The sequence below is a fragment of the Budorcas taxicolor genome, chromosome 3, assembly GCF_023091745.1.
Source record: "Budorcas taxicolor isolate Tak-1 chromosome 3, Takin1.1, whole genome shotgun sequence".
In the NCBI taxonomy this organism is placed as follows: domain Eukaryota; kingdom Metazoa; phylum Chordata; class Mammalia; order Artiodactyla; family Bovidae; genus Budorcas; species Budorcas taxicolor.
Window position 1 is genome coordinate 66,258,209 of NC_068912.1, and position 60,948 is coordinate 66,319,156.

The 60,948-nt window shown below is 40.3% G+C and overlaps 1 protein-coding gene and 1 pseudogene across 1 annotated transcript; both read left to right on the top strand.

Annotated features, from left to right (window-relative positions):
• Window positions 1–44,392: 44,392 nt before the first annotated feature.
• LOC128045577 (E3 ubiquitin-protein ligase RNFT1-like) lies at window positions 44,393–45,121 on the top strand (annotated as a pseudogene).
• Window positions 45,122–55,926: 10,805 nt separating this feature from the next.
• LOC128044788 (C-terminal-binding protein 2-like) lies at window positions 55,927–58,515 on the top strand. Its single transcript, XM_052637216.1, is given in 3 exon segments — window positions 55,927–56,267; window positions 56,269–56,465; window positions 56,468–58,515. Coding segments are annotated over 3 exon segments (1,332 nt in total). The 5' UTR covers window positions 55,927–56,145; the 3' UTR covers window positions 57,481–58,515.
• Window positions 58,516–60,948: the final 2,433 nt, after the last annotated feature.

Sequence of the window (60,948 nt, forward strand, 5' to 3'; positions counted from 1 at the left end):
ATCCTCTGGCCGTGGGATTTACCAGGCTAGGATACTGGAGAGGGTTACCATTCATTACCTTCTCCAGGAGATCTTCCTGACCCAAGGGTCAAACCTGCATTTCCTGCATTACAGGTAGATTCTTTACCATCTGAGCCACCTGAGAAGCCCCATCCTGATGTCAGTCTTCCCTGTAACTGGTAACCTCTCTTTCCCCCAGCTAGAGAAGGCTGAGACTGCTGCCACAACCTGCCTGTAATCTGCTATAGATGGTGGAGTGTTGCTTCAGGAACTTGCTTCAGGCATGTAAGAGCCCCATCCAATAAACCATGATGTCTCCCCTGCTAACTCCCAGCTCTTTTCTCCGTCTTACAGCTGGGCAATTATAGGGCTTGCAGGCTTGCAGGGGGCAGTTCACATGCCACTAGATGTGTGGTCATTTGTTATCCAGCAATAAAAATCTAATTCACATAGCCAGGTATGAGAGAATACAGGCTTGTCCCATGAGGCTAAAGACTGGATGGGTAACAACCGGGTAACAATTCTGTGGATGCTGGCCAGGATGGGAGAGCCAGAGGCTCAACAGGATAAGCCCTTTCTCGGGGGATGGCAACAAAGACCTAGACATGCAGAACTCTCCTACCTGTTGGGGACGGCATTTGCACCTCTCCACAAGTCAATCTTAGTGGTAACTCCAGGGACAAGAAAGTTGTGGAAGGTGCTGTTAAAAATCCTAAATTTTCAGATTAACAAAGAAATCAAAAGAAGAACTCTAAGTTGTGTGTACCTAAATGACAAATTCAATATAAAACCCTGAAAATTATATCCAAATTTATAACACACATATTAAGAAAATTATAAGAATAAAAATAAACATAAATGTTTTTAAACAAATAAAATTGTTTTAATTTTTAAATAAATTTTAAAAATAAAAATGCTAAATTTTACTGACATGTGTAAGCAAAATGCCAGAAGTATCTGAATTTATTCCTTAATGTTGGGAGTAAGATATCTGCCTTATAGTAGGGGTTCAGGCTAGAAATTTTCAGTTGTGGGGGAGGGAAATGTTTCATTTTTGTGGCATGTTAAGTCCATTTCCAGCAGGGCTCATCTTGCTACAATGGGCCCTCATAGAGAAACACAGAGTCAAGGGTAGATAAATCTTTTCTCCAACATTGTTACCCTGAGAAAATCAGTTGAAAAATGAATGCAAGGGCAGCCTTTAAAAGTTGCCTTGAGACTCCCAGAGTAAAATGGCAGAATGAAGCCAGAACACAGGCCCTTGCCCACTCCAAACTTAACAAAGAGAAGAGCAGACATAGATTAAGAACCAGCAGCCCTCAAAGGAAGGAACACAGCTTCAACACAACATTTGAAATAGTGACTGGATGATAGAGAAATAGAAGATTCCAGGGATCAAGGTATGTCTCCTCTCCCTGCACACTCTCACCCTCAGCCACCCCCTACTCCCACTCTTCAAGCAACCTATGTGATACAAGGTGAGGCAACAAAGGCCTGGGCAAAGTGCACCAGTTTTCAATGATGCAAGAGGTCCATGGAGAGGGAGAATAACAGCCAGAGAAATATCCAGGGGACTCCAGGATATGAGAATCTTCACCATAAGCTCACCATTTTCCTTCTGCCCAAAAGAAAGCAAGCAAAGGAGGGTTCTACCCAAACTACAGAAATAACATCAAAAGAGTTTTAAGATAAATTTAAAAACCTAACAGAAAGATGGATAATATTCACAAACAAATGTCTCAAAAGAGAGGAAACAAAAATTATAAATATGTAAAAAAGAAGTTTAACACCATTAGTACTTAGTAAAATTGCATTAATACCATAGTGAGATTTTATTTTATATCTAGCTGATTGGTAAACACTAAAATGTGTGGCAATAATGAGCATAGGTATGGATGTAAAGGAATGAGGATTCTCATAAACTGCCAGTGGGGATAGAAATTATAAGCCCTGGAAAGCAGTTCAGCTTTGTTTTGGATTGGAAGAACTCATACCACATTTGGGTGTGCTGCTCTGACCTGTTGACCAAATAACCCTTAGGCTACTAGTTTTGAGGGGAGCCCAGAATTAAAGAAGTCTCTGCAGCAACTGCTATGGAAAATAGTATGATGTTTTATCCAAAAAATTAAAAACAGAACTACTCTATGAACCTGTAATTCCACTTCTGGGTATTTATCCAAAGAAAACAATAACACTAATCAAAAATATTTATGTACCCCCATGTTCACTGCAGCATTATTCACAGTAGCCAAGCTATGGAAGCAGTCTAACTGCCTATGGATAGATGAATGAATCGGAGAAGGCAATGGCACCCCACTCCAGTACTCTTGCATGGAAAATCCCATGGACGGAGGAGCCTGGTACACTGCAATCCATGGGGTTGCGAAGAGTCGGACATGACTAAGCAACTTCAGTTTCACTTTTCACTTTGATGCATTGGAGAAGGAAATGGCAACCAACTCCAGTGTTCTTGCCTGGAGAATCCCAAGGACCGCAGAGCCTGGTGGGCTGCTGTCTATGGGGTCGCACAGAGTCAGACATGACTGAAGCAACTTAGCAGCAGCAGCAGCAGATGAATGAATAAAGATGTGAAATATATGTATACATATGAATACTACTCAGCCATAAAAAAAGAATGAAATCTTGTTGTTTGTGACAACATGAATGGATTTTATGCTAAGTGAAATAAATCAGACAGAAAAAAAGTATTGCATGTCTAACTTACATGCGGAATGTAAAAAAACAAAAACAAACTCATAGGTACAAACAGGTGGTTGCCAGAGACAAGGGAAATTGTGTACAAAAGGTTCAAACTTTCAGTTATAAAATAAGTAAGTCGGGATGTTAATGTTCAACATGGTGACTATAGCTAAATGAAAAGACCTCTCTCTGCAGAAGGTCCAGGTTTTTATGCACTGCCACCTTCCACGCACTGCTCATCATCAGTAAATTCAGGGAGCTCCAGGATAAATAGAGAAACGGTATGGAGTCACTAGTAAGCCCTATTAAAAGAACAACAACAAAGACCCTTAGGGTCCTCATCTGTTGCTAACTACTCACCTTTTTAAAAATAACAACTCCTAGCTTACTCCTGGGCCAGTTGAGACTAAATGTTCAGCAAGACCTCACTGCCCATCATCATCTGTTGGATCCACTGTTAACAGTACCTATTGCTACAAAACAAATTACCCCAGAACACACTGGCTTAAGACAGGAACCCAGATTAACAGAGTTTACCATGCAACAATTAGAAATGAGAAATATGCTCAAATGATTTTTAAATCCCCTGATGATTTTTAAGACAGTCACAGATTTTAGTAACTTTTGAACTGTGGTGTTGGAGAAGACTCTTGAGAGTCCCTTGGACTGCAAGGAGATCCAACCAGTCCATTCTAAAGGAGATCAGTCCTGGGTGTTCTTTGGAAGGAGTGATGCTAAAGCTGAAACTCCAGTACTTTGGCCACCTCACACAAAGAGTTGACTCATTGGAAAAGACTCTGATGCTGGGAGGGATTGAAGGCAGGAGGAGAAGGGGACGACAGAGGATGAGATGGCTGGATGGCATCACTGACTCAAAGGACGTGAGTCTGAGTGAACTCCGGGAATTGGTGATGGACAGGGAGGCCTGGCGTGCTGCGATTCATGGGGTCGCAAAGAGTCAGACACAACTGAGCAACTGAACTGAACTGAACTGAACTGAACTGAACCAGTGAGAACTTTCTGCCTCACTCTGCAAATAATTTCCAGACTTCTGTTGACTTAAACAGTTATGTCTATGAACTGTAGGAATGGGAAACTGTAGGAACAATAGGAATAAACTGTAGTGTGAATTAGGTAAAATATGTCCTATATAAATCCTCACTTTCCCATAGTACAATACTTGAGAAAATTTTGGAACATCATTACTCTGAAATCATATTGTCAACAAAAGACATTGTTGCTGCTTATTCTCAAATGAATCCTTACTAGGAAATCAATCTTGGCTTGCAAACCTTGGCTGCAGCAAAAGATGGCAAATACTTCTAGTCTCTCCAGCATAACTCTCTCAGCTGCATCTTTTCCCAGACAGTCACAGAAATGGGTCTTCTGGGAGTGCATTTTAAAGAAAAGGGAATTAATGCAACTCCAGTAATCAGGGCTTCCCAGTGGCACTAGTGGTAAAGAATCTGCCTGCCAATGAAGGAGACACAAGAGATGTCGGTTCGATCTCTGGGTTAGGAAGATCCCCTGGAGTAGGCAATGGCAACTCACTCCAGTATTCTTGCCTGGAAAATTCCATGGACAGAGTAGCCTGGCAGGCTACAGCACATGCAGCCACAAAGAGTTGGACACAACTGAGCACACAGACACAAACACACAAAACACAATAAGCAGAACTGAACAAATGACTGTCTCCAGCTCCTTAGATGAGCTATGTGCTCTCTGACAGACATATCAGCATCTGGAGGCACATTCATGCTATATGTGTACTGTTAGAAATTGCCAGACACAGTGAACCTAAGAACCCAATTTGTATAACTTCTGAGCCCCTAGAACTACCACCAAAAAAAATCTTTGGTGAGATTTCCAGCTAAGATTTAGAATACTTAACCAACTTTCAAAAATATTCCCTAGCACAGCAGTCCACTGGAATTTCTGGGGTAAAAAGTAAGTGGCTCACTGCCATTTCTTCTGTTTCATAAAATCAGCAAAAATTTTGATTACTGTAAATCTTATCCTGCTTTGGGCCACACCCAACAGAAATTACATATGAACCATTTCAGGTCACTAGAGTCATTTATATCATTTGTACTTCAAGTTAATGAAGACAAGGTCAAGTTTTCAGCCCCCTGTTGGATCAGGCAGCATCTCTGTTCTCTGAGCAGTGTTCAACCCTCTAGAGGACATCCCACAGATACTATCAGAACCAAAGTCTTTTGTTTCCTTGCTTCCTTGCCTGGTCTCTTTAAGAACCAGAAACATCATTTGGAACAATTTCTCACTGCCTCACCCACAACGTACCTTCCCATCCTCATCATTGTTAAACTACTGATTTAATTCTTGGCTCAGGTGTGAGTTTCTTAAATTCTTTGCTTCCTATGCCTCTCCCAGAAGTATAACTGGTCCTGTCTCCTTCAAACTCCCAGACCCTTGCACCCTTTTCCTGCTTAGCACTATTATGATAGCACTTACCTCACTACAGTATCACTGTGGGGCTCCCCTCTATACCAGAAGCCCCTGACACTGTGTTTGGATCACTACAATGAATTCACTGCTTAGCATAGGGCCTGACACATGGCAGTTTCTAGTCAGTGTTTTTTGAATGAATGATCTGGTTTCTTGATTATAACCCTGAATTGCACTTTTGAATTTAGCGTCCAACCACAATTTCTTTCCCATGGTTTGGACCTTTTACTTAAATTCTGGCCTGGCCTTCCCTTAGGAGCCCAACCAGTTGTAGAGCATTCTGATCAAAACAGCCTGCTGCTCCCTCCTGGCCATAGCCAGCCTTGTGCCACCAGCAAATTTTTCCCTATCCCAAGTGAGAAATCTAACACGGTGGCTCAGATGGTAAAGAATCTGCCTACAATGCAGGAAACCTGGTTCAGGAAGATCCCTTGGAGAAGGGAATGGCTACCCACTCCTATATTCTTGCCTGTAGAATCCCATGGACAGAGGAGCCTGCGGGCTACAGTCCATGGGGTTGCACAGATTCAGATAGGACTGAGTGACTAACACTATGTTCTCTACTACTATGAAGGGAATAGCAGAGACTAACACTTTTCAAGTGAGAAATAAAAGTATCCTTGAATGCAAAGGTAGAAGAACCAATGCAAATCGATATCTGTTAATTGAAATACAATTCTAAGTAGTCTATCTGATCTGATCTGACAAAGACCACATACACAGTTGAGTACCTACCAAGTGATAGGTATATGCTATGTTTCACAGTCATCCTCTCATTTAATCCTGTCAGCTTTGAGAGGAAGAGATCATTATGTCCATTCTATACATGAAAAAATAAGATTCAAAAGTTTATGTAAGTAGGACTTCCCTGATGGTCTATTGGGTAAGAATCTGCCTGCCAATGCAGGGTACACAGATTTGATCCCTGGTCTGGGAAGATTCCACATATCACAGGGCAACTAAACCTGTGTATTGCAACTACTGAGCCCTCAAGCTGCAACTACGGAAGCCAGTGCACCAAGAGCATGTGCTCTGCACAAGAGAGGCCACTGCGACGAGAAGCTTATGCACCACAATCAAGAGCACCCTCGACTCACCACAACTAGAGAAAGCCGTGCACACAACGAAGACCCAGCACAATGAAATATCAATTAATTAATTACTTTTAAAACTTATGGAACTAACCAAAGATGACATAGCTAAGTAAATAGTGGGGTTGGGATTCACATCCAGGTCTGTCCAACACTAAGGCCAAAGCTATTTCCACTATATTGCTAAGTCATACTACATTGATCTTAAAAACTGGGCTCTATGTTTACATATATCCCTTCCCTCTTGGACCTCCCTTCTAACACAACATTGCAAAGCAGTTATGTCCCAATTAAAAAAAATGAAAAAATACTGGGCTCTACCAATTAATGCTCTTGAAATAGTGAAAAACATAGCTTCAAATAGAAGGCACCAAAACTGAGAAAAGGATAAATCTTGGTAAATAAATAAAAACAAAATTCTTTGGTCAAAGAAATTTGATGACAGTTAAGATAGACATAGCAATACAAAATGTTATAACTATGGATGAATTGAATTAATGATGGTGTAACACGTTAATGAGTCATAGTAAGGTTTTAAATAATTAGGAAAAATCAGACTAGGATTTACAAATAAGAATCTCTTAATTTCTTTAATAACAGTATCTTAGCAAAGAGAACACTACAAAGAACCAAGAGTTAATTATAAAATTGTAATAGTTCTCCCCACTCTACTTTTTCAAGCACACAAACTATCTCATTAGTTGTTGTGAATACTAAATAACCCAGGCCAGAAGTTAGCTAGCACACAAATAACTGCGCAATACAAAATGTTCTCCTACAATCAGATGACTGAACAAGATTACTCCGAGAAAGCATTTTCACTTTCAGATAATATTCGAATACTTACCTAGAGAAAGTATTTAACTATTTCCTTGATCAAATGACAGATAATAGTACAGACAGAATTTACAGGAGAGGAAAAAATGATGTTTTAGAGAAAGCCGGAGTTTTCATACATAAATCTGGCTCCTTAAACTAGCTCCAAGTTCCCCAATTTGCCTTCTCTCCCAACACCGCTTCCCAACAAATTGACTGCTTTTATTTATTGCCAGGATAAAAAAAAAAAGTTTACTTACTCAAAAATTCCAGCCACACTGCCTTTCTTCTGGTCCCTCAACCATTCCAGCTTTTTCCCATGTCAAAACCATCATTCCCTCCACCTCATTCTCGGATGCCTCTGCATCCTTCTATCCCAGACTACAGGTGTGTTAACTTCCTTGGAGTGGCCTTTCCCGTCCACTGGATGTGAAACCATCTCTCACACTGTTTTCTCTTGCCACTCCCCCTCTCTTTTCCACCAAAGCACTGGCCACTGTTTTGAAAGATACGTTCCTATGTGAGTTTGCTTGTTTAACTCTATCCATCACTAACCCCCTGAGGATAGGAACCTCACTATCAGTGATGGGATTTTGCCTATCACTGTTTATCCAAGATCTAGCCTAGTGTCCATTAGTTAATAGGAGCTCAAAAGTATTTGCTAAGTGGTGGATATACAAGTGTCAAATACAGGGGAGACATTTGGATTAGAAATTGGACTTTAGGAGTCATTAGCATATTCACGACGGAGAAGGCAATGGCACCCCACTCCAGTACTCTTGCCTGGAAAATCCCATGGACAGAGGAGCCTGGTAGGCTGCAGTCCATGGGGTCGCAAAGAGTCGGTCACAACTGACAAACTTCACTTTTACTTTTCACTTTCATGCATTGGAGAAGGAAATGGCAACCCATTCCAGTGTTCTTGCCTGGAGAATCCCAGGGACGGGGGAGCCTGGTGGGCTGCCATCTAAGGGGTCACACAGAGTCGGACACGACTGAAGTGACTTAGCAGCAGCAGCAGCATAGTCATGATATCTAGAGCCATGAGGCTTACATTAAAGAAATGTTCTTGAAATGTGTGTGAAATATGTGTGTTCATTAATCATGTTCCTTCCCTCTGCTCTAGGCACAGCGGGACCACTGATGGATCTCAGGCCCCCTAAATAGGATGCTGAGCTTCCAGTAGGTCTCAGAACAGAGGTGACTGTGGGCAAGCCATACATCATTTCACTGCCCCATCCTTTGATTCTCCACTGTACCGATAGATCAAACTTTACTAAGAAGTGAGGTATACGCAAAGGAAATTATAATGTGGAGGGTGAATATTCTTAACTCTATGGTAACCCAGCATATATGAAGGTTTAGAGACATTCTATCACACTCAGTTAGGGCTCAATCAGGGAAGCAGAATCACAGTGACTGATGATTTGTCATAGAGATGAAACCTTACACAACTGTAGTTAGAAAAATAAAAGCCTGGAAGGGGAAGGAAGGAATCAAAGTAAAAAATTAGCAGAGACCATGAAAACGGGGGCTTGTGAAGAAAGAAGTGAAAGCAATTGCCTCTATGTCTGGTAGTCAGTCTAAAGTCACTGTGAGTCAAAAGAGTTGACAGATGAGGGGAAAAAACCTGGACATAAATCATGGGAGAGCAAGAACAATCCAGAACCTGAAGACAAACAGGAACCTGAAAGGAAGACTGAAACATACAAAGCAGAACCAGCATCTGTCTCTAACCCACAACACAGGCACTGTGTGTAAGAAACTGATCTCTTTCACCAAGGAACACATGTATTCCTGGCCCAAGACTCAGAGAAGTTGAAGGAAGAGATCTGGTAAGAGCTGGAAGAGCTGCGGGCCCCGCTGCCCCACAGCAACTAGAGGACCCAGCACATCAGACAATATACAGGGCCTTCAGCAACACTCTGGACCCTGCACTGCCCTCTGAACATGAAGCCCAATGCTTCACCTCCACCACTGGTGCTGGAAAAACAAGGATCTTGGTCTTCACATGCCGACTGGCCCAGTAAAAAGAATACAGGCCTTAACAATAGAAATAAAAGCAAAAATAAACAAATGGGATCTAATAAAACATACAAATTTTTTTTCATGTCACTTGTTTACAGCCTTTACCTGCCCTTTAGGGCCGTAAGGCCCTAGCTTGGGGCAAGCAGAGTGACACCCAGTAGAACTAAAAGCCATTCCAGAATTATCAAAAACTGAACAGCAGCCTTGGGGAACCTGGGTCATCACCGTACTTCCACAGCTGCAATGTTTTTCTCTGGCCTCAATGTATGTCTCAGGACCCCACCTTCCACCAACAGTGGAGTCTTCCACACACAGCACATCAACCTCTACCAGAAGGCCTTCCCACCAGATGTCCTACACTGGATGCCAAAGCCTTGGGAGCCAACAGGGCCACCTTCTGCTCCTGAAAGGCAGAGGAGTCTGGATCCCAAGGGGACAAGGAGCCTAGATTGCCCCCACCCCGCTAAGGGAATTCTCTTTGCCCTCTACCCCACTGGTGAGAAACCATAAACAAAAGGAAAAGACCAGGACACCCTTGATAACCCAGTGGCTCAGATTCTGTGCTCCTAATGCAAGGAGCCTGGGTTCAATCCCTGGTCAGGGAAATAAATCCCATATGCCCCAACTAAGAGTTTGCATGCCACAACTAAAGATCCTGCATGCTGCAACAAAGATCAGAGACCCCACATGAGGCAACTAAGACCCAGCACAGCCAAATAATTAATTTTTTTCTAAAAAAATTAAAAAGCCCACAGACCAGAAGAAAATATTTGCAAATGATGCAACTGACAAGGGCTTAATTTCCAAAATATACAAGAAGCTCATACAATACAACAACAACCCCAAAAAAAACTCAATCCAAAATGGACAGAAGACCTAAACAGACATTTCTCCAAAGACATACAGATGAACAATGAGCACCCAAAAAGATGCTCAACCTCTCTAATTGTTAGAGAAATGCAAATCAAAACTACAGGGAGGTACCACTTTATAATAAATGGTCATCATCAAAGAATCTAGAAATAATAAATGCTGGAGAGGGTGTGGAGAAAAGGAAATCCTCTTATACTGTTGATGGAAATGTAAATTGGTACAGCCACTATGGAAAACAGTATGGAGGTTCCTTAAGAAACTAAAAATAGAGTTGCTACATGATCCAGCAATCCCACTCCTGGGCATACACTCAGACAAAACTATAGTTTGAAAGAATAGGCAACCCCTATGTTCATAGAAGCACTATTCACAATAGTCAAGATGGAAACAACCTAAGTGTCCATCAACAGATGAAGGATAAAGAAGATGTGATTTGTGTGTGTGTGTGTGTGTGTGTGTGTGTGTGTGTGTGTATGTAATGGAATACTAGTAAGCCATTAAGAAGAATGAAATAATATCACGTGCTGCAACATGGACGTAACTAGAGATATCATGCTAAGTGAAGTAAGTCAGATGAGAAAGAAGTATCACACGATATCACATATGTGGAAGCTTAAATATGACACAAATGAACTTTTCTACAAAACGAACTCACAAACAAAGAATAGACTCGTGGTTGTGGTTAGGTGGGAGAGGGATAGACTGGGAGTTAAAGGTTAGCAAATGCAGACTATCAAATATAAAATGGATAGATAAAAAGGTCCTACTACATAGCATGGGGAACTATATTCGATATCCTCCAAGAATACTGGAATGGGTAGCCTATCCCTTCTCCAGTGAATCTTCCAGACCCAGGAATCAAACCAGGGTCTCCTGCATTGCAAGCAGATTCTTTACCAACTGAGCTATCAGGGAAGGCCACAGTAAACCATAACGAAGAAAAATATGAAAAAGAATATATGTGTATGTATAACTGAGACACTTTGCTGTACATCAGAAATTAACACAACATTGTAAATCAAATATGCTTCAATAAAATTTAAAGAAAAAAGGGCACAGGCTTTAGAATCTGCTATACATGGATTCAAGCCTAGCTTTACCCATTTGAGGTAGGAGAATTCTAACCTACTCTTAGTGACTCACACCCTTTTATAATTCCCCCCTTGACTTGTGAATAGGAAGGGATATTAGTTTCTTCATTAGTTTTTACTATATGACACAGCTGACTTTTAAAAAGAGCTTTAGTGGGCCTGATCTAATCAGGTAAACCCTTTAAAGGGATGGGGCTTTTCCTGGCTAAAGAGATTTAAGGCATGAAAATAATTCAGGACAAAGAAGACTCTTTATTATTGGCTTTGAAGATGGAAGGAACGACGTGGCAAGGAATGCAAGTGGCTTCTAGGGGTTGAGACTGGCCCAGCTGACAGCTAGCAAGAACACAGGGATTTCAGTCTTATAACCACAAGGAATTGAATTTCACCAACAAGAATGAACTTGTAAACAGATTCTTCCCCAGAGACTCCAGGGGAAAAAAAAAATCCTGGCCAACACCCAGATTTCAGCCTTTGAGAACATAAGCAGAGAACCCAGCCTCACTGTGACCAAGCTTCTGACCTACAGAACAATAAGCTAATAAATGGACATTGTTCTAAGCTGCTAAATTTGTGGCAATTTACTATGTCACAAAGGGAACTAACACACAATAGCCAAATGAACCTGGATTCACTCCATAACTGCTGAGCTTGTGTATCCTCACATGTAAGTCCAGTTCAGTTCAATTGCTCAGTTGTGTCTGACTCTTTCTGACCCTATGGACTGCAACACACCAGGCTTCCCTGTCCATCACCAACTCCCAGAGCTTGCTCAAATTCATGTCCATTGAGTCAGTGATGCCATTCAACCATCTCATCCTCTGTCGTCCCCTTCTCCTCCTGCCTTCAATCTTTCCCAGCATCAGGTTCTTTTTCAATGAGTCAGTTCTTTGCATCAGATGGCCAAAGTATTGAAGTTTCAGCTTCAGCATCAGTCCTACCAGTGAACACCCAGGACTGATCTCCTTTAGGATGGACTGGTTGGATCTCCTTGCAGTCCAAGGGACTCTCAAGAGTCTTCTCCAACACCGCAGTTCAAAAGCATCAATTCTTCAGCACTCAGGTTTCTTTATAGTCCAACTCTCGCATCCATGTATGACTACTGGAAAAACCATAGCTTTGACTATATGGATCTCATGTAAAATGGGCATGATAGCTGCACTGCAAGATTCTGGTGGAGTTTGAAAAGAGTGATGGTAGCAAAGTGTTTTCTGTGGCTGCTGTGGAATGTTTATACATAGCACTTAATAAAGTCTAAATTCTTTTACTTTATTTATTTATTTGTTTGGTCGCACTGGGTCTTTGTTGCTGCAAGCAGGCTTTCTCTAGCTGCAGCGAGCGGAAGCCACCCTTCATTGCAGTGCATGGGCTTCTCATTGCGATGGCTGCTCTTGTTGTGGAGCATGGGCTCTAGGGCTCACGGGCTTCAGGAGATGCAGCATTCAGGCTCAGTAGTTGTGGCCTGTGGGCTCCAGAGCATGTGGACTTCAGTAGTTGTGGTGCAGGAACTCAGTAGTGTGGCTCACAGGCTCTAGTGCTCAGGCTCAGTGGTTGTGGCACACAGGTTTACTTGGTCCATGGCATGCGGAATCTTCCTGGGCCAGCTATTGAACCCGTGTCCCCTGCATTGGCAGGCAGAGTCCTATCCACTGTACCACCAGGGAAGTCCAAGTCTCCATTCTTTAAGGTCAGAATAGTGAGATCTGACCCTATAAAGAGAGTCTCCTAGGATAGGAGATACATGACTATTCCACAGGCCCCAGAAAGAAGGATTTAATTTCTTGTGGAAGGAAGAACATGGGTGTTAATACTCACATCCAATTCTTGGAACGTGTGACTATGTTAGGATAGATGGCAAAGGGGAATTAAAGTTGTAGATGGATTTAAGATTTCTAACCAGATGACTTTGAAATAAAGGGGTTATTCTAGATTATGTGAATATGTGTGTGCATTCACGTTGAGTCGCTTCAGTCATTTTTGACTCTTTAAAAAAAAAATTTTAAAAAAAAAAACAAAGAAACCCTGTGGACTGTAGCTCACCAGGCTCTCTGTCCATGGGATTCTCCATGCAAGAAAACTGGAGTGGGTTTCCTTGTCCTTCAGGGGATCTTCCTGACCCAGGGATGGAACCCACATCTCCTGAGTCTCCTGCATTGCACGCTGATTCTTTACCCACTGAGCCACCTGGAAGTGCAGATATATGTGTATAACTCCAAAAATGAAAACCACAATGTCTAAAAAGATATACTGCTAAGATTAATAGCAAATTAAACATTCCAGAATAAAAATTTCAAGTAAACTCGAAGATTGGATAAGAAAGTTACACCCAATTAAAAACTGCCTACTATAAATTCACTTTAAATATAAAGACATAAATCAGTTAAAAATAAAAGGATGGGGGAAATATACAATACTAACACTAGTCTAAAGAGTCAGTGATCACTTTGCTATACACCTGAAATTGACAACATTGTCAATCAACCATTCTCCAATATAAAGCAAAAAAATTTTAAATAAATAAATAGGATGGTATTATCACAAAGAAAGAAAGATTCAGTGACTATATTAACACCAAAGTAGAATTCAGAGCAAAAAATGTTATCAGGACAGAGTCATTTCATAGTAATAATTGCGTTATTTAATTCAATGAACATAATAATCACAAAATTTCATGCACCAAATAACAGAACAAAATTCATGAAACAAAGCCAGTTAGAACTGCAAGGATAAATAAACAAATCCACAAATTATCTTCAGAGATTTCAATATCCCTCTCTCAAAAATTGATAAAACAAGTACACAGAAAAAGCAATAACAACATGGAAAAAGGTTATTGATGTGGGTTGTGACCCAAAAAAGATATGTTCACACCCTAGCCTCTAATGCCCATGAATGTGACCTTATTTTATAAATAGGATTTTTGCAGATATAATCAAGTTAAAATGAGGTTGTCCTAGATGTACTATATGAGGGGGGGTCCTAATCCAATGATTGGTATCCTTATAAGAAAAGGGAAATCAGGACATAGACAGGGAGAAAGCCATGTGGTAATGACCATAGAGACTAGAGTGATACATCTTCAACCAGAAGAACACCAAAGATTGCCAGCAACCACCAGAAGCTAGGAAAAGCCAAAGAAATCCTCCCCAAGTTCCTTTAGAGAGAGCATGACCTTGTTGACGTCTCGGTTTTTTATTTCTAGCTTCAAAAACGTCAGAGAATAAAGTCCTACTGGTTAAAGCCACCCAGTTTGTGGTAGTTTGTTACAGTAGCCCTAGGAACCTAATACAACTGTCAACTAATTTGTCCTAATTGACATTTATAGGACACTCCACCCAACAGTAGCAGAAAACATGCTCTTTTCAAGTGCAAAGTCAAAATATGGCACATATTCCGGACCTTAAAACAAGCCCCAGTACATTTAACAACAAGAACAAGGAAGTATATTCTCTGATCAGAAAGAAAGTAAATGACAGGACTTCTCTGGTTGCTCAGTGGTAAAGAATCCAGCTGCCAGTGCAGGAGACACAGGTTCGATCCCTAATCCAGGAAGACCCTACATGTCCAGGAGTAACTAAGCCCATGCCCTGCAACTACTAAGCCTGTGCCTAGCGCCCAGGAGCCACAACTGCTGAGCCCACCCAGCACATCTACTGAAAGCTGCATGCCTTAGAGCCCCTGCTCTGCGACAAGGGACGCCATCGCAATGAGACCACTGCAACTGGAGAGTAGCCCCTTCTCACCAAAACTAGAGAAAAGCCTGTGCACCAGCAATGACCCAGCACCGTCAGAAATAAATAAATAACTTTTTTAAAAAAAAGAAAGTAAACTATAAGTCACTGGCAGAAAAATAGCTGGAAAATCCTGACATTTTTAAACTAAATAACACACTTCCAAATAATCTGTAGATAAAAGAAGATTGAGAGAAAATATTTGCAAATCATATATCTGACAAACGTATTTTATCTAGAACATATAAAGAATCTCAAAACTCACTAATGAGAAACTACATTGTCTCAGAAAAAAGGGGCAAAATATTTTAATCAGCAAAATGAAGAGGCAATCTACTGAATGGGAGAAAATATTTGCAAACTACACATGTGACAAGGGCTTAACATCTAAAAATATATTTAAAACTCATGTAATTCAATAGTAAAAAATAACAAATAATCTGACTAAAAATTAGCAAAAGCATTATTAGAGAAATACAGATCAAAACTACAATGAGTTATCACCTCACACTGGTCAGAATGGACATCATTAAAAAATCTACAAACAATAAATGCTGGAGATGATGTGGAGAAAAAGGAAACTTCTTACACTGTTGGTGGAAATGCAGATTGATATAGCCACTATAGAGAACAGTATGGAGATTCCTTTAAAAACTAGGAATAGAACTACCATATGACCAACAATCCCACTTCTATAAATAGACCCTGAGAAAGCCATAATTGAAAGAGACTCGTATACCCCAGTGTTTGTTGCAGCACTTTTTACAATAGCTAGGACATGGAAGCAACCTAGATGTCCATCAACAGATGAATGGAAATAGAAATTGTGATACATATATACAGTGGAATATTATTTAGCTTTGAAAAAAATAACACATTTGAGACAATTCTAATGAGGTGAATGAACCTGGAGCCTATTGTACAGAATGAAGTAGATCAGAAAAAGAAAGACAAATATTGTATATTAACACGTGTATGGAATCTAGAAAGATGGTACTGATGAATTTAGAAAGATGGTACTATTTGCAGGGCAGCAATGGAGATGCAGGCATAGAGACCAGATTGTGGACACAGTGGGGGAAGGAGAGAGTGGGACAAATTGAGAGAGTGACATGGAAACACATGCATTACCAGATGTAAAACAGATAGCCAGTAGGAATTTGCTGCGTAACACAGGGAGCTCAACCCCATGCTCTGTGACAACCTGGATGGGTAGGATGGGGTGGGAGATGTGAGTGAGGTTCAAGAGGGAGGGGATATATGTATACCTGAGGCTGATTTCATGTTGATGTATGGCAGAAACCAGCACAATATTCTAAAGCAATTATCCTCCAATTCAAAAAAAAATTTTTTAATGAACAAAGAATCTACTTGACATTTTTCCAAAGAAGATATTCAAATGGTCAACAGGTACATGAAAATGTGCCAAATATCACTAACCATTAGGGAAATGCAAGTCAAAACTAAAATGAGATCACCTCACACCTGTTAGGGTAGCTAGCATCAAAAACATAAGAGATAACAAATCCTGGTGAGGATGTGGAGAAAAAGGAACACTTGGTGCATTATTGGGAATGCACAAATTGGAATGTAAATAGGTACAGCCACTATAAAAAACAGTATGAAACTTCCTCAAAAATTAAAAGGAGAATTATCATATGATCAGTGATTCCACTTCTGATTATATACACAAATGAAGTAAAATCACTGTCCTGAAGAGATAGCTGCATCCCCATGCTCACTGTGGCATTATTTACAATAGCCAAAACATGGAGGAAATGAGTGAAATTGGTCAAAAGGTACAAATTTCCAGTTATAAGATGAATAAGTCTGGAGATGTAATGTAGAGCGTGGTGACTATAGTTAACAACAGTTTAAGTTAAGTTCAGTTCAGTCACTCAGTCGTGTCCGACTCTTTGCGACCCCAGGAATCACAGCATGTCAGGCCTCCCTGTTCATCACCATCTCCCGGAGTTCACTCAGACTCACGTCCATCCAGCCATCTCATCCTCTGTCGTCCCCTTCTCCTCCTGCCCCCAATCCCTCCCAGCATCAGAGTCTTTTCCAATGAGTCAACTCTTCACATGAGGTAGCCAAAGTACTGGAGTTTCAGCTTTAGCATCATTCCTTCCAAAGAAATCCCAGGGCTGATCTCCTTCAGAATGGACTGGTTGGATCTCCTTGCAGTCCAAGGGACTCTCAAGAGTCTTCTCCAACACCACAGTTCAAAAGCATCAATTCTTCAGCGCTCAGCTTTCTTCACAGTCCAACTCTTACATCCATACATGGCCACTGGAAAAACCATAGCCTTGACTAGATGGACCTTTGAGGCAAAGTAATGTCTCTGCTTTTCAACAGTGTACAGTATACATATACATATACTATGATTCTAGTTATATAAAAATCTAGAAAATAAAAACCAATCTCTTGTGACAGAGAAAAGGGGGAGCAAGAGTGAGGAGGGAGACAGAAAGGATAAGGAGGGAGAGATTACAAAAGAACATGAGGATAATAATAATAATAAAGGGAGGACATGAGGAAATGGCTAGTGGGAAGCTGGGGGGATCTCTGTTTAGTGCTCTGTCGTGACCTATAAGAGTGGGATTGGGCAGGGAGAAGTGGAAAGAAGATCCAATAGGGAGGGGATATATGTATACGTATAGTTGATTCACTTCATTGTACAGCAGAAAGTAACACAATATTGTAAAGCAAATATACCTCAATAAAAATAAATAAACATTTTTTAAAGAAAAAAGAGCACAAGGAAACTTTGGGGGCTGATAAATATGTTCACTGTCTTGATTGTGGTAATGATTTCACAATATGTCAAAAGCTGTTAAATTGTATGCCTTTGAAAAAGTGTAGTTTATTGTATGTCAGTTATATGTTTTTAGGTGTGGAGAAAAGATCAAGGCAAACAGTGAGCCACAGATCATAGTCACTGTTGACTGAATCAAAAGCTGATCTGATACTATCCAGAAGACTCACAAATTTCTGCTGCCTAGGACCTGCTCACAGACACCACTCTCCCCGACATCCACCTTTCTGTTCTTATGAGCCTGCTTTGTTCCTCACAGCTACATGTAATCTTATAATAAAACTTTCTCCATAATCTAGAGTTAACCTGGTTGACTCTCTGTTTCTTAAACCCAAAAATCCAAACTAAAAATGTATTTGATGGAAATCTAGAAGGTCAAGGCAGGCGGGCAAATTACAACAGGTAGGATTAAATGTTTAATATGAAGGTGTCTAAGCCTAAATAATTGATGCTTTTGAACTGTGGTGTTGAAGAAGACTCTTGAGAGTCCCTTGGACTGCAAGGAGATCCAACCAGTCCATTCTAAAGGAGATCAGCCCTGGGTGTTCTTTGGAAGGAATGATGCTAAAGCTGAAACTCCAATACTTTGGCCACCTCATGCGAAGAGTTGACTCATTGGAAAAGACTCTGATGCTGGGAGGGATTGGGGGCAGGAGAAGGGGACGACAGAGGATGAGATGGCTGATGGCATCACCAACTCAATGGATGTGAGTTTGAGTGAACTCCGGAAGATGGTGATGGACAGGGAGGCCTGCAATTCATGGGGTCGCAAAGAGTCGGACACGACTGAGTGACTGAACTGAACTGAACTGAACCCTAAGTAAATTCCTCAGAATCCAAAAACTTGCAAATATGAATGAGGAAATTTCCATTAAGTGGTATTTGATAAATGTTTATGGAACTACTATAGATCTCTGAAGAATCAGTGTGAACTAGAAAGGGATCAAAAGATAAAAGGGAAATCATACCTTTTTATTGAAATATAGCTGATTTAAAATGTATTAGTTTTGGTGTACAGTATGGGAAATGATATCTTAATTTCCCAAATATGTAACAGATAGATTCTGCCACCTTCAAATCATGAGTTTGACATCAGTTCCAGGAAGAATTCTGGAAGACACAAAATGGATGCCTATAAGTTCATTCAAAAGAAAGCAGCTGTCACTAAAAGCCAAAATAGAGCCAGTCATAGCAAGTTACACTACTCTGAAATCATTTCTTTTATGACAGAATTTATAATCTGGAAGATCAGCAAAGTGTCTTTCTCTGTCATTAAAAGTTGGTTTTTCTCCAGAATTCTGTCCTTAGCATTGAGTAGAGTTGCTAATTCAGTCAGATGTAAACTTGGAGCTTCTAAGAAGAAATGTCTGAAGAGAATCTGTATGGGTGTGAAGAAAACACAAAAGAAAACAGAAGTAAGCAATGAAGACAGAGTTCAGATGATATTTGAGCCCCTGGATCTCCAGCTCTACTTAGAGTTGGACCTACCTTTGACTTTTTAGATGTTTGTTGATGTTCCTCCATCACTTTCTTACTTGCTTGACAGCTTGCTTGCTTATTTGCTTACTTCATTTGTTCATGTATTTTGTCATTTTGGTGGACCTTTTGTTGATCTGAGCTGTAGCTTTTGTCATTTGCAACCAGTTGTTCATACTAACACATTTGTATTATTTGTATTTGAACAAATGTTTGTTCAACATCATACTTAGTTAAAAGTTTCTCCACACTCCATTATATCAGACTCGATTAGCAGCACTATGAGCCACTTTGGCCACTAACTTTTTAAAATTATATAGTGAAGTTGCATTTCATCCAAAACAGGGTGCCCAGCATGATGAAGAATCTTGAACCAGCTAGATAAGAAACTGAGGGTGTTTACTCTGCAGAAGAGAAGACACGGTAGCTGCCTTCAAATATTTGACAGACTCTCATGTATTTAAGTGTATAGATTTGTTCTGGAGTGCCAAGGAATAAAATTTAGAGGAAAGCAGACTTCAGTTCACCTGTGCTCATTTTTTGTGCTAAACTCATTTTGGCTAACCTGTGAAGAACACTAAAGATGAGGTTCAGGACTCCGCTGGTGGTCCAGTGGTTAAGAACCCACCTGCCAATGCAAGGGATAAGGGTTCGATCCCTGGCCCAGGAAGACTTGACATGTCATGGGGCAACTAAGCCCATACAGCACAACCACTTAGGCCATGCTCTGCAACTACTGAGCCCATGAGACCTAAAGCCTGTGCTCTGCAACAAGAGAAACTACTGCAGTGAGAACCCCATGCATTGCAGCTAGAGAATAGCCTACACTCACCGCAATTAGAGAAAGCCCGCACACAGTGACGAAGATCCAGCACCGTTCAGTTTAGTTCAGTAGCTCAGTTGTGTCCAACACTTTGCAACCCCATGGACTGCAGCACGCCAGGTTTTCCTGTCCATCACCAATCCCCACAGCTTGCTCAAACTCATGTCCATCGAGTGAGTGATGCCATTCAACCATCTCATCTTCTGTTGTCTCCTTCTCCTGCCTTCAACCTTTCCCAGCATCAGAGTCTTTTCCAGTGAGTCAGTGAGTCAGTTCTTCATATCAGGTCAGTTCTTTGTATCAGAGTTTCAGCTTCAGCATCAGTCCTTCCAATGAATATTCAGGATTTATTTCTTTTAGAATTGACTGGTTTGATCTCCTTACCATCTAAGAGACTCTCAAGAGTCTTCTCTAATACCACAGTTCAAAATAGACCCAGCACAGCCAAAAATAAATTAAAAAAAAACAAAGTACATCATTCCAGTCCATTCCAACAGTAAGATACTATAATATAGTCAATATATTCTATCATATATTTCTCTGATTACTTGTACAGATAAAAATAGCCTTAGGAAGGACTTCCCTGGTGGCCTAGTGGTTAAACTCCACCTTGCAATGCAGGGACATGCAGGCATGCTAAGTCACTAAGTTATGTCTGACTCGTTGCAACAACATAGACCATAGTTCACCAGGCTCCTCTGTCCATTGGATTTTCCCAGCAGGAACACTGGAGTGGGTTACCATGCCCTCCTCTCAGTGATCTTCCTTACGCAGGAATCAAACCCACACCTCCTGGGTCTCTTGCATTGCAGATGGATTCTTTACGCTGAGCCACCTGGTCCCTTCCAAGGCAGGGAGTCCACATTCAATTCCTGATCGAGGACCTAAGATCCCACATGCCACAGAGTGTGGCCAAAAAAAGAAAATAGCCCTAGGAAAATTTCAGCAGATGTCTATTGAGTGTTCCCTATGTGCTAGGAACCATGTGTCTTTATATATACTTATACCTCCATCCTTCTGTCGCTGATACTATGGCATCTCTGTAAAACTAAAATATTTCAATACTACCACTGGTTCACACATACATACAGAATTTCATATTCTTGTTAATCCAGAAGAATTTCATATTCTTGTTAAAAGTAAAATAAGTTCAGGAAATAAAATGTAGCTCCTATTTAATTTGAATATCAGATTTGGATAAAAGCTCAAATAACTCCTCACATAGTCCATAATCCAGTTTCCCTGGTGTGTAGTTGAGCATCTTAGAACCCAAGTCATATATTGATAACTGACCATCCAACAACTACTCTCTTTTGTTTCTTGCTAAGAGATCCTGATTCGATTAGATCAGTGATATGCTCAGCCTCAATGAGTGAATCATATATTCGTTCCATAAATATTTATTCAGTACCTCTTATGCATCAAGCACTCAAGACTCTAAGGCTATAAGTGAAACAGCAGACAAAGTCCTATTTGTTTGAAGTTTTAATTCTAGTATAGAAGGACAGATCAGAAACAATAAATATAATACTACAGCAAATTAAATGATTACATGATTTATGGCATTATGAAGAAAAAGTAGAGCAGAATAAAGGGAACGGAAATGCCAGTGGTAGAGTTTGGAAGCAGGTTAAAGTATTAAATAGAGTGATCAGGATAGGCCTCATTCAGAAGGTGAGAGTTGAGCAAAGCCTTGAAAGAGGTGGTGTAGGAGTGAAACAAGCTGATATCAAAGGGAAAATCATTCCATGCAAATCAAAACTACAATGAGCTACCACCTCACACCTGTCAGATGGCCATCATTAAAAAGTCTGCAAATAACAAATGTTGGAAAGGATACAGAGAGAAGGAAATCTTCCTACACTGTTGGTGAAAATGTGAGTTTGTACAGCCACTATGTAAAACAGTTTGGAGTTTCCTCAAAACACTAAAAACATAATTACCATATGATCCAGCAATCCCACTCTTGGATGTATAACTAAAGTATAATTTGAAGATACATGCACCCCAATATTCACAGCAATACTATTCACAATAGGCAAAACATGGAAACAACCTAAATATCTATCAACAAATGAATGGATGAAGAAGATGTGATACATATATACAATGGAATACTGCTCAGCCATAAAGAAGAATGAAATAACGCCATTTGCAGCAAAATGGATGGACCTAGAGATTATCATACTAAGTGAATTAAGTCAGACAGAGAAAGACAAATAGTATATTACATCACTTATATGTGCAATCTAAAATATGACACAAGTGAACTTATCTGCAAAGCACAAACAGATTCACAGACATAGAGAATAGACTTGTTGTTGGAAAGGGAGTGGGGGGAGGAAGAATTGGGAGGTTGGGTTAGTGGATGCAAACTATTATATGTAGAATGGATAGACAACAAGGTCCTACTGTATAGCACAGGGAACTATATTCAATATCCTATAATAAACCATAATGGAAAAGGATATGAAAGAGAATGTATGTAGATGTATAACTGAATCACTTTGCTGTACAGCAGAAATTAACATACTGTCAATCAGCTAATACATCAATTTTTTTTAAGATAGAGAAAAGCATTCCAGACACAGGACACAACTTGAGCAAAGATGCTGAGGTAGGATAACTGGCAAGTCAGAGGTAGAGCAAGGAGGCCAGTAGGAGAGCAGTGGAGCTCACAGAGGGGAGAGCAGTAGATGATGAAGTCAGAGAAGACACAAGGGTCAGATGAAGCAAGACCCTGTAAGCATTTGAAGTCTTTGCAGTTGAAGTAAGCATTGAAGGGACCCTTCAGTGGGTTTTGAACAGAGAACTGAATCAGTTTTTAATCAGCTCAAAATTGATTTCAATTTTGGAAGGATCACTCTGACTACTGTATTGAGAATAGACTGTAGAATAGCTACTATAGACACAGAAAGACTAGTTTGGAGGCTACCACAGTGACCCAAATGGAAGAGGATGGTGTTTTGTACCATATGGTAGCAATGGAGGTGGTTAATAAGGATCAGATTCTAAATATCTTTTGAAAGTAGAACCAACACAATTGCTCATGGGTTGGATGTATAGTATGACAGAAAAGTTGCATGCCTCCAAGGTTTTTAGTCTGGCCAACTAGAAGAATGAAAGTAGTCATCAAGTAAAAAGAAAGAAGTTAGAATAAATTTATAAAGGAACACCAGGAGTTCACTTTTAGACATAAACTGTATGAGAGATCTGACCTGGAGATATAAATGTGAACATTATTGCCTTCAGTTCAGTTCAGCTCAGTCACTCAGTCGTGTCTGACTCTTTGCGACCCCATGAATCACAGCACGCCAGGCCTCCCTGTCCATCACCAACTACCACAGTTCACCCAGACTCACGTCCATTGAGTCAGTGATACCATCCAGCCATCTCATCCTCTGTCGTCCCCTCCTCCTCCTGCCCCCAATCCCTCCCAGCATCAGAGTCTTTTCCAATGAGTCAACTCTTTGCATGAGGTGGCCAAAATACTGGAGTTTCAGCTTTAACATCATTCCTTCCAAAGAAATCCCAGGGCTGATCTCCTTTAGAATGGACTGGTTGGATCTCCTTGCAGTCCAAGGGACTCTCAAGAGTCTTCTTGCCTTACTGATGGTATTTAAACCATAAGACTGGAAGACATGTCTAAGGGTGACTATGGATAGAGAAGAGAATCAAAGACTGAGAGCAAGCCAACATAAGAGGTCAGGAGAAGAGAAGGGACACCATGGGAGGTTGAGAAGAAACAATAGTGAAATGGAAAAAAAGGCATGAAACCCTGCCTAGAGCCTTATCCCCATCATCCTGACAGAAAGATTGGGAAAAGATGCAGGAGCTTGCAAGTGACTCAAGCCTCCAAAATAAAGGCCTAGCAAAAGAGTCAGAATGCTCATTTCCAAATGTCTGGCTCTCCATGAAAACTTTTGAATTGAGTGAAAATGAAAATACAGCATATCAAAATTTGAAGGTCGCAGCTTAAACAATACTTAGAAGGAAATTTAGAGCATTAAATGTTTATGTTAGAAAGGAAGAAAATTCTCAAATCAGTTATCTAATTTTCTGCCTTTAGAAACTAGAAAAAAAATGAGCGTAGTAAAACCAAGCAGAAAGATAGAAAAAATAAGGATAATAGCAGAAATCTATTAGGAAAGAAAAGCAATAAGATAGAAAAGCAATAGAAAAGGCTAAATAAAACAAAAAGCTGATTCTTAGAAAAGATCAGTAACATTTATAAACTCCTAGCAAGACTGATCAAGAAAAGAAGAGAGAAGACACAAATTATAAAATATCAGCAATGGAAGAGAGCATATCATGAGATAAATCTACACCTAGTAAAAGAATAATAAAAGAATACTATTTTTTTAAAAACTCCATGCCTATAAATAAAATGGATGAATTCCCTGAAAGTCACACTGCCCAAACTCACTCAAGAGAAAACAGATAACCCATCCTACACCTTTGGGAATTTATCTGCTATTCATGTACCTGCAAGGTTTTGCCCCTGATCTTTATATTCATCACCCAGCTCAAGAGTGAAAAGGCTTTCTCTGACCTAACTAAAGTAGGAATTTGGTGTTACGGTCTTCAAAGTGTCTATACCATGTGAAGTTATCTTGTTGACATTTTATGTATGTGTTCCTGTCTGTCTCCCTACTTGACTGTCTTGTTCACTAGTGTAGCTGCAGGACTTAGCCCAGGGCATGTAAGGCGGCAGACCTTCAACAATAAAATGAATAGCACTTCAAAGTCCATTTCCTGTCAGTCTCCAATTTCTCTGGACTAAGATGGATCCACCTGGAGTGCAGACTTCAACAAGTCCAACTTCTCCATCTAAAGCCCAGGCTGATGACTCCTTCTACTAGGTATTGTTCTCCTAGACCCACTACCCCAAAGATTGAAAGAATTAAATAAATTCAACTAATCTGCAATGCTGGGAAAAGATGACGGCAGGAGAAGAAGGGGATGACAGAGGATGAGATGGCCGGATGGCATCACCGACTCAATGGACATGAGTTTGAGTAAACTCTGGGAGTTGGTTATGGACAAAGAGGCCCGGCGTGCTGCAGTCCATGGGGTCACAAAGAGTCAGACACAACTGAGAGACTGAACTGAAATGAACTGAAATCTGCAATAAAACACCAACCAGGAAACAGAGGCAAACAAAATATTCTTTTGCTTAAATGTCTAAATGTCGTAGAAAAAATCTTTTTTCCCTTCCTGCTTCCCATTTACATACACATTTAATCATCACAACAAACCTGAGGATTAGGTATTATTATATTTCTTTTTATAGATGAGGAAGCTGAAATACAGAGTATCTAAGTCACACAACTATTAATTGCAGAGCCAGAGGTGAAATCCTGGCTGATGGGTTCCAGAAACTGGGACCTCAAATACCAACAAACAATACTGAGCTCCTAACATTAAAGGGTAGATTCCCTGCCTGAAAGATCCAGGACACTTTTCTCTTCCCTCCATCCTGTTCAACAAACCATCCATACCAGAGCAGACTGAGGCAAGTCCCTGGGGCAGCATGATCCTATCTAGACAAGGCAGGGAGAGAGGGGGGATTCCAGATAAAAGAGGGCCCAAAAGAGGAAGAAAAGTTTTTCCTTACTGACCATAATAGATGTCTGCACGTGGCATGACCCTGTACAAAGAACTCACTCTTTTTTACTCAAGCCCAAAGTGAAATACTATTTTTTACCTTATCTCAACACTTTCTATATGACTGACTACAGATGGGGCTTTCCTAGTGGCTCAAATGGCAAAAAATCAGCCTGGGATCCAGGAGGCCCAGGTTTAATCGCTGGGCAGGAAGATCCCCTAGAGAAGGGAATGGCAACCCACTCTAATGTTCTTGCCTGGAGAATCCCATAGACAGAGCAGCCTGGTGGGTTACTGTCCATGGAGTCAGGACATTTTGCCCAAAGCCCTTCTGATGCCAGCTTCCTCATAACAATTAGTAACCATGAGGGTTTTGAGCTGCAGCATGAATGTCCTGCATAGTTCTTTCACTGGGAAAAAAGTAAACCTAAATAAAAGAGTTTTTCTACCAAAGTTGTTCCCTCAAATGAAAAGCACAATTTTTTGTCCAGCCAAGAGGAAAAAATTTAACTTAAAAAAAAAAGTCACCGGAAAAGCCCAATTCCTTGGGTAAATAAGGTCAGATAACTTGACACCTAACACACAACACATAGTCTCCTGAAAGACTTAATAATTCTTTCACATCAGGCCCAGTAATGTAGCCAATAAGCCCATCAGGAAAAGTCAACAACTCTGGGGTTTTCTTGCTAAAAGACATCTGCTCTTTATTGATTCCAAACCCTGCATCTACTTCCATGGTTCTCAACCTACTAGACTTACCCCTTCCCTTTTCAACACTACTCCCGGGACAGCTCTAAAATGGAATTTATGCAGAACTATAACCTATCGACACACATAACTTTTAACAAATCAACATAATGCCCTGACTATAACACAAAGGAGAAACAAAAAAATAGAATTTTTAATAAACTGATCAGACACAGAAATACACAAAGATTAGTGAAGCAGTAGATGCATCTACATGTGGAATCCATGGGAATTTGACTTCTAACAAAGACTGATTTAGGTATGTTGTGTTGGGTATGCAAATACCAAAAGCAGCCTGGCCATTGGGTGATGAGGTTTTCCAAAATGGAGAACAACTCTTGGTAAAGTCTGAAGTTAATCATGTATACTCTTCCTTCAACTTACACAACTTTTGTGGTCATGGAAAATCCAACCTATTTTTAATCCATGGAAAAAGTACTATGAGTATATATGTAAAGCTACTTCCCGGGTGATGCAGTTGGAAAAGAATCTGCCTGCCAATGCAGGAGATGCAAGAGACACCAATTCAGTCCCTGGGTTGGGAAGATTCCCTGGATCTGGAGTAGGAAATGGCAACCTACTCAACTATTCTTGCCTGGAAAATTCCATGGAGTGGGAAGCCTGATGGGCTACAGCCCATGGGGTCACAAAGCATTGGACACAACTGAGAATGCACACAGCACATATATGCGAAGTGTTACGAGGTTCCAGACTCATAAACAACCTTTTCACCTACTTGAGTGACTGATGAGACATTCAAAAGTTATGTAGGATATCAAGCAATGCTTCCTTGTAAAAGACTGTCTTGCAGATTGCAAACTCCTTGTATCCCTGGCCTATGCCCATAATATGCCAATAGCATCATCTCACACAACCAAAACATCCCCCAATTTTCCAACACGCCCTCTAGGTACAGTATCATTCCTGTGATGATCAGACATACTTTTATTCATGTGTTTATGAAAATAAGAACATTTTAAAAGAAATTCACTTCAAATTTCAATTTTTCAGACTTAGCTTTGACTCTATATATATTACCTACATCAGTTCAGTCAGTTCAGTTCAGTCACTCAGTCGTGTCCGACTCTTTGCAACCCCATGAATCGCAGCACGCCAGGCCTCCCTGTCCATCACCAACTCCTGGAGTTCACTCAGACTCGGGTCCATCGAGTCAGTGATGCCATCCAGCCATCTCATCCTCTGTTGTCCTCTTCTCCTCCTGCCCCCAATCCCTCCCAGCATCAGAGTCTTTTCCAATGAGTCAACTCTTCTCATGAGGTGGCCAAAGTACTGGAGTTTTAGCTGTAGCATCATTCCTTCCAAAGAAATCCCAGGGCTGATCTCCTTCAGAATGGACTGGTTGGATCTCCTTGCAGTCCAAGGGGCTCTCAAGAGTCTTCTCCAACACCACAGTTCAAAAGCATCAATTCTTTGGCAGAAGAGTACAAATATGAGTTTTGGAGTCACATCTGAGTTTAAGGGCTTCCCAGGTGGCACTAGTGGTAAAGAACATGCTTGCCAGTGCAGGAGACCTAGGAGACAGAAGTTCAATCCCTGGGTCAGGAAAATCCTCTGGAGGAGGGAATGGCAACCCACTCCAGGATTCTTGCCTGGAGAATCTCACGGACAGAAAAGCCCGGTGGGCTACAGTCCATAGGGTCATAAACAGTCAGACATGACTGAAGCAACTTAGCACGCACACATCTGTGTTTAAATTTCAATTTCATCACTCACTACCTGGGTGACCTTAAGCAATCCCTTAATCTCTCTGATCAGCAGCTCTTTTCAATGAAAGAAAGAAAGGATGCCTTGACAGCAGGACCACAAATCTGACTCACACCCAACTCAGTAATGTCCTGATTGTCCATAAACAAATCTGGTACTTCTCCCAGGCTCCCATTCACTAGTTAATGGGAAAAGAATTAACTGCAGTTTAAATTCAATCCAATCTGCTAATTTAAACAATCCCTTTGGGCAGTATTGAGAATCTTTAGTGGAAAGAAAAATGTTTAGATTCTCAGCCTGTTTTCTGTGTCTGAGACCTGTGAAGTGGGGCCTCTTATCTGGTTTAAGCCTCTGCTATCACAATCTGGGGCTTTCCAAGTGGCACAGTGGTAAAGAATCTGCCTGCCAAAGCAGGAGACACAAGAGACGCCAGCCCAATCCCTGAGTCTGGAAGATCCCTGGAGGAGAAAATGGTAACCTTCTTGAATATTCTTCCCTGGGAAATCCCACGGACAGAGGAGCCTGCCAGGCTGCAGTCCATGGGGTGGCTACAGTTCATGGCGTCACAAAGAATCAGACATGACTGAGCACATCACAGTCCTAAAATCATTAGACTTCGAACAAAGGGCTTGCATTTCTGTTTTTCACTAGGCCCAGAAAATTATATAGCCAGTCTGGGCCTTCAAACAGCTGTCCCCTTGCCTAGCTTCTCTCCTGAAGATGACAACTGGGCATATGAAGACGAGGTATGAATGAGTCTTCATGACACTGATGAAAGGCTCTCCTGGCTTCAGGGAGGTCATTGGAATGCATTAGTAAGTTACTACTGGTCTCAAGATAGGGGCGGATTCATGTTGATGTATGGCAAAACCAATACAATATTGTAAAGTAAATAATAATAATAAATAAATGATAAGTGGTTAAAAAAAAAAAAAAGATAGTGGCCATTACTCACTGGGGCTTCTAGCTTGGTCAGAATCTAGCAACACTTCTGCATGACTCACCCTCGCCCCTATGATGCTGGCTGCAGCCTGTACAGCGATTTCTCAGTCCCTTATCCAGTCTACTGGCCTGGCAGTCCACCCTGTCTTGTCAGGGCAGGATGGGAAGATGGTGCCTTGGGAGGCCTACTGGCTTTTGTCACATCATCCATAAAATATGGGAAGTAGGAGCAACATAGAAAAAATAAAACTACAAGATCTCCTTTGACCCTGGTGTTGTGGTCATACCCCCAAGATGGTACAGATGGACAGAATAAAAGATGAGATTTCTAGAGCCCTCAGCTTGGAAACAGACATCTCCCCTCTTTACCCTTACTATTGCTCTCATTTTTGAGATGTATTTCAAGTCATGGGAAAAAGTTACAAGACATAAATTATTGTCTTCTCTCCCTATTTCCTTCCATAATGTCCTTGGCCAAAAAGTATGTGTGTTGGGGGTCGGGGGATCTTTACATTTAGTACATCATATCCTCCTGCTTCTTGATGTCAATTCTGTTAAGCCTTAACTGTGGACAAGGTGCCTTCTCTTTATGATGGGAACCCCTCTATGATCTGAGCTTTCTACTCAGCTAGTGATGTGTGAAATGGAAATAATTTGGCAAACCCTGTATCTCCACAACAACTGACTAAGAGGTTAAGAGCTCACCTTCTCCTTTTCTAGGACAATAAACCGCATTGCTCCCCCTCGGAAGTCTTCCCTTTGCAAATAAAAATATGACAGAAGAGGGAAATTCAAAGGCATCTATTTAACATTTGCAAAAATATTAAGCCAACAACATTTATTTTGCAGATTAGTTTTGGTTTTTAGGTTTCAACCCAAAATTTTCCTTGAGCTTCCCTGATGGCTCAGCAGTAAATAATCCACCTGCGATACAGGAGACCCGGGTTCAATCCCTTGGTCAGGAAGATCTCCTGGAGGAGGGCATGACAACTCAGAGGAGCCTGGCAGGCTACAGTCCATGAGGTCACAAAGAGTTGGACACAACTGAGCAACTAAGCACACACCTTTTCCTTTTACCACTAATTCTTGAGTATAGACACTATCCAAAGCAATCCAACAGAGATTCTACACATGAATATTTAGGGATGGAATCAGCTTCACTCCAAATCTCCTCTCTGAATCACAGCTCTGCATCTTTCTGTAAGTGGTCCATTGGGTCCTAACTTTGCATATCCAAAATTGAATCCATTCATCTTTCCCCAAAGCTAGCTTTCCTCTTTGACTTTCTTTTCTTATAAGCAGTAAAAAAAAATTAATAATAATAAGTGAATTTATAACAGTAGTTCCCAACCTTTCCTGGTTTATAGCATCCTTAGTGTCTTATTCATTTTTTCACACTGCCCCTGTACCAAAAGAAATACCTAATAGTTCCATTAATTAAGTAGCTAGATCCAAATAAATTTATAAGTATGCATGTCCTAACAATTTAATTATATTTAAAAAGCAATACACACAAAATTTTAAATAATATTTTCTTTGTTAACCACATTTACTTAATAGCAGGACATATGCACCTTCTGGGACCACACAACTCTGCAATCTTGGAACCAAATTGGACACCATCACACACACTTCCTGCTTTATAATCATTTTCATGCAGTACTTGCTTTTAGTCACAGCAACCACCAAAAATCCAGCTTTGCAAAGATACAACAGCACCAAAAGGAACTTATCATTATGATGTTAACATTGTGACCTGCATCAAGCTAGTAGTTTTTGTGATGTCCGGCAGTCTTGGAATATAATTACGTTTCCCTCAAAATGGTGGACTATCCTGCAACAGTCCCTGATAATTCACTGTGATGTCCCAGGCCACCTCACTCACAGTTTAGGGACTGCAGGGTTGGAATGACAGCTTGGAACACGCCTTGATAGATCAATGCAGTAATGACTCCCATGAGTCATGCCTCCTTGTACCCCTACTCTCATGCCAACGTGACTTGCTTTAACCAACGAGACATTAGTAAGTGTGATATAAGCAAAGGCTTAAAAAATATATGTACTTTGGGGTTTCTCCTCTCTTGCTGCTAGAAAACCTTCTGCTGCCATGTGGGTATACTCAGGCCATCCCCCTGAAGAATAAAATACCTGGTGGGCTGAGGGTCCAGTCATTCCAGCCATCCCAGACATATGACCATTCAGCTCAAGCCAGATAATCCAGACTGAAAGAGCGGCCCACTGACCCATGGAACCATAGAAAATCATAAAACCTTTTTCATTTTAAACTACTATGTTTGGGACATTTTTTTAGGTGACCAAACTAAATGACACAATGTTAAAATAACTGTACTTTATATTTTAGTCAATAGAAAATCAACAAGAAAACTAATTTCTTAATTAAATTGAATAGAGTTATTAAATAAATGAATGCATGGTCATTCAATTATCCCCTTAAAATTCTTCTGGAAATACCTTATAATTTCTAGTTATAGCCTCAGAAACAAATCTTGAAGTTGATAAGCATTTCAGTGACAACTAGATTAGAAAATTGACTTCATTTGTTTGAACCACAGTTCCTAAAATTATAATGTAAGTGATTATTAATCTATAAGGAAGCCTGATTGTTTTTTTTTTTTTTTTTTTTTTTAATTTTAAAATCTTTAATTCTTACATGTGTTCCCAAACATGAACCCCCCTCCCACCTCCCTCCCCATAACATCTCTGTGGGTCATCCCCATGCACCAGCCCCAAGCATGCTGTATCCTGCATCAGACATAGACTAGCGATTCAATTCTTACATGATAGTATACATGATAGAATGCCACTCTCCCATATCATCCCACCCTCTCCCTCTCCCTCTGAGTCCAAAAGTCCGTTATAGACAGCTGCGTCTTTTTCCTGTCTTGCATACAGGGTCGTCATTGCCATCTTTCTAAATTCCGTATATATGTGTTAGTATGCTGTATTGGTGTTTTTCTTTCTGGCTTACTTCACTCTGTATAATCGGCTCCAGTTTCGTCCATCTCATCAGAACTGATTCAAATGAATTCTTTTTAACGGCTGAGTAATACTCCATTGTGTATATGTACCACAGCTTTCTTATCCATTCATCTGCTGATGGACATCTAGGTTGTTTCCATGTCCTGGCTATTATAAACAGTGCTGCGATGAACATTGGGGTACATGTGTCTCTTTCAATTCTGGTTTCCTCGGTGTGTATGCCCAGCAGTGGGATTGCTGGGTCATAAGGGAGTTCTATTTGCAATTTTTTAAGGAATCTCCACACTGTTCTCCATAGTGGCTGTACTAGTTTGCATTCCCACCAACAGTGTAGGAGGGTTCCCTTTTCTCCACACCCTCTCCAGCATTTATTGCTTGCAGATTTTTGGATCGCAGCCATTCTGACTGGTGTGAAGTGGTACCTCATTGTGGTTTTGATTTGCATTTCTCTGGTAATGAGTGATGTTGAGCATCTTTTCATGTGTTTGTTAGCCATCCGTATGTCTTCTTTGGAGATGTGTCTATTTAGTTCTTTGGCCCATTTTTTGATTGGGTCATTTATTTTTCTGGAATTGAGCTGCATAAGTTGCTTGTATATTTTTGAGATTAGTTGTTTGTCAGTTGCTTCATTTGCTATTATTTTCTCCCATTCAGAAGGCTGTCTTTTCACCTTGCTGATATTTTCCTTTGTTGTGCAGAAGCTTTTAATTTTAATTAGATCCCATTTGTTTATTTTTGCTTTTATTTCCAGAATTCTGGGGGGTGGATCATAGAGGATCCTGCTGTGATTTATGTCTGAGAGTGTTTTGCCTATGTTCTCCTCTAGGAGTTTTATAGTTTCTGGTCTTACATTTAGGTCTTTAATCCATTTTGAGTTTATTTTTGTGTGCGGTGTTAGAAAGTGATCTAGTTTCATTCTTTTACAAGTGGTTGACCAGTTTTCCCAGCACCACTTGTTAAAGAGATTGTCTTTACTCCATTGTATATTCTTGCCTCCTTTGTCAAAGATAAGGTGTCCATATGTGTGTGGATTTATCTCTGGGCTTTCTATTTTGTTCCATTGATCTATATGTCTGTCTTTGTGCCAGTACCATACTGTTTTGATGACTGTGGCTTTGTAGTAGAGCCTGAAGTCAGGCAAGTTGATTCCTCCAGTTCCATTCTTCTTTCTCAAGATTGCTTTGGCAATTCGAGGTTTTTTGTATTTCCATACAAATCTTGAAATTATTTGTTCTAGTTCTGTGAAAAATATGGCTGGTAGCTTGATAGGGATTGCATTGAATTTGTAAATTGCTTTGGGTAGTATACTCATTTTCACTATATTGATTCTTCCGATCCATGAACATGGTATATTTCTCCATCTATTAGTGTCCTCTTTGATTGCTTTCATCAGTGTTTTATAGTTTTCTGTATATAGGTCTTTAGTTTCTTTGGGTAGATATATTCCTAAGTATTTTATTCTTTTCGTTGCAATGGTGAATGGAATTGTTTCCTTAATTGCTTTTTCTACTTTCTCATTATTGGTGTATAGGAATGCAAGGGATTTCTGTGTGTTGATTTTATATCCTGCAACTTTACTATATTCATTGATGAGCTCTAGTAATTTTCTGGTGGAGTCTTTAGGGTTTTCTATGTAGAGGATCATGTCATCTGCAAACAGTGAGAGTTTTACTTCTTCCTTTCCAATTTGGATTCCTTTTATTTCTTTCTCTGCTCTGATTGCTGTGGCCAAAACTTCCAGAACTATGTTGAATAGTAGCGGTGAAAGTGGACACCCTTGCCTTGTTCCTGACTTTAGGGGAAATGCTTTCAATTTTTCACCATTGAGGATAATGTTTGCTGTGGGTTTGTCATATATAGCTTTTATTATGTTGAGGTATGTTCCTTCTATTCCTGCTTTCTGGAGAGTTTTAATCATAAATGGATGTTGAATTTTGTCAAAGGCCTTCTCTGCATCTATTGAGATAATCATATGGTTTTTATTTTTCAGTTTGTTAATGTGGTGAATTACATTGATTGATTTGCGGATATTGAAGAATCCTTGCATCCCTGGGATAAAGCCCACTTGGTCATGGTGTATGATCTTTTTAATGTGTTGTTGGATTCTGATTGCTAGAATTTTGTTGAGGATTTTTGCATCTATGTTCATCAGTGATATTGGCCTGTAGTTTTCTTTTTTTGTGACATCTTTGTCAGGTTTTGGTATTAGAGTGATGGTGGCCTCATAGAATGAGTTTGGAAGTTTACCTTCCTCTGCAATTTTCTGGAAGAGTTTGAGTAGGATAGGTGTTAGCTCTTCTCGAAATTTTTGGTAGAATTCAGCTGTGAAGCCGTCTGGACCTGGGCTTTTGTTTCCTGGAAGATTTCTGATTACAGTTTCAATTTCCGTGCTTGTGATGGGTCTGTTAAGATTTTCTATTTCTTCCTGGTTCAGTTTTGGAAAATTGTACTTTTCTAAGAATTTGTCCATTTCTTCCATGTTGTCCATTTTATTGGCATACAACTGCTGATAGTAGTCTCTTATGATCCTTTGTATTTCTGTGTTGTCTGTTGTGATCTCTCCATTTTCATTTCTAATTTTATTGATTTGATTTTTCTCTCTTTGCTTCTTGATGAGTCTGGCTAATGGTTTGTCAATTTTATTTATCCTTTCAAAGAACCAGCTTTTGGCTTTGTTGATTTTTGCTATGATCTCTTTTGTTTCTTTTGCATTTATTTCTGCCCTAATTTTTAAGATTTCTTTCCTTCTACTAACTCTGGGGTTCTCCAATTCTTCCTTTTCTAGTTGCTTTAGTTGTAGAGTTAGGTTATTTATTTGACTTTTTTCTTGTTTCTTGAGGTATGCCTGTATTGCTATGAACTTTCCTCTTAGCACTGCTTTTATAGTGTCCCACAGGTTTTGGGTTGTTGTGTTTTCATTTTCATTAGTTTCTATGCATATTTTGATTTCTTTTTTGATTTCTTCTGTGATTTGTTGGTTATTCAGAAGTGTGTTGTTCAACCTCCATATGTTGGAATTTTTAGTAGTTTTTCTCCTGTAATTGAGATCTAATCTTAATGCATTATGGTCAGAAAAGATGCTTGGAATGATTTCGATTTTTTTGAATTTATCAAGTTTAGATTTATGGCCCAGGATGTGATCTATCCTGGAGAAGGTTCCATGAGCACTTGAGAAAAAGGTGAAATTCATTGTTTTGGGGTGAAATGTCCTATAGATATCAATTAGGTCTAATTGATCTAATGTATCATTTAAAGTTTGCGTTTCTTTGTTAATTTTCTGTTTAGTTGATCTGTCCATAGGTGTGAGTGGGGTATTAAAGTCTCCCACTATTATTGTGTTATTGTTGATTTCCCCTTTCATACTTGTTAGCATTTGTCTTACATATTGCGGTGCTCCTATGTTGGGTGCATATATATTTATAATTGTTATATCTTCTTCTTGGATTGATCCTTTGATCATTATGTAGTGGCCTTCTTTGTCTCTTTTCACAGCCTTTGTTTTAAAGTCTATTTTATCGGATATGAGTATTGCCACTCCTGCTTTCTTTTGGTCTCTATTTGCGTGGTATATCTTTTTCCAGCCCTTCACTTTCAGTCTGTATGTGTCCCTTGTTTTGAAGTGGGTCTCTTGTAAGCAGCATATAGAGGGGTCTTGTTTTTGTATCCATTCGGCCAGTCTTTGCCTTTTGGTTGGGGCGTTCAACCCATTTACGTTTAAGGTAATTATTGATAAGTATGATCCCGTTATCATTTACTTTATTGTTTTGGGTTCGGGTTTATACACCCTTTTCGTGTTTCCTGTCTAGAGAATATCCTTTAGAATTTGTTGGAGAGCTGGTTTGGTGGTGCTGAATTCTCTCAGCTTTTGCTTCTCTGTAAAGCTTTTGATTTCTCCTTCGTATTTGAATGAGATCCTTGCTGGGTACAGTAATCTGGGATGTAGGTTATTGTCTTTCATCACTTTAAGTATGTCTTGCCATTCCCTCCTGGCCTGAAGAGTTTCTATTGAAAGATCAGCTGTTATCCTTATGGGAATCCCCTTGTGTGTTATTTGTTGTTTTTCCCTTGCTGCTTTTAATATTTGTTCTTTGTGTTTGATCTTTGTTAATTTGATTAATATGTGTCTTGGGGTGTTTCGCCTTGGGTTTATCCTATTTGGAACTCTCTGTGTTTCTTGGACTTGGGTGATTATTTCCTTCCCCATTTTAGGGAAGTTTTCAACTATTATCTCCTCAAGGATTTTCTCATGGTCTTTCTTTCTGTCTTCTTCTTCTGGGACTCCTATAATTCGAATGTTGGAGCGTTTCATATTGTCCTGGAGGTCTCTGAGATTGTCCTCGTTTCTTTTAATTCGTTTTTCTTGTTTCCTCTCTGATTCATTTATTTCTACCATTCTATCTTCTATTTCACTAATCCTATCTTCTGCCTCCGTTATTCTACTATTTGTTGCCTCCAGAGTGTTTCTGATCTCATTTATTGCGTTATTCATTATATTTTGACTCTTTTTTATTTCATCTAGGTCCTTGTTAAACCTTTCTTGCATCTTCTCAATCCTTGTCTCTAGACTATTTATCTGTGATTCTATTTTGATTTCAAGATTTTGGATCATTTTCACTATCAATATTCGGAATTCCTTCTCAGGTAGATTCCCTACTTCTTCCTCTTTTGTTTGGTTTGGTGGGCAACTCTCCTGTTCCTTTACCTGCTGAGTATTCCTCTGTCTCTTCATCTTGGTTATATTGCTGGGTTTGGGGTGGCCTTTTTGTATTCTGGTAGTTTGTGGAGTTTTCTTTATTATGGAGCTTCCTCACTGTGGATGGGGTTCTATCAGTGGCTTGTCAAGGTTTCCTGGTTAGGGAGGCTTGTGTTGGAGTTCTGGTGGGTGGAGCTGGGTTTCTTCTCTCTGGAGTGCAGTGGAGTGACCAGTAATGGGTTATGAGACATCAAGGGTTTTGGAATAATTTTGAGCTGCCTGTATATTGAAGCTCAGGGGAGTGTTCCTGTGTTGCTGGAGAATTTGAGTGGTATGTCTTGTTTTGGAACTTGTTGGCCCTTGGGTGGAGCTTGGTTTCAGTGTAGGTATGAAGGCATTTGATGAGCTCCTATTGCTTAATGTTCCCTGAATTCAAGAGTTCTCTAATGTTTTCAGGCTTTGGACATAAGCCTCCTGCTTCTGGCTTTCAGTTTTATTTTTACAGTAGCCTCTAGACTTCTCCAACTATACAGCACCGATGATAAAACATCTAGGTTAAAGATGAAAAGTTTCTCCACATTGAGGGACACTCAGAGAGGTTCACTGAGTTACAAGGAGAAGAGAAGATGGAGGGGGTAGTTAGAGGTAACTGGAATTAGATGTGGTGAGATCAAAAGAGGAGAGAGCAAGCTAGCCAGTAGTCACTTCCTTATGTGTGTTCTATAGTCTGGACCGCTCAGAGGTATTTACGGAGTTATACGGGGAAGAGGAGAGGGAGGAAGTAGACAGAGGTGACCAGGGGGATAAGAGAGAGGAATGAGAAGGAGAGAGACAAATCCTGCCAGTAACCAGTTCCTTAGGTGTTCTCCACTGGCTGGAACACACAGAGATTCACAGAGTTGGATAGAGAAGAGATGGGGGAGAAAAGAGGTAGAGGCCACCTGGTGGAGAAAAAGGAGAGTCCAAAGGAGGAGAGAGTGGTCAAGCCAGTAATCTCGCTCTCAGGTAAATTTGGGTAGTGAAGTTTGGGTTTTTAGATGTACAAAATTGACAACAGAAACCTAAGAGCAAAGATTAAAAATCTAGAGTAGAGGTTGGATTTTAAAAAATACAATATTAAAGAAAAGAAGCAGAAGGAAAAAGGAAGAAAGAAAAAAACACACAAGAATTATTTAAAAAACAAACAAACAAAAAAACAAAACAAACCAAAAAAAAACAAAAAACCACCAACAACCATCCAAAGGCTATATATGGTGTTTGCCTTAAAAAAAAAAAAAAAAAAAAAAAAAAAAGTCTTTTTTTTAAAAAATATTAATAGTAGGTTATAGAAATAAAAATTAGAGGATAAATAGAAGACTTAACAATTAAAAAAATAGTTAGAAGAAAAAAAAAGGAAAAAAAAAAAAAGGAATGATTTTAAAATTATTAAAAATATATCTGGCCGTTCTCTGATGTTTTGGGCCGTGTGGGATCACTTCCAAGGTGGTTCCCTCTGTTTAACTTCTTCTGTTTGCTGGTTTTTTAGGCTCACTAGTTCAGTCGCGCTGTGGGGAGGGGGGATGCTGCAAACAAATAGCACTGTCGTGTGCACAGTGTCTCAGCCCCGCCTGACTTGTCCCTTCTTGCGGCGTACAAACCGCTCCGGCTCTACGATGCTCCGCCGGGAACCGTCTGGGGCCGGCCCTAGGCTGCGTGCACTTCCCCGGTCCAAGCCGCTCAGGCCGCCCTCAGAGGCACAGATTCGGCTGGGACTGCGTTTTGTGCCCTTCCCAGGTCCGAGTAGCTCAGGAGTTTGGCGAGCGCGATCGCCGCGGCGTGTCACCTTTTCTGCCGCTGCTGCTCAGCTTTCTGGGTGGACCGCTGGCATCCCCCGTGAGGCAGATTGTGAGTGTCCAGCACCCCCAGAAGTCTTAGCAAAGAGGCCTGCTTGCAGTTAGGTAAGTAAAGTCTCTCCGGGTCTGCAATTGCCCCTTTCCAGTCCTTATGGCTCTGGCTGCCTGTCCCCGGCGGGGGATGGTCTGCAGCCGGCTTTTTCCGTTCCGTCCTTTGTTCTGTGCTCGGTCCTGGCGGTGTCTTATGTTCGAGCTTTTCGCGTGGTAGCTATCCCACAGTCTGGTTTGCTAGCGCAAGTTAGATCGTTCTGCTTGCGCGTGGGGCGTTCCTGCCGGATTCTTACAAAGCACTGCAGCCTGCGCCTCCCGCGCGTCCCTGCCCTGCCCCCACTTCCCAATGGCGGATGCAGGCGTCTGTGCCGCTTTTCCGCTGGGGGAGTTACTGTTGGGCTTGTAATCTCTTGGTCTTAATTATTTCTTTATTTTTCCTTCCTGTTATGTTGCCCTCTGTGTTTCCAAGATTCGCCACTGACTCGGCAGGGAGAGTGTTTCCTGGTGTTTGGAAACCTCTCTTCTTAAAATTCCCTTCCCGGGACGGGCTTCCCTTCCCGGGACGGAGCTCCCTCCCCACCTCCTTTGTCTCCTTTTTCGTCTTTTATATTTTTTCCTACCTGTTTTTGAAGACAATGGTCTGCTTTTCTGGTTGCCTGATGACCTCTGCCAGCCTACCGAAGTTGTTTTGTGGAGTTTGCTCGGAGTTGAAATGTTCTTTTGAGGAATTTGTGAGGGAGAAAGTGGTCTTCCCGTCCTATTCCTCCGCCATCTTTTCGCAAGCCCCCCAGGAAGCCTGATTGTAAAGGAAAATTGTGAATTTTAATTTCGTTGTCAAAAAGGTGACTATAAATTTTGTTGCAAAGTATAAGAATAGCCCCTTCAACAAGGCCAGACCACTGACCACTATAACTAAGTGACTGAAACCCAGCTGCAAACTCAGAACTAAGTGAAAATGGCCTTAGAGCAACAGAAATGTTTGCCACAGGATGCTGAACCTTGCTACTAATCAGAGCCATTCCCGATCAAATGCTTTTTTGACATAGCAGAGTCTCAACCACATCACACAGATGGTCAGATGGAACAGCTGTCAGCAGGGAAAGTAGGCCATGACCATGTAAGTACAAGGAGCTGCTCTTTGGGACTACCTGTTTCTGCGTACTTGGAGAACATCACCATTCCACAAAGACATGTTCTTTGTAAGAATGAGACTGCATATCAAGAAAATATTGAAGGCTTGCAGAAATAAATTGAAAGCCCTTCAGTAAGATTTCCATTAAAAATGATGAAGAAAAATAGTATACATTCTTCAGGTAGTAAATGCTAGTTATCTAGAAACCTAACTTGTGTGGAAAATTCCATTTCCCAGGAGCCATTGAGAATGATGATGATTTTGGCACCTCCATGAATTAGAGGTCTTTGTCTGCACCAGTTCACCCTGGGCTTGTTAGCATCTACAGTTTTATTCTCTTGAGTAGAAGGATTCTCCCACCCCTCAATGGCCCCAAAATGTCTGAGGCACTGGCTCTTCTCAGACTTCAGCCCATCTTCCCAGGAAGGAGACCAAATGGGGCAGCAGGGGAACAGGATGAACATGGTCTCATTTTGGCCCACGCTCCTTTCTGACCAGGTGAGGCTCTGCAGCAAACAGAAGGGGATGGAGTCAGTAGCCACAGATCTTGAGGGGGCTGGTTCCTGTGTGAGCGTCCATGTAAGGAGGTGTCCAGATGGGAAGAGATGACCCAATTCCAGATCTCCTCCTTGTGGCCAAGACCCTGCTCACCCTACCAAGAAAATCAAGACAAAAGAAGAAGGGAAAGCACACACTAGCCACCATGAACACAGACAGCACAGTGGTGAAAACAGCCTGAAAAAACTGAAAACATTAATTGCTCAGTTATGTCTGACTCTCTGCGACCCCATAGTCTGTAGCCCACCAGGCTCTTCTGTCCATGGGATTCTCCAGGCAAGAATACTGGGGTGGGTCTCTATGCTCTCCTCCAGGGGATCTTCTTGACCCAGGGATTGAACCCAGGTCTCCCACATTGCAGGTGGATTCTTTACCATCTGAGCCACCAGGGAAACCCAAAATACTGGAGTAGGTAGCCATTCCCTTTTTCAGGGAATCTTCCAGACCCAGGGAAGCCTATACAGAAGCAAACATGTAATGAGCCTATTTTATGTCATTACAGAAACTTTCTAAAATATGGATGAGAGAGAGGAAAAGAGCAAACTGTATACATACATATAATAAGTGTGTTCATACATGAAGTACTATATTAGAATCTTTCCTTTATGTGTCAATATGTGCAACAATGGATTGTTTTGAATTGCTGCATCATATCCAATTTTATTGACACATCTTTTAAATTCATCCCATGTTTTTTAATGTCTGAATTCTATTTTGTTGTTTTTGTGATTTCTTGCAGGCATCAGGAAGCCCCAATTCAAGGCTATTTGAGCAATAAAGAGGAGACTGACAGGAGGAAATCAAGATATCAACCTTACTTTTGATTAAAATTGCATAAAGAACACGGATCAGGTATGCAACTCTTTGAGATTCCTAAAGCAGTAGCTGGAATTAAACAGAATTTCCCAAAAATGCACAGACAGGGCTGGGAAACCACAGCCTTCCCAGTGAAGGAAAGCCTTCCCATAAAAGCTCCCCCTGCAGGAAGCTGATGAGAGCATATACTCTCCACAGGCAGACATTCCAAAGCCTCCTAAAAGTGGGATTCCTAGTCAAAGCTGAAAGCATTTCTGAAACTTTGCACACATACTATCCAACTGATGAGGAAGGTGGTACAGACATACTCCCAACAGCAACACCTTTTGTTATTGTGACAGGTTCAAATGGTATCACATTGTTTGGTTTGCATTTCTCCTTGTGTAAATTTTTCTGTATAAGTATTGGCCATTTTTATTTCTTCTCTTCTGACTGCTTTGATATGCCTTTTATCCATTTCCCTAGTAAGAGCTTCATATTCTTATTCATTTGTAAGATGTAAACATATTCAGGCAAGTCGCTCTTCTTAATCTTGGAATTGTGATGCATAGAGTAGTAGTTAGCATCATAAGCCTGACAAAGCATGATGCTAATGTTGAGAGTGATCATTTCCATATTTATTAAAACTTTTACTTGGGCAAAAATAAGAACCTATTTGAAGAAGAGATGGGTTTTCAGAAAAGATCAAGATTTATTGCCAATAGAAGTGCTCAGATTTAATATCTTCTGATATTTAGTCCATGCACTGACATTTTTATTCCAAATCTTAAGAAACTTGATTATTGATCCAGAAATTTCTGATATGAAATATCCTTATGGATGTACCTTATTTCATTACATATTCAACACATATAAATTTTAAATTTTGGATAAAAATGTAACTACTTGTTCTTTTATTAAAAGATTGCCATCAGAAACTTCAGGTATAAACTAGTGACTCAGGCAAGTTGCAACGTCAAAATGACTGAACTTATACAGATGTTATGGAACTAACAGTTCCAGGATGTTGATCCGTAACTTGCCAAGAATAGCTACTTTATATTTTTTGGTATTACCACTGACAAACAGAATACTCTTCAAAGAACTTTTATGGTTTATTCAATAGTAGTTTTATAAAAGGTCATAAAGCAGTGGATATTGAATAATCACTCACAAACAATGCCTTAACAAAAATGACTTCAGCCATTCTTTCTATTAAGAAAATCACCAAATCATTAAATTTCAGAATTCTAGGATTCCTGCTATTATGCCATTCCCAAATCTTTCCTGTATCATCTTTATGTTTCTCTATAAACAAAAATGATGACAGCTCTCATCATTCATCACCATTCATTAATTCAATAGACATTTTTAAGAGCCTACTAACATCCCTAAGAACTTAACTACATTTGGAGCTAAGGATAAACGCAAGTAAAACAGTTCCTACCCTCAAGGAAAACATGGTCTATAGCAGTGGTCCCCATCTTTTTTGACAACAGGGACCAGTTTCCATGGACAACTTTTCCATGAACTGGGTCATGAGATGATTTCAGGTTAATTCAAGTGCATTACATTTATTGTATACTTTATTTCTGCCAATGGCACCCCACTCCAGTACTCTTGCCTGGAAAATCCCATGGATGGAAGAGCCTGGTGGGCTGCAGTCCATGGGGTTGCTAAGAGTCGGACACGACTGAGCAACTTCTCTTTCAATTTTCACTTTCAACTTTCACGCATTGGAGAAGGAAATGGCAACCCACTCCAGTGTTCTTGCCTGGAGAATCCCAGGGATGGGGGAACCTGGTGGGCTGCTGTCTATGAGGTCGCACAGAGTCGGACATGACTGAAGCGACGCAGCAGCAGCAGCAGCAGGATATTCTGCCTTGACTTAGGGTTCAGGTTCAGGCTCCTATAAGAATCTAATGCCGCTGCTGATGTGACAGGACATGGAGCTCAGGCAATAATGTGAGCAATGAGGAGTGGCTATAAATATAGATAAAGCTTCACTCACTCGCCCATCACTCATCTCCTGCTGTGCACTCCAGTTCCTAACAGGCCACAGACCAGTATCAGTCTGTGGGGCCAGGGATTGGGAGCCCCTAGTCTATAGTTCATGGTCCAGCAGAGGAGATAGTCTATAGCTTACATAATGAGGGAGATAGGTAAGTATTAAAGAGAATGCACTGTGATATAATCAAGCACTAAGACAGCCACTGAGTCTGGGGGAATCAGAGGAGGCTTCCAGGAGGAAGTGTCCAGGAGGAAGTGGTGAATCGCTGAATCCTGGAGAATGAGCAGGTTCTAACCAGAAAAAGAAAACAAAGGGAATTCAGGGGAGCTTGTGTAAAGGCACAGAGGCAGGATGGGCCACAAGGTGGAGAACCACTATAAGAAATTCGGTTCAGTTGAAGCACAGAGTAGGGGAGAGGACAGACAATGGTGAGAGACTGCATTACGGAAAGAATATTCCATCTTTACCCTCAATGAATGCTGACAAAAATCGATGACAAAAAGGCTATTCTTACCCTCCTCCTCCATCTCACAAAGAAACAAGCCCAGTGAGATTAAGTGACTTGCCGAGGGTTGTATATTTCACAAATGACTAAGATAAGATTTCAGTTTAGAGTTTCTTATTCCAGAGCCACAGCTCATCTGCTCAGCATGAACAGATTTTATACTATGCTGGGAATTAAAATTTGACCTGGGGGTGATGGGAGGCCAAGAATTTTGGAGAATGACATGGTCCACTGTGCCTTTCAAAAGGATGGCCCAAGTTCCTGAGGGGAAGAAACAGGGCTACATATGAGATGGAACCACTACATACAGTTATGTGTGTTGTATCCTCTACAAGCTGGGAAGAGTCATGAAATGGCACCTTTGACATGGTGCGGCGCCTGACCTACACGGCCAGATTTAGTGCAGCTGCGAGTAAGAAGGCTAGCAGACTCCCCTCAAGCTCTGACTTGACCATGCCACTGCTACCGAAGGACAACTTAGTGACTCCCTGATTCAGCCACTCTCCTTTCTGCACCCCTCCTTCTCCAGCCTCAGTTTCTGGTCCAAGCAGGCTCTGCTGCAGCAATTTGAATAAACTGAGTCTTGTCTCCTGCTGTCCCTGACAGCACTATGGGGCCTCCATCCACTCATGAGAGGAAACACAGTACTAATGCAAAGAAGTTTGGATTAGAGGAAAAGCATACCAGGGCCATGCCAGTCCTCCAGGAACTGCAGGTCCTGAGGCTGCCTAACCTCCCAAAGTGCCTTTGCAACCAGATGGACAGGAGAAGGACCTTGCCTTCATTCTGGAGACCCATATCTAGAGATTAATACCCAGACAAATGCCATGCCTAAAGGATATGCTGAAAATCCAAACTCCAGAAAAGTATGAAATTTCTCTTGGAACTGGGCCTCTGAATAATTTTCAAGTCAGGCTTTTCTAAGAAAAAGGTGCTTAAAGATCCAGTAAGCTTGGTTACTGGTGTTCTTAGCAGGATTTTCCATTCTCTTTCATTCTCAGTCTCTTTATTACAACTTAATCTTTTTAAATCCTATTTTGGATCATTTGAACTTCTCAGAAGTACTTTGGATTATTGGAATTACAGACTTCATTTTGAAATTGCTTTTCATGGCTCAAAACGTCTTATTATAGTGGTGCCTTCTTTCATCCTGCTTTTTAAAGTCAAGGGTTCCTGGGGTATGCTCTTAGAAGAATTAAGTCAATTTTACTGAATTTTATCCCCTATCAGTTTTGGTTTCATTACCTTATTTGCCTCAGGGAGTTTAATAGTATAATTAAATAGGTTCTTTGGATATTACTTGCTTTATTCTACCTCATTTTAAAGCTTTTGGATTTTTTGGAAATCTAAGAACTTTCAGATAGGTTTGTGAATATTTTTTACACAACCAAGTTACAGAGTGACTTATTCAGATGTGGGTGATACTTGTTCAATATGTGAAGCTGAATTTCAGAAAAGTATTCTTCCCTTCTGTCAGCATATATTTTTTGAAGAGTGCATTACCTTATGGTTTTACAAAAAAAAAAGTATGTCCAGTGAGCAAGACTGTGATTTTAGACCGTAATCCCAAATGGAAAGATGGGGCTGACTCATCACACCTTCAAATATAATTAAGTATTATAAACTATTAAAACCAAAAAATACCAATTTCATTTGGTTACAGTCACTATTGCTAAAGGCATTAGGATGGATTTCAGTACTAAAAACTAAGAAAAGTATTTCCAAACATTTTTAGAACACTATAATAAGATTTAAGCGTGTTTTAATTTTTTTAATTTAAATTAGTGAAAGAACACTGTTTTTGAAAATATAATAGTCAACCTAATTTGTATGTCAACAATACTTCTTCAGTCCTAATTACTTGACCTATGATTGCCATGTAGAATTGTAAATATGTTTTCTTGTTAATTTTACCAAAATCAGCAATGGATAGCTAACTAGAACTAATTGTTTTAGAGAAATTTGGGTCTTCTTTTCTGACACTGTTTCAGAATAATGAATATTTTTCATAATATTTTAAGATAGATTTCTATCCAAAATCTGAAATTTTTTAAAATTTTCATAAGATATATTTGAAATGAAAGTTTCATATATTATATTTTACCTAAAACCATTAGATTTTCTAAGTGCATATTAATTTACTGAGGATGATATATTTTAATATTGTATTACTCTTTGTTATATGATTGGAAATCAGTAAGAATTAACCATTAAATTATCTCAAAACCTCAGTGTTAGTGCAAAGATTACATTATGGTGTGGCTTCCCCCCAAACCTATTGTCCTCAAGGTAACCACCATCAAGCTGAAACAGAAAGGCATAGGGGCAAGGAAGCAAATAAATAAACTTGAGAACAACATCTAGGCAAAACTTTGAATATAAATACTGGCATGTGGAACTGACTAGAAACTAACAGATCAAACATGTTTTAAACGTCTGGGTAAACTGTACTGCCAAATAAACATTATTTTAACCTGAAAAAACCTTTGGCTGTTGCCCCCCAAAACTGAGAACATGAAATGTGATCACTAAGCTGACAACAGCTTTTGCAGTCTGCTAAAGCTACAACTCATACCAAAATGGATCCTGCTGAATTCAATAAGAAAATTAAGAATCAATAACCTTGAGAAGAAAAATTCTTCTTTTTAAAGAAGTTTTTTTAAAAAGATTTTTAAAAAATTTTTAAACCTGCTTCTTTATGAAACTGTGTATATGCACGCATATACACACATATGTGGTATGTTTCCAGATAATGAATGATATTCACGCAACAAAACATAACTTGAAATGGTCTTCATTTAATGCCACATTTTTCAAGCTCCCTCTTTGTGGCAAGTATCCTGCAAGGTGTCTATGACTGGAAGATAAATAAATGATTTACCAGGACATAGAATCACTCACAGACTAATACAATTGGTAGGCACGTCGACAGCTTAACCAGGATACATGAGGGCACATGCTGTTATAAAAATAGAACCCACCAGAACTACAAAGGTTGGGAAAGAATCAGGAGCAACTGAATTTCCCTAACCCAATAATGAAGATCATTCTTGATCAGACCCAATCTGCCTTTGAAGGCTGAAATCTTACTACTTTTCTTCACACAATTATTTGCTCTCATACCCAAGCTCCACTTTTCCACTTCCATGCCTTGCCCTCTGCCTATGACCTATTGCTGGGCACCATTTAAAGTTCTACTAAAATTTCACCCATGAAATCATCTCTGGTGCCAATGGGGTGGACTGTTCCCTCTCTGAGCTCCCATCAGCTCTCACTGCCTCTCAGGAAGTTACCATTCTCTGCCATGTATCATAGCTATTTTCTGACTTGCTGGTCTTTTCTGTGGAGACTAAACTGTAAACCCCCTGAGAACCAGGAACATTTCTAGTCATTTTTTATATTCCCAGTACCAGGTATGGCACTTTGTAGTACATAGTGCATGTTCAATAGGTATTTTCTGAATTTAGAATTTTAAACCCACAACTCACTCGTTGAGGATGCTGACTCAGCACATATCAGTAGTCACTGTATGCTTTGGCCCAGAGCCTAAATGTTTGATATATCATGTTTTCTCATGGGAGGAGGGCAACTTTGTAAGAGGATTCAGTGATAATGAACAAGAAAGTAAAAATAATGCTCACTTGTTTCACAAAAATTAAGAAACTTCAATAGACAGTAGTTTACTGGTTAGAAAAGATTGAAATCTCCAAGTCTTCTGTACTGTAAAGGCATCTTTTCTGGAAGAATCTCTATTAACTTTCAAAATATCATGTTCAGCATTTGATCTTGAACAATCAGAAAGAAGAAAATGGGCAACTGTCTCTCTTTTGAAATTCAATACCATTAGCAAATGCTATTGGAGTGAGGATAGGTAGGTGAGGAGAAAATATTGACTATAAGGTTCCCACAATAATGTCAGAAGAGAGCTAGAAGCTAAAGGTTTTAGTATGCACAAGTTTTTTTAACTGAGGTGAACTCTAAGTTTTTGTTAACAAGAGCAGACAAGAAAGAAAATATAAATAAATTAATCTATGGATAACATCTCCATAAAGTATATGGATAGTAGAGAGATTTTTGTGGAAGTAGTCCCAATCTGTTGGGTTCTGGAGCCTGTTGACCACTGTAATTATTGTAAGGAGACATGAAACAGGCACAGAAAATCTTGCCTGTGGATATACCTATACATACGTGCTACCATTTGACACAAACATGTAGATATTTCACTGATGAGTAACAGAATGTAAGACAGGTTGGAGGAGCCAGGTAGGCTGATCTAGCTTCTCACATGGGAAGAGCTGTCAGAGGCAGAGACGGGACTCTACTCACCACCATCATGGGTGCACATGATCAGTGCGAGTGATCATGGCAGGAGCATGGGCTTTGAAAGCCTTGAGCAGAAAAGAGAGGTGGCAGAGTCAGCACAACGGCATAGGCTTCATAGCGAACAATAGGATTGCTCACATCTTTGGAAAGCTACCACATTCATAAAATTCTATGTATGGTTACTTTTTTGTGGGAGATGGTTAAGGGGCTGAGCTTCTGGATTTGGCCCTGGGCTCATCTGAAATAGCAAAAAAAAAAAAAAAAAATAGTGGGAGTAAAAGGAAGCATGAGGCATTAAAGAGGGGAAACTCAAGGAATCATGAGTAAGCACTTTGCCTATTACAGATCCTGGAAATAGAGCTCTAGCCTAATTTAATCTGATCTTCAGGGGACCTTGAGCAGTATCTGAGTTTCTTATAGAAATTCACTTAAAAGTGTTCCTGAATTCTTAGAAGCATTTTGTCATTGTGTATGTGTTTCCTCAATTCCAATTGATGGAATAATGCAGAAAAAAAGTTTTATATTACAAAAAAGTCAATTTTCCTACTACATGAGTTCAGAATTAGTACTTTCAGAGCATTGACCAGTTATGACTAGTATCAAGACAAACATGAATTTGTTAGCTTCATCAGAGAGGAAAGGCTGAACTGGATCCACTGCAGACTATGAAATGCCATGGAAGCCACAGTCTCTTCTACAAAACTAGAAAAGAAACTAGAAAACTACAAAACATCACAAAACTAAACACACCCTGCCCCATGTTCTATGAACAAATAGGACTGTTGGTCACAAGGAAGGCCCAGAATGGATGTAAATGGTCCAGTTCAGTTCAGTTCATTTGCTCAGTCATGTCCAACTCTTTGGGACCCCATGGACTGCAGCATGCCAGGCTTCCCTGTCCATCACCAACTCCCAGAGCTTATTCAAACTCATGTCCGTCGAGTCAGTGATGCCATCCAGCCATCTCATCCTCTGTCATCCACTTCTCCCGCCTTCAGCCTCTCCCAGCATCGGGGTCTTTTTCAATGAGTCAGTTCTTCACATCACCTGGCCAAAGTATTGGAGTTTCAGCTTTAGCCTCAGTCCTTCCAATGAATATTCAAGATTGATTTTCTTTAAGACTGACTGGTTTGATCTCCTTGCAGTCCAAGGGACTCTCAAGAGTTTTCTCCAAAACATGGTTCAAAAGCATCAATTCTTCAGTGCTCAGCTCTCTTTGTAGTCCAACTCTCACATCCATACATGAGTACTGGAAAAACTATAGCTTTGACTAGACGGACCTTTGTTAGCAAAGTAAATGGTCTAAGCTTTCATCAAAGCTTCTGCTTTCCTTTTCTGTTACTATTTCATTTAATCCTCACAACAACTTTACATGGAAGTTAATATTATTCTGATATTAAATATGGAGAAACTGAGGAAGAGAACTGACCAAGTTCACACAGTTAGTAAATAGCAGGACCAGAGTCCAAAACTATTTATATGACTGTGAAGCCTATGAGCATAATGATTAATAAGTCAATTAATCAACTACTTTTTGAGCATCTACACTGTATAAAGTACTAAAATAAGCATACTGTTAGCAAAAGCTACATACATTATTGTATTACTCAGCATTCTCCAAAGAAACATAACCAATAGGATATATGTATGTGTGTATGTGTATATATTTATTATGAAAGTTGGCTCACAAGAAAACAGCAGCTGGTAAATCCAAATCTGCAGTGTGGACTGGCAGGCTTGAGACCCAGGAGAAATGACGGTACGTCTCTAGTCCCAAGGCCAGCAGGCACAGGCCCAGGAAAGCTGATGGTAGCTATGAAGTCCAAAGACAGTCTGCTAATGACTTTCTCTAACTTGGGTGAGGGGTGGCCTTTTTGTTCTGTTTAGGCCTTTAACTGATTGGATGATGCCCACTCACATTATAGAGGTCAATCTGCTTCACCCCACCCATTAAAATGTTAATCTCATCCGAAAACACCCTCACAGAAATGCCCAAAATATGTTTGACCAAATATTTGCATACCCTATGGCCCAGTCTCCCAATACAGGAGACCCGGGTTCGATCCCTAGGTCAGGAAGATCCCCTGGAGAAGGAAATGGCAACCCACTCCAGGATTCTTGCCTGGAAAATCCCATGGACAGAGAAGCCTTGTGGGCTACAGTCCATGGGGTCACAAAGAGTTGGACACGACTGAGTGACTTCACTTACTTACTTACTTACTTATGGCCCAGTCAAGTTGACACATAAAATTAATCATCACAATTATATTTAAAATGAGCCTCCCTCTCAAACTTTTCTTTATAGTAACTTTATAATTTATATACTTTACTAGTCTGGGATTTAATGCAAGTACTTTTTAGTCTCAAACACTTAAGAACCCACAATTCTCTTTATAGAAACTAGGGATATCATTTACATTTGTACCTCTTATTTTTAAACTTTAAATTAGATTTTTTGTTTGTTCGTTTATTTGTTTTTACTTTATTTTGCTTTACAATACTGAATTGGTTTTGCTATACATTGACATGAATCAGCCATGGGTGTACATGAGTTTCCAATCCTGAACCCCCCTCCCACCTCCCACCCCATATCATCTCTCTGGATCATCCCCATGCACCAGCCCCAAGCATCCTGTATCCTGTATTGAACATAGACTGGATTTTAAATGAAGATTTTTCAATTACTGTGTCCTCAGGAAACTTGTAAATATACTAAGACATAAGTCTGAAATTAATACTGTCAGGATTAAGCTCCTATCTAATAAAAAACATTACTTAAATAAGTATTTTTTTCCACATTTACCATATAGATAAAGATAAGAAAAAAAGTCAGGGAAATGAGTACTGAGGAGGTACAATGTGAAAGTGAAAGTGAAATCACTTAGTCGTGTCTGACTCTTTGCGACCCCATGGACTGTAGCCTACCAGGCTCCTCCATCCATGGAATTTTCCAAGCAAGAGTACTGGAGTGGGTTGTCATTTCCTTCTCCAAGCGATCTTCCCAACTCAGGGATCAAACCCAGGTCTCCCGCATTGCAGGCAGACGCTTTACAATATGAGCCACCAGGGAGGAGGCAGAAAAAAAAACTTAAATCAGGTGGCAAGAAATGTTACTAATAACAGAATTAAAAACAGCAGTTAATAGAACATCTGGTGAAAAAGAAAGCAAACTTTAGAACTATGAGACAAAATCTAGAACAATGAGTCCCTACTCTCCTGCTCAGAGCAAAGGATTAGTGCAAGAGTTAGGACTAGGTCTCAGTTTTTAGGCTCCCTGAGGGCAGGAATCACATCTTTGTGTACTCTATGTGTGGTAAAACACAGGCCTTACAATAACAATTCAATAATTGTTCAATAATTTTTTAAGTTAATAAATGGATATTTGAAGAAAAATAAGCTAGCAGAGGGAACAGAAAAAATAAGAAAGGCTCGTAGGGACTTCCCTGGCAGTCCAGTGGTTAAGACTCCACACTCCCAATGCAGGTGGCACAGGTTTGATCCCTGGTCAGGGAACAAATATCCTATATGCCATGTGGGCAAAAACAAATAAATAAAAGGGATACAATGTGGTTTGGTTACAGCCCCACTAAGTACACAGGCTGAGACTCCAAGACCTCTGTGGATCATCAAAATTGTAGGATTTACATGATAGCGAGTTCCCAAGGCCTGCTGGGCTTGCTCAGTTCAAGAAAACCCTTTCTTCCCTAGAGCAAGGCGTGCCTGCTCAGTTGTTCCTGTTGGTCCGACTGTGACCCTATGGACTGTAGCCTGCCATGCTCCTCAGGCCATGGGATTCTCCAGGCACCAGTACTGGAGCAATTGGACATATCAAAAATGAGCTATGTAAGAACTTTACTGCTTTCTTTTATTCATCCACCCACCTGGTTTCTTCTTTTTTTTTCTAAAAAGCTAGTTATTTTTCTAGGTTAATTAAGAAGAGTGTTCATTTGCAATTCTTTTCTGATATTCCTTTCTACCACCTTCAAATATTTGCACTTTGCTTTTCATCTTGAAAAATCCTTTTTGAAGCACTCATATCTAATCCCTGTGCCCTGTTAGAAATGCAAGGTCAGTTTCACTTTATGTGTAGCATTTCGGAAATTCTAATGCAATCACAAGTTGGACACTCCTTCAAAGCCCCAAGAATTCTCCTGCAGATACATAGATATAGAGATGCAGGCTTGATCCCTGGGTTGGGAAGATCCCCTGGAGAAGGAAATAACAATCCACTCCAATATTCTTACCTGGGAAATCCCATGGACAGAGGAATCTGGTCAGCTACAATCCACAGGGCTGCATAAAGTTGGACATGACTGAACAACTGAGATTTATTCATAGCATATATACAAATACATATACAGCAAGCCAAAAAGCTTTTCACTTCATAGAGTACATTTTGGGGGGAAGAAACCCAAAGTTTTATCATCAATATATGTAAAGCACCAATTAAATAAAGCTCATTTCACAGCTTTCAGAGCAAGAGCAGAATTCCTGGTCTAGGGTCCAGACTATTACGTCTGAGAAAACTGCCTTAAGATTCTTCAAAAACTCCAACATCTCATCTACAAGAATTTGTTGTTGTTGTTCTGTCACTTGGTTGTGTCCCACTCTTTGTGATCCCATGGACTGCAGCTCTCCAGGCTTCCCTGTCCTTCACCAACTCCCGGAGCTTACTCAAACTCATGTCCATTGAGTTGATGATGCCACCCAACCATCTCATCCTCTGTCATCCACTTCTCCTCCTGCCTTCAATCTTTCCCAGCATCAGGGTCTTTTCCAGTGAGTCAGCTGTTCCCATCAGGTGGCCAAAGTATTTGAGCTTCAAGCTCAGCATCAACTCTTCCAATGAATATTCAGGATTGATTACCTTTAGGATTGACTTCTTCGATCTCTTTATAGTTCAAGGGACTCTCAAGAGTCTTCTCCAACACCACAGTTCAAAAGCATCAACTCTTCGGTGCTCAGACTTCCTTATGGTCCAACTCTCACATCCATACATGACTACTGGAAAAAACAATAGCTTTTACTACATAGACCTTTGTTGGAAAAGTAATGTCTCTGCTTTTGAATATGCTGTCTAGGTTGGTCATAGCTTTTCTTCCAAGGAGCAAGCGTCTTTTAATTTCAAGGCTGCAGTCACCATCTGCAGTGACTTTGGAGCCCAGGAAAAAGTCTGTCACTATGGATATTACTTCTCTGTCAAATGTGAACATCGTGTCACAACATGTGTCCCTGGTGGTTGTGGTGCTCACAATGGGGTCTCTGTCCCACTGACATAAGGCCACTGTGTGATCCTTCAAGCTCAACTAAGGCCAACAGAGGCAGGTGTTTTATTACAACATTTCTCTATTTCTTTGTTTCAGCTTCATTTCAAAAGATGATTTCCTTTTACCCTGGAGTCCAAAACTTTGTTTAAATAAGGAGGTCATAGATGATTCATGCTTTACTACTTCCCAATACTTATTTCCACTAGTGAGTTACTTGATTATATCTAAGCCCTTTCATTTAACACTAGACAGAAATGCCCTTGATGAGATTTTCTGGAGAGTAATGTGCTCTTTGCCCGGGAAAGCTGGCTATTAAAAGTTATATCCTCCTTTAGCTTGGAAATTTTACCACTTATGTCTATGAGATAAAGCAAAGCATGAAACAGAATACAAGTGCCATCCCGGTAACCTTGATTTTCTGGGACCGTTCAAATTTCACACATTAAAATATAGTATTAATGTCAACTAATTGAGGTTTGGTTAAATAAATTGCAATATATTAAACAATGGGCAACTGTACAGTCATTTAAAAGATGGGTCAAAGAATATGAAATGGAAAATATAGTACATGTTTAGGTTAGGAGCCAGATTATAAAATACTATTAGAGAATAATTTAATTTTGTAGAGAAAGGACTGAAAAATGTGTATCAACATAATTTTAATTATGTATTTGTGGTAAAATTATGCATGATTTTTATTTTTTCCTTGAACTTTTCCATATTCCTAACTTTTCTTTGGTACTTAAATAGATTTAAAGTATTTAAATACAGTCAGTATCATCCATTCAGCAAAAGATACCTAAAAAGCAAAAGTTGCTATTTCCTATTAAATCAAGTACAAGCCTCTTTTCCGTGATGTTTGAACTCATTCTTGCCCCTTCTTTCTAGTCAAATGTAAGACAATTTACTCCAAAACTTAGCAGGTGGAAACAGTGCACATTTTCAGCTCACAGTCTCCATAGGTCATGAGTCTGGGCACAGCTTATCTGACTCTCTGCTTCACGGTCTCTGAGTCAAGCAGTTGGCCCAGGATCCACAGGTTCAAATCGGGAAGGACTGACTTCCCAAGCTCACTCCATGGTTGCTGGAGCATTCAGTTTCTCACATGCTGTTGGACTAAAGACCTCAATTCCTTGCTGCCTGTGAGCCAGAAGTTCCTCTCATCTCCTGGCCACATGTGCCTCTCTCACTCAGCAGCTGTTCACCAAAGCATGAGAGAAGACAACAGAGAGGATCTGTTAGCAACAGGGAAGTCACAGTATTTTTAACTCAATCTCAGAAGTCCCATCTAGAACTAACTCATGAAGCCCAGCCGACCCTCAAGGAGAAAATTGCACCAGGACATGAGTACCAATAGGTGGGATCCCTGGGAGCCATCTTAGGAATGTGCCTACCACATCATCCTATCCAACTGGTCTTTTTGCAGTTTCTCTGCTTTACCTTAGAAGTCTCTTTTATTTCCCTCAACTCCCTTCCTTCACAGTCTGTAAGTATATAAAAATAAATAGCAAAAGTCAGGTTTTTTTATTTTACACTTAAGTTTTTAGATAAAATAAAATCATATTTTTCTGATGATAAATTGATGGATTTTTTTGGAATATGTATGTCTTTAGGGGATTTTGCGTTCCCCTAATGTAAAATAGAAAAACTCTATCACCACATTATTTATAATACCTGCAAGCTATTTTTAAAATCTAAATTTTCACTGTATATAAACTATGATGTGAAGAGTGAAAATGTTAGTCACTCAGTTATGTCCAACTCTTTGCAACCCCATAAACTGTAGCCCACCAGGCTCCTCTGTCCATGGAATTCTCCAGGCAAGAATACTGGAGTGGGTAGCCATTCCCTACTCCAGGGTATTTTCCGGATTCAGGGATTGAAGCAGAGAATCCTACACTGCAGGCAGATTCTTTACTGTCTGGGAAGCCCATGTAAATTATGATATAGTCATCATTAATTAATAATAATATTAAAGTATTAAAATCATCTAGTAGAAGAACATTTAGAACATTGGAAATACTTGTATTGTTAATTTTTTTTAAATCAAGATCTAAAGCAATATAGAAAGTGCTATACAAATAGTATAATCACTATTTGTTAAAATATATAAGTAACACACAGGAATAATACTGGAAGTATGTGCATCAAAATATTAAGAATTTATCTTTGGGTATTAAAATCTCAAGTGTTTTTTTCCCCTTTACAACTTTCAGAACTGAATATTTTATTAATACATTATTATTATATTTATTAAATGTTTGTTATTATTTATAAATAATGTTTTCTTTCCTCTCAGCAATGGAATATCTAAGATTAATGTCTATTACTAATATTTAATGTATACATGTGATCAATGTTATCCCAAAATTCCTAATGGAACCTTTAAATAATCCTTATAGTACTAAACAACTTTAAAATTCAAGTAATGTAAATGGATTTTAAAAGGTTTTAAAAATTCATAAAGTTACATTGATCTTACTTAGTAAACAGAATATTATGTTAAGACAAAGAACAAGAGGGAAAATCAATACTCTAGGATTCTTCCAGATAAAATCTCTTTGGAGAAGAACATGGAGTATAACAGTTTTTGAAGAAATTAATTTTTTTCATGTAATTTTTGAGCAGCTATTATTGTGCAGGGAGATACTTTTACGGCTTTAAATTCAATTTGTGGGCCCGGGAGCGGCCCAGAGGAGCCGGCGGCGGCCCGAGGAGCGAGGGACGGAGCCGGGAGCCATGCCGCGCTGACCCGGGGGTCCCGCACAGCCACCGCCGCCGCCGCTGCCTCCGCCGGGTGGGCGCCCTTCGCCGTGGACGCCGGCGGCCCGGGACGAGGTTTCATCGCCTTAAATGGTTTTGAACCAATGAAGCTGGATTCTCTTAAAAAAGACGGACAGCCCATCGTGTGAACTATAGAGTTTGTGGACTTATTTATGTTGGGCGCGTAGTGGCGTAATGCCCGCAGACTCCTGCGAGGGCCCCTAAGTTCTTAGAGGACTGCTTTGCCTTTTGAATCAGAGAGGTGCAAAGTTCGATAAAGAATGGCCCTTGTGGATAAGCACAAAGTCAAGCGACAGCGATTGGACAGAATTTGCGAAGGCATCCGCCCCCAGATCATGAACGGCCCCCTGCACCCCCGCCCCCTGGTGGCGCTGCTCGACGGCAGACTGCACGGTGGAGATGCCCATCCTGAAGGACTTGGCCACCGTGGCCTTCTGCGACGCACAGTCCACCCAGGAGATCCACGAGAAGGTTTTAAACGAGGCGGTCGGCGCCATGATGTATCACACCATCGCGCTCACCAGGGAGGACCTGGAGAAGTTCAAGGCCCTGCGGGTGATCGTGCGGATAGGCAGCGGCTACACAACGTCGACATCAAAGCTGCGGGGGAACTCGGGATCGCCGTGTGCAACATCCCATCCGCGGCTGTGGAGGAGACAGCGGACTCCACCATCTGCCACATCCTTAACCTGTACCGGAGGAACACCTGGCTGTACCAGGCGCTGCGGGAAGGCACGCGGGTGCAGAGCGTCGAGCAGATCCGGGAGGTCGCCTCGGGGGCCGCGCGCATCCGCGGGGAGACGCTGGGCCTCATTGGCTTCGGTCGCACGGGGCAGGCGGTTGCCGTTCGAGCCAAGGCCTTTGGATTCAGCGTCCTATTTTATGACCCCTACTTGCAGGATGGGACGGAGAGGTCCCTGGGCGTGCAGAGGGTCTATACCCTGCAGGACTTACTGTACCAGAGCGACTGCGTCTCCCTGCACTGCAATCTCAAAGAACATAACCACCACCTCATCAATGACTTCACTATAAAGCAGATGAGGCAAGGCGCCTTCCTAGTGAATGCGGCCCGCGGCGGACTGGTGGATGAGAAAGCCTTAGCCCAAGCCCTCAAAAAAGGCAGGATACGAGGGGCGGCCCTCGACGTGCACGAGTCGGAGCCTTTCAGCTTTGCTCAGGGTCCTTTGAAAGATGCACCGAATCTCATCTGTACTCCGCACACAGCCTGGTATAGTGAGCAAGCCTCACTGGAGATGCGGGAGGCGGCCGCCACTGAGATCCGCCGGGCCATCACAGGTCTCATCCCAGAGAGCTTAAGAAACTGTGTGAACAAGGAATTCTTTGTCACAACAGCTCCCTGGTCAGTAATAGATCAGCAAGCAATTCATCCAGAGCTCAATGGTGCCACATACAGATACCCGCCAGGCATCGTGGGCGTGGCTCCGGGAGGACTTCCTGCTGCCATGGAAGGGATCATCCCCGGAGGCATCCCGGTGACCCACAACCTCCCCACAGTGGCACATCCCTCCCAAGCTCCCTCTCCCAACCAGCCCACGAAACACGGGGACAATCGAGAGCACCCCAACGAGCAATAGCAGCGAGTGATGAAAGGTAATCATTCAGATACACCTGGGACCAAGAGACAGTGAAAAATGAACTAAGAGAAAAGGAATTTGACAGTCTTTTTAACTGATTCTGGACATATATGCATCATTGACGTTGCAGTGTTACAGCTACAAAAGAGCTAGAAGCCGAGAAGTGGGAAAACTGAAGATGTCGTCTGCTTGCAGAAGCGCTGAGAGAGACTAGGACGTGATTTATTAACGACCAACTTCTGTTATTGTGTGTTAAGTTTTTCATCTGTGCATCAAATCACAAAGAATAAATATAGATCTTTTTCCTTTATCAGTCCCTTGGGCACAGGAGGTCCTGAACACCTTGCTCTAGAATGTTGCATCAAGAGTTCCAAACATCAAAATAAAATATTAAAGAGGAAATCCCCACCCTATGACTCTAGTCCCTTCGGTCCACGGGGCTGGTTACCTCTTTTGCTAATAGGAAGATTCAATTATTACAAAATGGGGAGAACGCGGTCTGCCTGTGTTAGACACCGCGAGCACGGGATTGAAGACAGCACAGGCTCCTGTACAGAGAATTCTCCCACCTGAACTGCATACTGAGCGGGCAAGTTGGTTGTGAGTTCAGTGAAACCCTCTGATGATGCAAAAAAAGAAAAAAGTATTAAGTTTCACAAGCTGTTTGTACTCAAATATATTTTCTCAGTTTCAGATCCTCAGCTATTTTATTGAGTGGAAAGTCTTGAACTGAAAGGGTTCAAGAAGAATAATGTTGCATTTCCTTATGTCTCAGGAAACACTTTTTATGGTAACTTGTCAGATTGTCTATGAACAAACCCACTTTTTTAGACATTGATAAAGTCTTCTTTTCTTCACGTGATATTTTATACAAGAACACTTCAGGTGTGTTATTAGATGTGACTGATTTTAACAAATCCTATTAGATTTGTATCAACTAGTTACATGTTATATTCATAGTCTTTTGTGAATCATCGCCTTTTTTGTTTAAAAGATGGCCTATTTTGAGCCTTTGTATAGGTACATTCCTGTTTTTGTGACAAAAAAAAAAACCTTTAAAACTGTCCCAAACAGAAAAATAATGGCTATCAGAAATATGTTTTGTTTTAGTGTGTTACCGTTACTGTATCTGTTTATTGTAAAGGTGGACATTTAGCGTTCAGTGCAGTTTTCAATAAAAAGTAATAAAAACTTCTGTTAAGCTTTGAAATTCAAAAAAAATAAATAAATAAATAAATTCAATTTGTTAGTTTGTAAACATAAGACCCAAGTTAGTATATAAAATTTTTTGTTTGCTGTATTAAATTATTTTAATGTGTCTAACAGTATTTTCTAATTAGTTCACTGAATTTATGTGTAAAGAAATTTTTAATAAATTTATTTATATTTAATTGAAGGATAATTGCTTTATCATATTGTGTTTAATTTTTGATAAAAGTTATTTGTTTTTGTGTTTTCGGTAAATCAGCCTTCTCCTATTTTTGTTACACTATGGGAAGCATGAAAAAAATTAAAAGAGAATGCCCCTCAACCATTAAACATCCCCTAGAGAACACCACTGTATTCCAAATTAGGATCATCCACAGCTTCTGGCAGATAAAATTCATCTGACTAAAAACATTTTTTTTAATTTTTAAAGGACAAAATAGAAAACGAAGAAAAATATAACCCAGGTTTCTCTTTTAATGTTTCTTCATTCTCTATTTTATCCTTTAAAATTTAAAAAAAAAAAATTTAAGCAGATGAATTTTATCTACCAAAAACTGTGGGTGATCCAATTGATAAAGAGCCTCTTGATGAAAGTGAAAGAGAAGAGGGAAAATGCTGGCTTTAAACTCAACATTCAGAAAACTAAGATCATGGCATCCAATCCCATTACTTCATGGCAAATAGACGGGGAAACAATGGAAACAGTGTCAGACTTTATTTTCTTGGGCTCCAAAATTATTGTGGATGGTGACTGCAGTCATGAAATTAAAAGACACTTGTTTCTTTGAAGAAAATCTAGACAGCATATTCAAAAGCAGAGACATTACTTTGCCAACAAAGTTCTGTATAGTCAAAGCTATGGTTTTTCCAGTAGTCATGTATGGATGTGAAAGTTGGACTACAAAGAAAGCTAAGCACTGAAGAATTGATGCTTTTGAACTGTGGTGTTGGAGAAGACTCTTGAGAGTCCCTTGGACTGCAAGGAGCTCAAACCAGTCCAACCTAAAGGAAATCAGTCCTGAATATTCACTGGAAGGACTGATAAAACTCCAATACTTTGGCCACCTGATGTGAAGATCTGACTCACTGGAAAAGACCCTGATGCTGGGAAAGATTGAAGGCAGGAGGAGAAGTGGATGACAGAGGATGAGATGGTTGGATGGCATCACCAACTCGATGGACATGAGTTTGAGTAAGATCCGGGAGTTGGTGATGGACAGGAAAGTCTGGCATGCTGCAGTCCATGGGGTCACAAAGAGTCAGATGTGACTGAGCAACTGAACTGAACTGATATATAGCGGTAACCAACACAATATTGCAAAGCAATTATCCTCCAATTAAAAAATAAATATAAATAAAAATTTTAAAATAGAAACCTCCCAAGCTTTCCAAAGGCAAATTTAGACACATATGAAAGTGTCTAACAAATCTTCTTTCACAAATATACAAGCAAATCCTGCAGCTCAATTCCAGAAAAATAAACGACCCAATCAAAAAGTGGGCCAAAGGACTAAATAGACATTTCTCCAAAGAAGACATACAGATGGCTAACAAACACATGAAAAGATGCTCAACATCACTCATTATCAGAGAAATGCAAATCAAAACCACAATGAGGTACCATTTCACACCAGTCAGAATGGCTGCGATCCAAAAGTCTAAAAGCAATAAATGCTGGAGAGGGTGTGGAGAAAAGGGAACCCTCTTACACTGTTGGTGGGAATGCAAACTAGTACAGCCACTATGGAGAACAGTGTGGAGATTCCTTAAAAATCTGGAAATAGAACTGCCTTATGACCCAGCAATCCCACTGCTGGGCATACACACCGAGGAAACCAGAAGTGAAAGAGACACATGTACCCCAATGTTCATCGCAGCACTGTTTATAATAGCCAGGACATGGAAGCAACCTAGATGTCCATCAGCAGATGAATGGATAAGAAAGCTGTGGTATATATACACAATGGAGTATTACTCAGCCATTAAAAAGAATACATTTGAATCAGTTCCAATGAGGTGGATGAAACTGGAGCCTATTATACAGAGTGAAGTAAGCCACAAAGAAAAACACCAATACAGTATACTAACGCATATATATGGAATTTAGAAAGATGGTAATGATAACCCTATATGTGAGACAGCAAAAGAGACACTGATGTATAGAAGAGTCTTTTGGACTCTGTGGGAGAGGGAGAGGGTGGGATGATTTGGGAGAATGGCATTGAAACATGTATAATATCATATATTAAACGAATCGCC